General features: G+C 33.5%; 5 protein-coding genes and 1 non-coding gene across 7 annotated transcripts; 1 reads left to right on the forward strand and 5 right to left on the reverse strand.

The window, feature by feature from the left end:
• The first annotated feature begins 16,382 nt into the window (after positions 1-16,382).
• Positions 16,383-28,211, forward strand: LOC141686713 (E4 SUMO-protein ligase PIAL2-like). 2 transcript variants are annotated; one of them, XM_074491764.1, is made up of 17 exons: positions 16,383-16,590; positions 19,039-19,111; positions 20,694-20,759; positions 21,027-21,092; positions 21,184-21,266; positions 21,886-21,937; positions 22,177-22,245; positions 23,131-23,198; positions 23,291-23,339; positions 23,421-23,505; positions 23,580-23,681; positions 23,803-23,857; positions 24,251-24,302; positions 26,182-26,298; positions 26,377-26,913; positions 26,998-27,195; positions 27,303-28,211. In XM_074491764.1, the coding sequence occupies exons 1-17, from the start codon at positions 16,466-16,468 to the stop codon at positions 28,011-28,013; spliced, it is 2,508 nt and encodes an 835-aa protein (XP_074347865.1). In that variant the 5' UTR covers positions 16,383-16,465; the 3' UTR covers positions 28,014-28,211. The 2 variants fall into 2 exon arrangements, with proteins under 2 accessions (XP_074347865.1, XP_074347864.1); XM_074491763.1 differs by having other exon boundaries at positions 26,377-27,195.
• Positions 28,212-36,856: 8,645 nt separating this feature from the next.
• LOC141686685 (WRKY transcription factor 22-like) lies at positions 36,857-38,971 on the reverse strand. Its single transcript, XM_074491737.1, has 3 exons — positions 38,473-38,971; positions 37,942-38,055; positions 36,857-37,401 (listed from the first exon to the last, which is right to left on the reverse strand). The coding sequence occupies exons 1-3, from the start codon at positions 38,838-38,840 to the stop codon at positions 36,951-36,953; spliced, it is 933 nt and encodes a 310-aa protein (XP_074347838.1). The 5' UTR covers positions 38,841-38,971; the 3' UTR covers positions 36,857-36,950.
• Positions 38,972-42,768: 3,797 nt separating this feature from the next.
• LOC141684245 (1-aminocyclopropane-1-carboxylate synthase-like) lies at positions 42,769-45,406 on the reverse strand. The gene is made up of 4 exons (XM_074489116.1): positions 45,087-45,406; positions 44,777-44,908; positions 44,531-44,691; positions 42,769-43,973 (listed from the first exon to the last, which is right to left on the reverse strand). Exons 1-4 carry the CDS (start codon positions 45,243-45,245, stop codon positions 42,941-42,943), a joined length of 1,485 nt encoding a protein of 494 aa, XP_074345217.1. The 5' UTR covers positions 45,246-45,406; the 3' UTR covers positions 42,769-42,940.
• A 3,615-nt stretch (positions 45,407-49,021) lies between these two features.
• Positions 49,022-50,176, reverse strand: LOC141686793 (heavy metal-associated isoprenylated plant protein 39-like). Its single transcript, XM_074491872.1, has 3 exons — positions 50,099-50,176; positions 49,791-49,866; positions 49,022-49,658 (listed from the first exon to the last, which is right to left on the reverse strand). Exons 1-3 carry the CDS (start codon positions 50,102-50,104, stop codon positions 49,300-49,302), a joined length of 441 nt encoding a protein of 146 aa, XP_074347973.1. The 5' UTR covers positions 50,105-50,176; the 3' UTR covers positions 49,022-49,299.
• Positions 50,177-52,029: 1,853 nt separating this feature from the next.
• On the reverse strand, positions 52,030-54,213 carry LOC141684666 (uncharacterized). The gene is made up of 6 exons (XM_074489744.1): positions 53,735-54,213; positions 53,513-53,642; positions 53,347-53,428; positions 53,213-53,264; positions 53,061-53,115; positions 52,030-52,924 (listed from the first exon to the last, which is right to left on the reverse strand). The coding sequence occupies exons 1-6, from the start codon at positions 54,095-54,097 to the stop codon at positions 52,755-52,757; spliced, it is 852 nt and encodes a 283-aa protein (XP_074345845.1). The 5' UTR covers positions 54,098-54,213; the 3' UTR covers positions 52,030-52,754.
• A 542-nt stretch (positions 54,214-54,755) lies between these two features.
• Positions 54,756-54,827, reverse strand: TRNAG-UCC (transfer RNA glycine (anticodon UCC)). Its single transcript has one exon. It is a non-coding gene; the product is annotated as a tRNA-Gly (tRNA).
• Between the last annotated feature and the right edge of the window lie 14,143 nt (positions 54,828-68,970).

The raw sequence follows: 68,970 nt of genomic DNA on the forward strand, positions 1-68,970 counted from the left end.
TGGAATTGGCACAAGAAACTCTCTCATTTAAATTTCAACAATATAAATGAACTGGTCAAGAAAGATCTTGTGAGAGGACTGCCAAAGTCAGTATTTGCTCCTGATGGTCTTTGTGATTCATGTTAGAAGGCCAAACAAAGAAAATCTTCATTCAAGAGCAAGACTGAATCATCAATTCTTGAGCCTTATCATCTACTACATGTTGATCTATTTGGTCCAGTGAATGTCATGTCCATTGCAAAGAAGAAATATGCGTTGGTCATAGTGGATGAGTTCACCAGATACACATGGGTGTATTTCTTGCACACAAAAAGTGAAACTGGATCTATCTTGATTGATCATGTCAAACATCTGGATAAATTGGTCAAAGATTCTGTGAAAGTTTTAAGGAGTGATAATGGCACTGAGTTCAAGAATTTGATATTGGAAGAGTTCTGCAAAAACCATGGAATAAAGCAGGAATTTTCTGCTCCTGGAACTCCACAGCAAAATGGAGTTGTTAAAAGGAAGAATAGAACTCTCATTGAAGCTGCACGTACAATGCTTGAAGAAGCAAAGCTTCCAACCTATTTCTGGGCTGAAGCTGTGCAGACTGCTTGTTTTACTCAAAATGCAACACTCATTAACAAGCATGGAAAAACACCATATGAGATGGTGAAAAAAAAGAAGCCAAGTCTGAAATACTTTCATGTATTTGGATGCAAGTGTTTTGTTCTCAAGACTCATCATGAATAGTTATCAAAGTTTGATCTAAAAGCTGATGAGGGAATCTTTGTTGGATATCCACTTTCCACAAAAGCCTTCAGAGTCTATAATTTGAGAACAAAAGTAGTCATGGAATCTATCAATGTCTCTTTTGATGACAAGAAGATTACTGGTCTTGAAGATTTCATTGACCATGATCAGCTGAGATTTGAAAATGAAGACTCAAATTCTGATACTGAAAATCCTGACAGTCTAAATCCTGATACTGTAAACTCTGATGGAATAAACTCTGATGTTATTGAAACAGTGGTGGCTACGCCAAGGGAAGATGCACCTATGCAGGGGGAGCATACTCAAGATCCTACCACAGATCAAGAAACATCAGAACATACATCTGGCTCTTCAAGTTCTGATTCGTCAAGTTCTGATAAGCCAAGTTCTGATAGTGCTGAAAATTTAAATTCTGAAGAATCCAACTCAGAGAGCATAGTTTCAGGGGGAGCATCAGAAAACAAAAATGAAGACATCATGGATCATGGGGGAGCATCCAGTTCTAAAGAAAACCTTCCATCTGCAAGGAAGTGGACAAAATCACATACACCTGATTTGATAATTGGAAATCCTGATGCAGGTGTCAGAACTAGAACAGGTACTTCAAATGAATGTCTTTACAATTCTTTTCTCTCTCAGACTGAGCCAAAGAAAGTGGAAGAAGCTCTTCAAGATGCTGATTGGGTGCAAGCAATGCAGGAAGAGTTAAATGAATTTGAAAGAAACAAAGTCTGGATCCTAGTGCCAAGACCAAAGAATAGATCTGTTGTTGGTACAAAGTGGGTATTCAGAAACAAAACTGACAGTGATGGCATAATTACAAGGAATAAGGCAAGGCTGGTTGCAAAAGGATATTCTCAACAGGAAGGAATTGACTATGATGAAACATTTGCACCAGTTGCTAGGCTAGAAGCCATAAGGATATTTTTGGCTTATGCTGCTCACAAACAGTTCACTGTCTTTCAAATGGATGTGAAAAGTGCTTTTCTCAATGAAGAATTGGAGGAGGAAGTATTTGTTGAACAACCTCCAGGATTTGTAGATTCTAAACATCCAGATTATGTCTACAAGCTTGATAAAGCACTTTATGGACTTAAGCAAGCTCCTAGAGCATAGTATGAGACTTTAGCTTAGTTTCTTCTGGAAAGTGGATTCAACAGAGGAACAATAGACAAAACATTATTCTACCTCAACCATGGAAAGGACTTACTTCTCGTCCAGATTTATGTTGATGATATCATTTTTAGGTCTACAAATGACAGACTTTGCAAGAAGTTTGCCAAACTGATGCAGTCAAGATATCAGATGAGTATGATGGGGGAACTTAGCTATTTTCTGGGCCTTCAAGTCAAGCAGAATGAAGAAGGCACTTTTATTTGTCAAACCAAGTATACCAGAAACTTGCTGAAGAAATTTGGAATGCAAGATTGTTCAAATGCATCCACTCTCATGGCCACTGCAACAAAACTGGATAAGGATACTGGTAAATCAGTAGATATTACTGACTACAGAGGTATGATCGGCTCTCTACTCTATCTAATTGCTAGTAGACCTGATATCATGTATGCTACCTGTCTTTGTGCAAGATTTCAAGCAGATCCAAGAGAACCTCACTTAACAGCTGTAAAAAGAATCTTTAAGTATTTTAAAGGAACAACTGATCTGGGATTATGGTATCCTAGAGAATCAGATTTTAAATTAATAGGTTACTCAGATGCAGATTTTGCAGGTTGTAAAATTGACAAGAAAAGCACAAGTGGAAGCTGCCAATTTCTTGGAGGCATATTGGTTTCTTGGTTTAGCAAGAAACAAAAGTCAATTTCCACATCAACTGCAGAAGCAGAGTATATTGCTGCAGGAAGCTGTTGTGCACAGATTCTTTGGATGAAGAATCAGTTACTGGATTATGGATTAACATATTTCAAAATTCCTATTTACTGTGATAATCAAAGTGCTATTGCTATGACAGGTAATCCAGTTCAACACTCTATGACAAAGCACATCAGCATCAGGTACCATTTCATCAGGAAACATGTGGATGAAGGTACAGTGGAATTGCATTTTGTTCCCACAGATCAACAAATAGCAGATATCTTCACAAAACCACTGTGTGAAGCCAATTTTACAAGATTGGTAAATGAACTTGGAATGGTTTCAGGTTCTTTCTCTAAATCTGCTTAGACTTGTTCTGTGTTATCAGACTTTATGCTCAGTATTTACAGAATTAATCTCATTGTGTATTCTGTGCTTAATTGATAAATGTCTTTAAGTACTGACTGTTGTCTGATATATGTTTCTAAACTCTGATAAGTGATATGTCTGTTTAAGTACCTATTCAAACATATGAGGATAACTGTGCTAGATACTGACCTAGTAGTCTTTAATAAACAAATGATCCCATGTAAGAAGTAATTATTTCTATGGAAATCTTTTGACACAAGCAAATTCTGATAATTGAGCTTAGTTGAGTTTACTTTGTTTATCTTATTACTAAGTCACAAATTAGAATAATGCTACTCATTTGTTAAGTTCTGATTCTAGTAAAACTGCTGAATGTACTAAATGCTGATAAACCTCACTTATCAAATAAAAAGCAAAAAGATCAAAGAATAAAATCAGGTACTCCTTTGAGATCTAGAGTAAAGATGTGGAAGGGACGACCCAAGTGCATTGCTGGTATTAAGTAAATATGCATTAGAAAAGCAAAAAAAATTTCTTGGTGACTTTTCACACTCTATGATTACTGGAGAAATACTCTGATAATAGCATAAATTATGATAAGCAGTCGTGACTCACTTACACTGAGAAGCCACTGTAAAAGAGAATTTCAAAAGATGCATAAAATTAGCACACAATAGTTGAGGTGGACTCAAGCATGAACTCATTCATCAGTAGGATTCAGAATAATGACAGCTCTTTAGCAAAATTTTAATTATGCCTTATTTCTAAGATGTACTGAAGTGAATCAGACTTTACTCTTTGTCTGTTATTTAGCTTAATGCACACACTAATCACTCCATCTGAATGATGAAAATTATTGTGGAGGTCTATGTTATTTTAGATAAACAGTAAATGTGTCAATTTGCACAAATTTTGAGGACAAGTTCTAGTTGCATATTCTGATGATTAAGTTCTGAAGAGTATAACTCAGAACTTGTATGAAGACTTACTAAGATAGGCATTTCTTTTTCGAGTGAAGAAATTATGTTCTGATGACTGTTAAGTTCTGATATAAGTCTAAGTTCTGATATTACAGTCTAATGTTTTACTTGACTTATCTGTGAATAAAATTTGATAACAGTCTCAGTTAATAATTGAATATATTGAAGTGGAAGATTAATGGTCATTAAGGTTAGGGTTCATGGTGTTTGTACCTGAACAGTCCAATGCTACTTGTTTCTTGTGCGGTCTAAACCATGTTTCCTCTTTCCAATGGATGTTATTCTTTTTCAAAGTCTAGGGAGACGAGGTAGAATTAATTCTACCTGTCAATATTCAATTTCTTTGCGTCTCCTGGCATTCTCTTGCCTATATAAACAACCACTTCACATCAGCCTTCCTATCAAATCTTTTCTCACAAACTTAACTTCATACCTTTTTCTTTCAAAAACATCATGGTCAGATTCAACATGTTTTTGAACTACCAAAATTTCAATATGGAGCTAAGTTGTGCCGACTGGCAGCAGGAATGGCACGTCACTGCCATTCCTGAGGAGATATGGGGCTCTGTCCCACAGGAGGTACTGACCCAACTCCTGTTCTTTTATATGGACTACCATCGCCATCTGGAGCGATTGGAGGAGGAAAGGCTGGAAGCTCTCCGCCAGCAAGAGCGAACCATCCGACTCGCCATTCTGTTTGTCGAGAGTAGGAAGAAGAAGATGACTTAATCTCGTCTTCTTCCTGTTCTTCTTCATCATCAGCTTTGTCAGGCTTTTTAGCTAGGACTAAGGCTGTTGATGTTAGATTTAGAAGCTTAGGGAAAATCTTGTATAAGTATTGATGTAATCTTCATTTCATAAATGTATTGTCTGGTTATATTAATGAAAGTTATTTTTACTTCAAGATTTTGTCTCTGAGTTACTTTATCTTGTGCTAATAAATCCTGATTAATATTCTGATGACCATATATGAATTTTGTTAAGTTCTGATTCGTTTTCAGCACTTACTTATCTTGGTCATTTTCATGTAATTTATTTTCAGAATATTAATGATGCAGTGAATAATAATTCAATCAGTGATAATGGTTTAAAGTTTGAATTAAAATTGTTTCTCTTGATAAATGGAACGGTTTTTCCTTGAAACTAGGCAACTGGGTAAGTAATGATTCCTGTTTTCTCGAGCCTAGTAACTATCCGTTATTACTGCATGTCTGACAGGTGTTCAACGGTAATATTTTTTTTAAGTATAAGTACAACAGAGAGAAGATTTATTTAATCTTTTATTACCTTCATATTTTATCTCTCTTTTTACTTTTACTCTCTTTCTCTCTATTTCTCACGTTGGTTTTTCATTGAGACATTTTCTCAAACACATTACAGGCAACCGATTTCCCTCAAACTTTAATGGCACCTAAGGACATAATCTTCCATGGAGCAAAGTTTGTTCCTAATAACTTCTCTGCAATACTTAACACGTCAGAGGCACCCTCTGAACTTCATTTCATTCAGGATTTTCTCACTAGTTCTGATATTGGGTACGCTCTAACTGAGCATGAATCCGTCTCTGGAGTTCAAGTACTGGAATTCTGGAGGAGTGGAGTATATGACGATGGTGGTGCTCAAGGGTCCCCAAGTATTATCTTTTCATCAGGGGAAAATGAGTATGTTGTGACTCTGTCTACGGTTCGACAGGCACTACAGCTACCTGAGGACTGTGTTTATTCTACTGTTGACGAACCAGTTCTTCAGAACATGATGGTCAGTCTGGGATATGAAGGAACATTGACAAAGCTTGGCCAGTTGAAGAGATCTTTCATAAGGAGGGAATGGAGTTTCTTCTTTGACTGCATTACCAAGGCTTTTGCCAACAAATGTTCAAATTTTGATGCAATTTCCATATTCAGCCAACAAATCGGGTATGCTCTTTTAAATCAAACTGATTTTGATTATGCAAGTGCAGTCTTAGGTTTTATTGGGGATAGGATGACAGAAGATCGAAATACTGTATATTTTGCTCGATTTTGTCAGCTTATTCATAGGTTTTGTTGTAATCAGCCCCAAAGTTTTGGTGATTTAATTCCATCTTTCAGAATAGCTAAAAGAGCTTTCACTGATTTATTATCTACTGATAATAAGAAGGCTGTGTTAAAACCCCTCTTAATACCTTTATCTGTCAAACAAGCCTTAATCACCTATGACCCTGTTAAGTACACTGCACTTTATCCTGATGTTCAATCATCAAAACCTGATCCATCAGCACCTACTACCTCTACTCAGCCACCTCAAACCTCTCAACCTCAATCTTCAGAACATACTTCTCATACTCCTCAACCATCCCTCAGAACATATCTAAAATCATATGTGAAGTCTTCTTCTTCCCAACCAAAGAGGACAAAGAATGTTCATCAAACACCTCAAAAGAGAAGGAGGATAGCATTGAGAGATGAATCTGATTCTGAGGAACCGGTTTCTGCTAGAGAACCTGTGATCACTGAAGCTGAGAAAGAGATTTCTCAAAAGGATTCTGAAATTGGGGGATCTAGGCTTCTCAAGAGGCTTAGAAGAATGACAGTTCCTGAAACTCCCAAGGAATCTAAATCAACAAGGAAGTACAAGAAACAGAGGGCAAAAAGGCAAGTTTCAGATGATGAAGAGGAAACAGCTAAGGAAAGGGATCAGGAATCTCTGATCTCACAAGACAAAGAATTTGCTCCAGTCACTTCTTCTCCATCAACTCCATCTCAGGAAGCTGTTTATGAAAAGGCTAACACACCATCTGTGTCTCCTGTTGCACCAGGCACAAGTGCTGATATTGTTGTTCAAAACTTGGTAGTGCCGGGAGTAATTTTCTTAGAAGCTCCAACAGCAAATAATCCATCCACAACACCTGTTACTGATGTTGTACACACTCCGGAGTTATCTACTACACCTTCTCTGCATTTAGATGTTGATGATCAGAATGTAGATGAGCATCAGGATATGGCTGTTGATCAGTCTTTAGAACCAGATCAGCAATTAGAGGATGCTGAAGCCTCCATTGCTACTCATACTGTTGTTTTAGCAGAAGATACTGATTCTTCAAGTTCTGTTGCTGCACATGCTGGAGATACTGGTGATGCTGCTCCAACTGTAGATCCTGATGAAGCAGGTCCTTCAGGACATACTCCTCAACAGACTCTTCCTAAGTCTGAATTGGTAAAGAAGTTTGTTACAGGGGAAGCACCAGTACCTTGGAGTGAAACTCCTGCAGGTCAGGAGTGGACTAAGGAATGGAACTCAGTTTCATGTGTTCCAACTGCACTACATCTTGCTAAGCACTTGACTAAAGCTGATGAAATGTTAAATTCTGATGATTTCAAAACTCAGCTTAGAGTCACTGCATTGAGTACTAAACATCTACAAGGTCTTCATTCAACTACTCATGCAGAGCTACACAAGATTCAGGAGAACCTTATCAAACAGGAACAAGTTTGGAAAATTGATAAGAAAAAGTTCTTCCAACCTACTATTGACAGGACTGCTTACATTGAGAAGACTCAAGATCGTCAACAAGCTCAGATTGATGAAATTCTGAAAAATCAAGCTTCTCAGCAATCACAACTAACTGAAATCCAATCCTCAGTGGAATTGCTTATCTCTCTTCTACTACCTGCTGATGCCAAAAAGGGGGAGAAAGTGATTAAGTCCAAATGCAAAACTGTTAGGACACTGAAAGGGATGGATGACGAAAGAGATGACCAAGGAAACTCTGGAATGGGTAGAGGTCATAGTCAAGGTAAAAGATTCTCATCAAGAGAAGCTGAAATTACAAGTCACAAGATAAGTTCTGATACTGGTAAAAGAATAAGTTCTGATACTGGTAAAAGAATAAGTTCTGATGAACTTTTAGATCTTGATGAAGAAATGTCAAGACGGTTATTTCTTCAAGAAAATCCAGGAATGGACTTGGAAAGTTTAATGGAAGAAGAAGCCAGACTTAAATCAGAGAAAGTAATGTCTAAATCTGAAGCTTCTGGTAAAAAGCCACTTCCAAAACTCAAAGGTATTGTGATCAAAGAGAGGACAAATACTGAAGCAACATTGACTAGAAGATCACAACCACAGATAGATCCAAGATCCAAGGGCAAAGAGAAAGTTGGTGAACCTATCAAGGTTTATATGCCTCTTGAGGATGAAGAAATTACTGATGAAAAGGATAATCTTGCTCTGACTTCAAGAAAAATTCTTAAAACAACCTCTGACATGGCTCAAGTTGTTCAGAGTCAAGAAATTGTAAGTTCTGATATTCAGAAGAAGCAAGTAACCTCTGACATAGCTCAAGTTAACTTGATATCAGAAGGTAAATCAAAGGAAACCTCTGACACTGCTCAAGTTAAACCTTCAAAGACACTCTTACCAGGATTCACTAAAGCAAAACAGACTCAACCTTTGAAGACTGCTGCAAGTGGTTTTGAAGCAAGAGTAATTACAGGAAAGGAAGCAAGAGACAAAACTGGATTGGGAAGTGTTAATGAAAGAAGAATACATAACACTACCAAAGATCCAACTTCCTTGAGTAAACCAGGTATTGGAGCAACTCCTGAGAGATTGAATCAACTGGAATCTGTACAGATGGTTTACCATACCTACTTGAAAGAATACATTATGTTGTATTTCATGACAGACGGTAGGGTTTATCATGTAAGACAAAATGCCATTCCATTGAAGTATTTTGAAGAATTGGAGCATGTACTTTTCTTACTTCAAGTGAATGACAGAATAACAGAAACTGCTGCAAACTACTTAAAAGAACAGATTCAGAAACAGAAAAGGCTTTATTCTGTTAAGTTTGACAACACATATGTTCCAAAGTACAGAGATCACAATGGTGATATTGTTGATATGAAGCCTAATACTGCACAGATCAGAACGTATCTTGGTATTAAGGGACTTGAATTCAATCTGGAGTCTGACAAAGCTTATGTCATAAGACTAGATCAGGAGTTGAGAAAAGCAAAGATCAATGATCTCAGAGCTGCAATCTTTCAAACTGGTGAAGATACTGCAGAGCTTAAAGATGTCAAGAGGAGAATGATTGATGAACTCAGATATGCTGAGATATGTTTGTTGAAGAATTATCTCTGAACAACTCCTGACATCAGAGAGATCAGAAAATGAAGCCAAGTCAAAGATCTACAACTGCTTAAATTCTGATATTTGTACAGACCAAAGTTGTTATCAAAAGTTGAATATTGGTAAAGCTTCAAGGACTGTAAGTTGTAGTTATCTAGTCTAATTCTCATGCATTTGTACTTAATGTTTTTGACATCATCAAATATCTGTTAAACTTGTATATTATGCTAATTTACAAGTTGGGGGAGATTGTTAGATATATTTGATAATGTCATGGCTAATATGTTTTATGTTTAGATTTCAAATCTTACTTGAACAGGATAAATCAGTACTTAACTAGAATCAGTACTTATACTGAAGGTCAGGACTTAAGGATATCAGTACTTATGTTATCAAGAGATAATCATCAGAAGATAGATATCAGAACTTAAGTGCTGAAGGATGATTAAAGAAGGACAGTAGCTGATTAAAGGAAAGAAGATCGAGATAAACATAAGAAGAGATATGCATGAAGAAGGAATTCTATGAAGAATGGAATACTTGGAAGAAAAGATATCTGATTGATATATTTTAGGAAGCAGAATTATATTCCATATCAATTAGCGATTATCTTGTAACTGTGTAGTATATAAACACAAACATAGGGTTTACACTATAAGTGTTATCATTATTGAGAAGATTATTCATTGTAACCCTAGCAGCTCTCGTGATATTTTGTTCATCACTGAGAGGTAACAGTTCCATACTGTAACAGAGTTTATTATTTCAATAAAGTTTGTTTTCTGTTACTTAATATATTAAAGTTCGATTTGATTGTATTATACACTGTATTCAACCCCCCTTCTACATTGTGTGTGACCTAACATCATATATTATATCATTAACATTTCTTCACTTTTAAAACTGTTTATTCATATTTGAAAAATTGGTCGCCGAGTATTTCATCCCTTTTTTAACCTACTGTCATTTTCATTACTAGGCGGGATCTCATCATTTTTTAGCCCATCATATTACATATTTTTCAATTACCGGGTGAGTATCGTGTCCCATTTTTTTGGACCAAGTGCTATGAAGGACTCGTACTTGAGACCTTACAAAATTTATAAAACTTGAATGTGATGGAAAGATAATTTATCATAATCATATTTAATTCATTAACACTGTCTCATTAACATTATCCTTTTTCTTTTTAAAGATATGTTTAGAATTTAAATTTTATCATAAATACCATAAATAAGATAAATGTGTAATATGTGTTAACAATGCCTACAGTAAGGGTTAACAAAAACCCGATAAACTAGCCTAACCCACTTATTTTCTGATCCGATCATCCCGGATTGTTCGAAATCAAAATATTAATGGATTCATTTTTTGAACACGAATAAGTAAGGTTGGGTCAAAATTTAAAAATTTCAACTCATACCCAACCCAACCAGTTACATAGTTTTCTCCCTCCTACCCGACTAATCCGACATGCGTACCCCTGGCCTAAGAGCAAGTGCATTGAAGGCCCAAGTGAGTGATTTGGCAGATAGATAGGAAGACTTTAACATTGCATGTGCGTTGGAGAGAAAGAAATGTGTTGGAGAGAAAGAAAAAACTTGGACATGCCCTGTAATTCGGACTGGCCAACTCATGTTAGTTGCTTTGCTTTTTTATTTTTTTTAATTATATGTTCTCTCTCCTTCATTATAGACTTAGTTATGCATGTGTGTGTATAACGTTAATATTAACATTACAAAACCTGAACAAGTAAATGAACATTGTAAAAATAAAATGCATAAAATATAACGGTTATAAAGTTTGATATTATAAATATGTAAATTTGATGTATATTTTTTTACACTTCTTACTTGTATTAAAAAAAAATCTAAACTGATATAATGAATCCCCATCAAAATTCACCTTCCAATCCTCAGAATACAAATTTGAATTTTCAATCCTTGAATACCCAATTTCCGTATTCATTTTTGAATTCTTATTTTTCGTTTGTCCAAAATAGAAATATCGATAATTCTCAATTTTCAAATCCACAAAATTCGTATTATAATCCACAAATGCGAAACTCTCAATTTCTGTATGGTTCAAATTTTTGAAAAATACATCCACATTTCGGAAGCCAACAAAAACCTACCACTAACCAAAGTTCTCCGCACTCCGCACTCACAAACTTATTTTGTCGATACTACAAATGTTATTGATCTAAACGATGCTATCAATGAATTCGACGACACACGAAAATATATAGCTTGATAGAGTTGGAGTGAAGATTAACTTTTAATTAGCGCTCAATTAAATGTGTCAACTGATCCCGCGATCGGGGCAGATGAAAAATGAGAGATATTTTGGGATCGAATTCGTAACTATTGTGTAGAAAGTGATCCCAGACTTATTAAAAGAGGGGTTGTATCTATTAAAAAAAGGTGATAACAAATAAATGAAGGGGCTCAGCAATTTCTAACATGTTGTGATCGAGTTGTCTGAAAAACAGGGAGTGGTACAAATTTTGACAACATAATTTTGGCAGATCGTGACTTCCATAAAACTAAATACAAGAAGAAGTCCAGTTTCGAACTTCATTATAATGAGCTAAAGAGGCACCCCATGTGGCGAACTCCTTCAACAACTAGTGGAAGTACAAAGAGAACTAAATTAACTGATTCTGAAAAGTATTCATCTTCGATGAATAAAACACCGAAGGATGAGAATATTGTTAAATCTCCACTTCGTCCTAAAGGTACAAAAGCAACTAAAAGGAAAGGAAAAGAAAAGGCAACATACAGTGCTGCTGAAAAGTATGAAAAAATAAAAGTGTATACATGTAGGACTTTAGATTATTTTTTTTGACTAATTTGACTTATATGCCTTACAATCCTAACAAATCTCGGGGGTGAGCGAGAATCGAATCCAGAACCTGGGACGACAAGAGATAAACCCTTAAACACTTGAGTTATCTCGTATACATGTAGGAATTTAGATTTAATGGTGCATATTAATGATTTAAAGCAAAATGAGGTAGAAACGAAACAAAAAGAAATAGATATTCAGTTTTTTTTAAAGAGAGATTTATGCCAAAATGATTGAGGAAATCAAGTCAAGACGAAGTTGAACTAACTGTTGGAAGTTTGTAATATTTTAAATTAAATTATTCTTGTAATAATTTACTTTTAAAAATATCTACGACATATTAATTACTTAATCGTGTTCTATTTATAATTTCATTCATATTAAAAAAATAGTTTTTAATTATTGTAATCATTTTATTATAAATAAGAGTAGAATGTTTATCATATTACTAACTAAATATAACATTTAACATTTAGCATGTTTAGAAAAAGGAAAGAAAATATAATATTTAATATGATTAAAATATAATATATAATAAGATTAAAATGGATCAAACATAGCTTACGAAAAGTTGAACTTGGGTTTTGCATCAGGTAGTCCGACTTAATTTAAAGGCCTACAGTTAATTGGTGACACGTAAAATTTAAATTTTAACACGGGATTGGGGTTCCTGCACTTTAAGACCTTATTTGAATTAGGGGTTGAAAACTGAGGGGTTAGGTTGTCTTGGGTTGAACTAAGACGGGTTGAGTTAAACTAAGCAAGGTTGAACCCTTACCTCATTTGGTGAAAGTGGTTGGGTGAGTAGGGGTTCAACCCTTACCATTTTTGGATTGGATCGGTGGTTGGACTAAGATTGTTTACCATGTTTGAAATTTAATTTGAAAATTTAGTGAATAATTTTATGTACATTTTTAGACTAAACTTATAAATATTTAAAAAATAGATATTTTTCTTTAAAAAGAATAAAAAATTATAGAAATAAAGTTAGAGAATTAAACATAAACTTGAATAATTATCACCGAATAAACAAAAGAATTTAATTTTAAAATTTGAATTCATGCAAATTTAAAAATAAAATTGGATAGTGTTTAATCTTTGGAATGGGTATAATGAAGTTACTACATTAGTTAATACTAGTTTAAAACCCGTGCGATGCATTGACTGCACAATTTTTTTTTAATATTACATAAATTAAAAAAAATACTTTATTTCAATTCTTAATTGTGTTCATTGAAAACTTTAAATGATATGAGTTCATGATAATTATTTAAGCAAACATATATGTTCATACTTTTTAGAACATTTAAACTTATTTAAAGTGATAACACCGATAGGGGGAAACATTATTATAATGAAATTATTATTTTATTGAGGGTAAAAAATAATGTCTTCATTATGTTGGTACCTTAAAATCTATTATTTTAGCATGGTGATTACTTAATCGATTAACTATAATTTTATAAAAGATATTTGAAAAAGGTAATGTTACTGATTGAACGATATAATTTTACTTATAATTCGAAGTATATTATTTTGTTTATCCAAGTTCTTGGTAGAAGAAGTTGAATTTAATATAAATTATAATGATATAGAGTTCGATATAAAATAGAATTGAAATCGGTAAAGTATTAAAGGAAGTTGAGTTCAATATCAGTTATAATTAGAACTAATCGACCCAATAATTAGAATTAGAACAATTAAGTAAGGGTTATTAAGTAATTTCAGTAATTACCGACCGACCGTCTACCAAACTTTTAATGTTTCGTCTATTATATTATAGTATATATTATATTATAGTATAGTATATTACATTATAGATATCTCAAGGGCATTTTGTCGAACATGTTGGTAACACCCCTCTAACAACATATATATACTAACCTTTTCAATATTTGATTTATATTTGTATAAATCAAATATGAACACATACAAATAATGTCAACATAAATCAATTTAAATGTGTGTGAGAGCGAGAGAGAGAGGAGCAAGGCGACAATGTATGAGAGAGGGAGCTAATAGCTACTGCAATGCCGAAGAGTGATAAGAAAGTATGAGTATATGAGGACGGAAGTGTGAGGATGACGAATTGTAAAAAGAAAATAATGAGAGCAACTCCAAGAGCTTAGCTATTTAGAGTCTTAAAGTATAATATAAAGATTATGGGGAAAAAAGTTACTCCAACAGTATCCTAGTGATTCCTTAAATCACTGACATCCACTAAAATTTTATTTCAATTTCTTATCTTTAGCTAACTTTTCTCTTCTTTTGACTTTTATCTTATAATATATATTTGAAACAAGCAATTTCTCTTTATTAATTTTTTGTAACAATAATACGATTTAGTGATAAAATATTATATAAAGAATGAATATATGGAATGTTGTTGGAGATGAGAATAGATATTGATATCTTAAGTTACTAGGATCCAATATCTTTGTGTTAAATTTAAGGAATGAACTAAGGAGCAGTCGAAGATGCTCTAGCACCCCGATATGGGTATTGAAAACGTTTAAGCAAGTTCAAGAGCTCCCTTATATGAGTTCCTAAGTTCAATTATAAGGATTTTGACGGAAAATGACACTCCAACTGTATCTTAGTACTTTCTTAAATCACTAAGAGTAAGTCCAACAATATGCTAGTAGTTTCATTATAAATAATATAAAATATTGGCTCTTAGTAATTTAGGATATGATTTTGTATTTTAAGAGCAAGTCCAACAACTCCCTCATTCGAGTTTTTAAGTTCAATTATAAGGATTTTGACATAAAATGACACTCTAAAAGTGTCTTAGAGTATCTCCAACAGCTTCTTAGTTCATTCCCTAAGTTTAATATAAAATATTGGATTTTAGTAACTTAAGATATTAATAGATATTCTCAACTCCAACAATATTCCCCACATTCATTCTTTATACAATATTTAATCATTAAAAAGTAACATTATTGCATAAAGTAAAGAAATAGAAAGTGTTTCTTTCAAATATATATTATAAAATAAAAGTTAGAAGAGGAGAGATGTTAGCTAAAGATAAGGAATGAGAAGAAGATCTTAGTGGATCTTAGTGATTTAAGGAATAACTAGTATAGTAGTTTTTTCCTCAATGTTTCATGTTCCTTATATTTGACTTTAAGACTCCAAATAGCTAAGCTGTTGGAGTTGCTCTTAGTACATTCTTAAATCACTAAGACACGACCTTCATTATTTATATTTAAGGAACTTCTAGTGCTCCCTTTTAACACTTTTAACAATAAAAAGTTCATTTCTCTGTCTCTTATTTTTTACTTTTCTCTCTATATTTCTTCCATTTTTTGTCCATATATTTTCAAATTTATTAATATAATAATAATAAGGAAGGAGTATAGGGATCATTGTTGAAGTTAAAATATAAAATCATATCATAAATTACTAAGAGTCAATATTTTATCTATAGTATACTATACTATTATAAGCAGAACACCCTACATTTGGTAGTTGTTGGTACGGTAAATAACAACCGTCAGATCTAAAGACACATAGATGAGAACCGTTGAATGCAATAATAAAATAATATTATATTAATATTTAAACTGCTCTCATGGATTTAGGGTTCGAACCCGGTCAACAGCTTATTATATTTAAACTTTTATATTCTTTATTTTAACAATTTCTACAGATTCAGAGATCGAGTCTCGTGAACAACATATTATATTATATTATTTATTTTCAGTTAAGTCTGAAATCATCATAAGCATATATTATTATAACTTATTAAGTTTTTCAATTTATTTTCCAACTATTGAAAATATATATCAAAATATAAATAATTTCAAGATAAAATATATTATTAAAAATTATTCGAGTGTTAAAAGCAATCCGTGTATCGCACGGGTCATAGACTAGTATTATTTATAAAGAAGCTACTAGCATATTGTCGGACTTGCTCTGAGCTAAACCAACCCCGCTGAATTTAATTTCACAAACATGATTTCATTAAGCCCAGTTGAGCTCAGCCCAGCTCAGCCCAACCCCCAATCCAAACAATCAAACAAAGCCTCCGTCCCTTTCATTTTTTTACATACTTGACACATATTTTAAAGTATTTATAGAATATAGTTCCGGAATTCATTTTTAAAATTTTCTTTTTCTGTAAAAAAATTTGAACATTATACTTTTATTCAGAGAAAAAAAATTTTAAAAAAAATATTATACAACTAAATTTAATAAAAATATTAAAATACGTGCCATATCCTCGGAATTTGACCGGGACGGGGGAGTACAAATTTTGAAAGGCCTAATCGATGAATATGCCACTCAAATAAAACACGATATTCTGAGAGTTCGATAGCATGTCCCATCAAATCAAAATCACCAAACAAATCCCAACCACAACAAATCACAATCAAATATCAACGGCCACAAATCTCACCCTCACCTTACTTCCCCTACACTCAACCCCACACAATCAACTCCGCTCATATGTGCACACATCAAAAACTACTACAACTAAAAAGACCGCCTCAGAAGTTAAACTTGTTTAACTAAGAAGTGACTGTCGGACTTCTTACAAAAAAATATACTTACATATACATGCGATTATACACACAAAAATGTACACTGCATCGGTGAAAGCGTGCGAGTTGATCGATATCTCGGCGAGATTACGTGATTATATGTGCAGTGTGGAGAGAAGTGATCCTTTACAGTTCTCCCGTCTTATCATTTCTTTAGCCAGGTGCCTTTTTTTTTAATTGTTGTATCATGTTAGTTATTATATCATATATACGTGTTTCTGAGCTACGTTAAGCGGAATATATTGAGTATGTTTAGTTTGATTTAGTTGCTTCGTTTGATTTAGTTTAGTGATTGTGTTTGTATTTTGAAACAGTGATATTGAAAACCTAAACTACTTTTTATAGTAATGAGGAGGAAATAGTACCAAAATTATTTGGAGTCTGCGATATTTTATACTCCTTCCGTCCAGTTTATTTATTATCAAATTAACTTAACTTTAATGGTAAATAAAAACTCATTCTTCCGTTATTTTTAAAAACTGAAAAATACATATTAAAGTAGATTAAATATACTTTCTAATAATATAATTTTTATAAATATTTTCAATAATATAAAAAATGGGTTAATTTGACTTCATAGAGTCATTACAGATTAATTGGGACGGAGGGAGTATTATTTTTTAAATTTAAGATTCAAGGTCACAGTATTAAGTTGATGTCTACAAACTAAGTAACTTATGACTTAAAATGATTAAATGCGAAATAAGTGATAAGTTGATAAATACTTATAAGTTCTATAAGTGTTTGGATAAATTTACTTATAAGTCAGAAGTTTTTTTACTTAAATAAATTAAAACAAATAATTATTAACTACAATTATCTTAGTTCATGAATCTTAAATTAGAAAATATTTAAAAATTTATATTTTAAAATCAAAACTTTAGAAAAAAGTGAAAAAATGAAAATAAGTTGGAAAAAAGTACGTCACTGCCAACTTTCAACTTATCAGCTTATAAGTTGTAAATTCAGCTTATAAGTTGGGTCGACAAACACTCGTCGATAAGTTGTTACGGGCTTATAAGCCATAAGTGGCTTATAAGTAAGTTGCCAAACAGGCCCTTACTTACACGAGTCGCTGTCCAAATTTAGAAATAGTACTAAAATTATTTGGAGTGTGTGATTTGTTTATTTGTTTTTAAATTTAAGTTTTGAACCCACAATATTATGTTTATTTCTACAAAACATCTTAGTTACTCGAATTGCTGTCGAAATTTAGTTCTTACTACAAAATTAAGCAGGGAAACGATCTGAGCTGCTTACTAAATTGCTGCATTTGGTATTGAGTTTAAAATTAAGTGGAAGCGGTGCGGAGGCTGTTGCTCTTGTGCATCAGGCATTGCCTCATGGTGGTGGTACTTTTGTCCAATAACTAGCTAGCAAACAAACATCTGTAGTCAACATTTTGCTTCCTATTTGTCCTAGAGTTGTACGCACTTGTAATATAAGTTTAAGTATGTATGTAAGTGTTTCTAGCCTAAAATTAGTGTCCAAGTCCAAGTGTTCCAAGTGTTCATCAGTGTCGAGTGTCTGACACGGGTACTCGAAGGTAAAATGAAGAGTTCGAGTAACATAACATTAATGGCTTTCCTGGTGCACGCCATTGCAGGGTTTTAATAATGAATGTGATGTTATGGCTAGAGCCATAGTTAACTGGCTGAACTCCACTTAATTGATCATAGATGAGAAAGTTGCTAATATTTTTGTAAGATAATATATTGATTAATATATCATTTCTGGACGTGCGTAGGGGATGCATGAACATATCATGACTTGTTTATAAGGTCGAGTATTTGCTTGGCATTGTGATTTGTTTTATAGTAGGATAAATAAAACCTCGGGTTACCATACAGTTGTAAGAAAATGAAACAGAATACATTTGGAAGACCACTAGTTTAATGAATCTGTTACATGGGGTACTTTACATAGATAGCTCTCTATAGGTCGAAGTAGCAGCTTTGGTGTTGAAAGCTCCAGAGTTTTATTTAATTCTACAGTTTGGTTGGCCAATCTAAGCTGTAGATTGAGTAAGTACTAAGAAATTTTAGTATCTTTAACCATATTATAGATGTGTATACCTGAATTAGGTGAACTTGAATAGAGGAAAAGAATTCATGAATAGATATGGAATATGGATAGCGATAGACAAAGTTTGACAGAGGAGAGAAGTTAGTGAACATACTAGGATTTTGGAGAATTTAAGATTCAAGCATCAGCCATCATAAACATTACAGAATTATCACCTCAAATTGCAGAATAAACAATAACTTCAATAAACAAATCAAGGAAGAGTAAATTATATTAATATTATTACCCTGTAAGGGTTCAGAGATTTGTATCCAAACAGTGCCATCTGACTAGCTGACTAAAAGTGATGATATATTTTTCTATGAGTTTGAAGCAGTGATTGTGTATTCATATATGAAAACCAGTAGCAGATAATTTGTTTTTTGATAATATAATATTTTAACTTTATATCTTGCCAAACGAAGTGATATAGTTTTGAGTATTATTTGCTTCCTAGATTCCTTACTATAAAGCATGACTGTATGTATTAATTCTGTTTACATATACTTAACGCAGTTTACTAAGCAATATCTGGTTGAATGCAGATGTATTGATTATGCCCTTGCAATTAACGAAGTTCCAAAGTTCGACTGGGAGTTTCCTAGGTTGTTGAAGCAGGTATTTTTGTAATTGGAGTTTCATATTAATAGTTTTTTAAATTTTAAATAGTATAACCAGTACTGGTATTTATGCACCTATACTGTCATATCCTAGATAATATTCTTACGTTACATCATTCTATAGTAGGCTGATATTTTAGTAAGATTTGTATATTACAATAATTGTTCTTATCCTTTTAGGTTAAAATATTGCAATCTACTGTTTATTAATTTTCACTTGAACTGAACTACCGTTTAATTTCTTTGCTGTTTTTTCCTACTAAAAACATAAGATTATCTGTTTTCTGAGTTGCATCAGTTTACATGTACAACAAAGTTATAATTAATTTTACGCGTTTTTTACGAATTACAAAAGTTTGTGTTTTCTTGCACATTAAACTAAGAGCCTGCATGAGGCGACTGTCATACTTCGCGAAACAACTTCTTCCTCTTTCGAAGATTCAACTGAGTCGAGCAAATTTTAGATTCTTCTGAGTCAAGCAAATCGAAATGAGGAAATCCTACTTTGGTTAACATTAAAAATATCAGTTCTTATGTGTATAACTTACTATATACATATTTAATTGTTTAAAGAACGCAATATATTTAAAATATTCATCAGATGAATGGAATGAGTTTGCACAAGGAAGCAAAAGAAAAGAAAAAAGAAAGTAGTGTTCTTAAACTCAGAGACTACATCTGCTGTCCCGTAATTAGCATTACAGTTTACAGTAAGGCATTTATCACAGAACGTGGACTTTTAAAAGCGGAAACAGATCAATTTATAATGAAGGGTGCATATTTAACAGGGGTATCTCTGTAATATTATCCAGCGACGTATGAATAGGTTACCTAAGTCTGTTTTGTGTAGACATGCTTAGCTTTATAAGTCTTATGATGAAAATTAGTGTTTAGATTCTAGAACAAAGAAGAGGTAAAGATAAAGTTAAATTTAGTTCTGAAGTCAAACAGAGGCTGCTGAGAGCGCGTTCCGTTTAAAAAGTTCTGATTCCTCTCTGATCTTTTTCTAATAGGTTTAACTCCAGCTATGTTTCGTAATCTAGAAAGCAGAATCCGTCTCTCTTATATCGGGTTCTAACTTTTGGCTAACCATCCATGCACGTGTAGTCTCTAGGAATATATTGGTAACTTTTGTGTTGGCATTGTTTTCTTTAATCTTTAACTGATAAAGGGCCATTTTCCCTATAGAAGTAGGCCCTTTAACTGACAAAGGGCCATTTTCCCCCATAGAAGTAGGCCGTCCTCACCATTTTAACTAGTTGGAAAATTAGAGAACTATAACTTGACAGCTTTAGTTTGTTAGCACTGTTTGACTGCCATGCTACTCGATATTAGTATTCTTATATGAAATTTTCTGCTATACGAGTAAAAATGTTTAAATAGCACTATAGCAGGAACAATTGAAGAAAATCTGTATCATAACTTTACTGTTACTTTAGCTAAATTATGAATTTCAGTCTCGTATATAATGCTACTGCATAGCATTGTATTTATTTATACTTTTACTTTGAGATTATCCGAATCTGAACTTTTTTTTTTGCTATGAACATTTAACAGCTAGCCTCTTGTTTGATCGGCAGGTATGTGAACACAGACATAATTGCCTCTTGCAAGCAGCAATTATGGTTTTGATGATCTCTGTTAAGGTATTTTTTTTATGCAATAGCTATGTTTCACTTTCTTACAGGTGCACAACTGTACTTCGATCTTTAAAGATTAAGTTGTAAATTTTTTTTATTCAGTACTCATGGTGATATGTACTGACAAGTAGCATTCATATCAATATTTTGTATTGATGTGTTCTCAGCTTCATAGTTATTGACATCGTATTTTCTTTCACAAAGTCTCTAAGTTCAAGTAGTTTGGTTAGCCTTCAATAAAAGGATTAATTCATTCCTTGTTTGTTGCAATAGACTGCCTGCAAGAATGGTTGGTTTTCGCATAATGATAGTGAGGAGCTGCAGACTCTAGCACATGAGGTCTGTAATATGTTGATATTCATCCATGCAGTGATCTGAAGTTTAAGGAATTTATAGTGTTGATTTCATACCGTCTATGGTCTTCATTTAGATTGGGAGCGTATTTTGCTTCACAAAAGATATTAACATCGAGATGAGTAATTTGGAGCCAACCATCAGAACAATAATGTCAAGGTGATACTATGCTCTTGTACATTTTTAGCTCGACAGTTTTCCGCTTTTTTTCTGCACAACTAACTGATTACGACACTGATTTCAGTCTATATAAGAAATGTATAAGTTTGTTTGCCTCTTGCACATAGGGATTGAGATGTTAGCTGTCTTGCCTGGGTTTTGTACTAGTTTTGTTATTTTCACTGCTATGTTACTCGGACTCGGGTGGAAGTGTTCATTATGGCAATGTGTGAATGTCCGCCTCAGCAATATTTTGAAAATTTTGCATGTTTTGGCCCAAAATAAAGTTTACAGTGTCCATGCCTATGCTTGAACATTGAGTTTCCAGTGCTGGTACTTGAGGTGAAATCAAGAGTCCGGGCGACATTAGTGCATTCAGTAGTGCTTCTATTCCCCTGTTTTTTACTGCTCTAGTGATTTTCATATTGCCTGTGATTTGTCTAAATATAACTGAGTAGGTAATTCCCCCCCTCCCCCATAATTATAGCAGTGGTGTTTAAGCGTGTAAATTCTACGGAATCTGTTTACTTGAATTACATGCTATGCAAAATCTTGAAAAAACTGTCACTTTTTAATTTTGAATTAAATTGAGTTATCTTTGCTTGTGCCCTCTGTGCAGATTTTATCCACAAATGCAAATAGATCAAATTCTGACATCTCTTGCTGTTAAGGTGGTCATTCTCATATCCATATAGATAATCCGCACTTTCCTGATTATACTTTCTATTAATTTTGTGCTTTGTTGTATGCCGAATGGATGAGAGAAATGCACTTTTGTTGTATGCCCAATGGATGGGAGAAATAATGGAGGCTCTTTGTCATTGTTGGCACCCTCCTTACCCGGTGTTGAAAATATGTAGTAGGTCATTTTGATATTGAAAGTGTCTAATAATAATTGTCTGTCTTGTAGTCAGGATATGAGGCATATGCGGTGGATTTCCAAATTCCGAAGAACACAAATTCTTTTTTACAAGATGTTGTAAGTTCTTTTTGGCAGGATTATTTTCTTTATAGCACTGCCAGAATTTGTTTTCAAAGATTGACTCTCTTTCTCTCTCTCTCTCTCACACACACACTCTCTCTCTCTCTCACACACACACACACAACTGAACACAATTGTAGCTGTTAATCTTGGTAAACTGACTTGTAGACTAGGTACTTGGTGCCTTCAAAATTAGATGGAAGTCCAAGAAAAAAAAATGTGTTCATTATATTAAGAAAGGTTTACGAGCGAAGTTAAAGCAAAATCCGTTCGTATTGGTGAATCATCAGGCCTTACATTTACCAAAAGTGAAGTTGGATTGAAATACAATTTTTTTAGTAGAAAACAATCTATACACAAAGCGAAGTGTTTGTGCGCACATGTATAACTAGATTCACTATTTATTTCTCAACCATAGATTTTTTATATGAATTATCTCATTATTTCTGTGCGATGACATGTCTTTATCCTTGAAATGCATAGAACGAAATAAATCTCCACTTATTAAATATGAGGAGTATATATTACCCACATTCCTTTATACTTGAAAAGTTGAAATACACATAAAGAAGTATACATCTTATGTGTGGAATATATATATATAAGAACATATAACATGTTACGCCAATATTCAGTTTTCCACCAAATTACTTTCTGGGAAATTTTATGTAACCTACCTTAAGGTTAAGTATTTTGAAGGTTAATGTGTATTTTTCCCCACCTGCAACTGATTAAGGTTATGGTTAGCTGTGAATCATTGGGGCCTAAATGATTTTTATCTTCCCGTTATTTTCTTCTCTTAAGCCCCCTTCTCCTGAATGTAATGCTGATACTTTGATTTCAATCCGGTCTGCTCACGTTTTATTCTTATGTACTCTGCAGTGTTTATTTGTTGCTGAAATAGAAAACCTGGAGACATCAGCGTGTATCATAAGTCCTCAGCAAGTGAAGTATGAACAGTGTATCTTCTTGAACTCATTTTTTAAAGAAAAAACTAAAAGATCCTTCTGACCAGTTTTCTTCATCATTGTCGACTGTGAAGCTTTCTGATGAATGGGAAGGCTGTTGAAAGTAGAAGCAACGTCTTCATGGTAGGTTTTCTTCTATTAAAATTTAAATTTTGACATACTACTATAAAATAGTAACAAAAAATTTTAATTTTCCCTGCTCAGGACAATGGACCCCAACTTCCTACCAATGTAACTAAACTGCTCAAATATGGAACAAATCTTCTTCAAGCCGTGGGGCAGTTTAACGGTTTGTAATGGTTCTACTTATATGTTTTTGCTGGTTTAAATTTTTTCCCTGAGATAACTTATACTTTTGTGAAGGAAATTATGTGATAATGGTCGCCTTTATGAGTTTGGGGGCACCTCCTGTTCATCCCTCCTTGCAAGATTATGTTCAGCCTACTCTTGCTTTACTGGATTCAGGTCCTACTTCCTGACTTCTCTTTTGTTGATATTATTTATTAATCTGAATCATGTATGTTTCTTGCATTATGTTTCTGTACTTCTGTCGTGGTAATTATAATAAAAATTATTGTTTACATAGATTCGGAGGAGTTGACTGAAGGGCCATCTCGAGTATTACTAAGTTGTCCATTAAGGTATTCCTTTTGCTTTGTTATATATAAATATGTATCTCCCACCTAAAATGTTCAGTCATTTTTAAATAATTATGGACATGGTAGAATCCTATATAGGAATATGAGTGGAACTGGTTTAGCAAGGGTAATTCCTACTTAACCATTTGCTTCAAAGTTAAATTAAATGCCAAGGACTGAGTAGAGTTTAAGCATGCATACATTCTTTTGTGCACTACATGCATGTGCTTGGCAACACAATCAACCACTTATAGATTTTATGCTCGTGCATAACTCTATCTCTGATTGTTCTATGTAGATTCCTGAACTTTTACTATTTACCTTATTAAACTTTAAATTTGAATTTGGTCCATAGCCAAATTTCTGAACTTTTTTGTTGATTCTTAATGTCAACAGCATGAAACGTATCAAAATTCCCGTCAAAGGTCACTCATGCAAGCATCATCAGGTCAGTCTCCCTGTTGTATGCAAATTAGTAGAAAAAAACTTGCTAATTCTTATCGTAAGAGGTAATTTGGTCTACCACTTGTATCATCAACATGTTTACATTGCAATTAGTTGGTTCAGCGAGGAACATCTTGCAGTCGTTATTGTTGACCAAGAATAACTATAGCAATTTATGGATTTTTGTCTTTGCAGTTATCTAGTAGCAAGCTTGCCAATACTAGAACCTCCTTTGATTGTATTTGCTGGACTATTTTGAGAGATTTTAACATTATGCTTTTGTGTTTTGATAGAAGTAATAAATTGTCATTAATAGCAGTTTTTAGATGCAACTAAGGTAGGGTCGATGTCTTTTTCAATAGTATAATACTTGCAAGAGGGAAGAATACTGTTGGGGTAGTTTACGGTAACCTAGAGGAGCAAATGTTTTTCCTGTAGCTCTAGCTGCTTCTAAAAGTTTTAATGTAAAACTTCAAAAACTGCAACGTTCTATAGAGTTTAAATTTTAATTCAAAATATACAATTTTTCTCAATCTTATTCGTATGAGTAAGATACCTTTTGGTTTAGTATGTGGTGTAAAATTGGGTAAGATACCTTTTGGTTTAGTACGTGGTGTAAAATTGGGTTGATTTTATTTTGGAAATAGTGCCACTTCATTAATTTGATATAAAAAAGTTGCGCCAACATAGTGTATTCATCAAAGATATGCTCGGAGCAGGTGATTATGCCATAGTAAGGGATGTGTTTTTTATGTAGTCAATGAACTATGCATAAATTCGTAATCTGTAACTATCTGGTGAAGAAAGTTAGTTGCTCGGTGTTTAAGCTAAGGAGATCATCGGTGTCTATAGTCATTTCTTAATACTATAGTCATTTCTTAATACGGTAATGGCACGTGTATTTCATTACTTGTAACTGAGATGTGAAAGAAGTCTAAAAGCTTAATAGACATAAATGAGAAACGAAGTGTTTAAACAATAAAAATTACCGAAGCGAGATGGTAGTTGTAGCAAGTATCCTTGAATTTGTTGCTTAAAATGTCATGTAATTACTTGTTGATATCTCATATGGTTAAGGATGCTGATTTATGCACACCCTAAATGTTTTTATGCACACCCTATGAAGTAGATTTGACCAAAATATCCTCATCAAACTCTATAATAACTATTTCCCCCTGAAGTCTCTCTAGAGTCTAGAGGATTCGTTAATTATTTTGAAACTATTTCAAAATTTTCTTTAATATAATTTGGTTATTCACTGTTATTAGTTTTAAAATAAATAATCTCATTTCAATTGATATTAGATAATAATATTAGTTTAATATTAAATTTATATATTAGTTAATAAATAACAAACATGAAAAAATATGAACTCAAAATTTAAAAAATTACAATTATTAAGATTTGATGAAAATATATAACTTCTCATTACAAAAATCAAATAATTATTATTTTACTTGATTTTGTTTTTTGATATACAATTTATTATTTCAAACTTTGTTAATAATAAACTTATTTAAAGTAGAACATAAAATTTATTCTTATCTTTTGATAAATAAATTATACAGTCCTAATTGGGATAAAACTAGTACATTTTCATGTGCAGAGAGAATCTAACATGTAAAGTTAAGGGTATGTTGGTCCACTATTTAAGAAGGGTGTGCATAAATCACCACCTGTAGTTAAATGTTGAGGGTCACTTAATAGTTTCCAGTTTCCACCTTCTCACTTGTCTTTTCTTGGTTTGGAATGATGGGAATCAATTTTTGAAAAGATTTCTACAAATGCTTTGAAGTTTACAACATACCTACCTCATTCTCTTCCGATTCTGGTTAATGGACCGTCATACTAAATGTATGCTATGGCTTGCCCCTCTCGGACAGTGTTTTGATCTAGACAATTATGTGGAGATGAATTTAAGAAGGCCATCCTGGCGCTGCCCACATTGTAACCAGTCTGTCTGCTTTAATGACATTCGTAAAGATCAAACGATGGTCAAGGCAAGTACTTGTTGCTATTTATTTTCTGTAAACAAATTCTTATATGCTTTTCAGTAAATACATTGATTATTTTATCAGATTTTGGAGGAAGTTGGAGTTAATGTTGCTGGTGTGATGATTTCTGCTGACGGATCATGGAAAGCTGCAACTGAAAGCAATGATCCAAGTGACAAGCAACATGATAAATCCTCAAATTGTATTCAAGTTGTCCATGTCCTTCCACAAGAAGAACCTAAATGTACAGCAGCGAACGACCTCCCTGATATAATGGATCTAACTGAAGAAGATAATGAGATAAACATAGTGAGTGATGGTGAAAATGAATGTGTAAATCCCCTTTTAGCGCATAATCAGGACCAGTTGAGCAACCCTTGTACTACGAGTTGGAATGCAAGTCATTTGCCCATGAATGGATCTGAAACATCAGGTGGAAGGATAGATGCCCAAGTTAATGGTGTTTCTGTTTCTGCTCCTACAAGTTATACATCTCCTGTGTTAACTGATGCTATATCTCCTGCTCTCAATCGGGAACCTGAGGGTTTTGATGCACTTTCCGTTACAGCACCTGCTGCGCCGAGCCAGATTGCTGTTCCTGTTAAAACCCCATTGCAACAGGTTAGTAATTTTGATGTGGCCAATGAATATGGGAGGTTACCTCCAACATCCATAAATGCAAGCAGCGTACCTTTTATGCTTCAGGGCCTTCCTGTCCAAGCTTCAACATCTATTTCGCAACAAAGGCCAATAAATACGTCTCAGATGTCTCCTAACCCATTGATGGTAAATGGATCTGACCCATATTTTAGTAATGTTGAAAGGCATCAGCAGCCTGGGTCTCATCTCAGTTCGTACCAGGGGTCATACATGTCCTTGTCTTCGTTGCAGCAGCACATAGGGGTATGAAAAACTATTTCCTTTGGATCTGTATTATCTCATTATTTTGTTCTCATCATGCATACAGACATTTTTATGCTTGACTGGCGAATTGTTTCCTCTCCATGTAGAGTTGGGCTCCACGGGGTCCAGTCGATCCAAGTCAATTATCTCAACCAATTACTACACCACCAGCTTCCGGTCAATATCCTGGTGGTTATGGAGTCCCCACAGTACCTTCTACCGATGGTCGAAACTTGCATCAACAACAATCTTTTGGGCAAAGAATGTCAAACATACAGAGTCAGTTCCCTAGCCTAGCCAGATCATCAGCTCATTTACCACCGAATCAAAATCATCAAGGAGGTCCGCTGAATAGGGCCGCTTTCACACCACCTGTTGGTCAGCAGCAGGGACAGTTCCGTAGTGCTGCTGAACAAGCATCCTATGTAGCAAGAATGCAATCACAATTGCATTCGATGCAAGTACAAGCACAAGCACCTCCTATTATAAGGAATGTTTCTGCACAGAACAGGCCTTCGATGGGCAACACAGGAGGAACAGTCCAACCTGCAACAAGGCCTGAAGATGATTTAACGGAATCATCAGCACAGCAGGAATGGCGACCTACAGGCCGCATGCGTGGAAGTTTAACAGGGCAAGCTTATTCTGCAGCGCATAACCACTATATCAATCAACCAACACAGCCGGTTCAACCTACTAGGCCATTAACCAATGTGGCCACATTTCCTTCTGGTATCCCGTACCCGCTTCATGTCCTGAGGACGATGAATACAAATGCTACTAATGAATCAACGCAAAATGCCAGTACTGCTGGTTAGGCAAGAATCGCGGAATCCTGTAAAGGCTTATAACTAGCCAGGTATTGTTTGCTCCCTGCTAGTAGGCAGTTTTGCATTAGTACGCGCGTACTTAGTTAATTAACCATATTTATCTGACGTAGAAACATGTAGCTAGAAGGACACGCTTCTCCGACTCTGTGTACGAAATTATGACTATATAACAAATTTTACCTCGTACATCTTTTGAAACCGTTTGCTTGATTTAAACTCATCGCGGTGCGGGGCGTAAGTGAAGTATGGATTAGGCATATAATTTGGATGCATAACATTGATGAAATGACTCGTTGCTAAGTGAAGAAATGGATTAGGCATATAAATTTGGAATTGTATGTAGAATATTGATGAAATTAAAGGCGGGTAATTGAGAAAGCGTTGGGGAAATCTTTAAGTAATTTATGACTTCTTTTTGACAAATTTAAACAGATTTCATTAATGACTTGAAAGAGATTCAATCGAGACAAACTCCCAACTGATCATGCAACCATGTTGAAAAACAAATAGAACTAAATAATTAGTCGTTTTGTTTCCGGATTGCATAACAAAGTGAATATAAATATTCGGAAAATTAAAAATGGAGGTAATGGTTTCCTGGACAATTCAGCACGCATCTCCTCCGAAAACAATAGTTTCATAATTGACTCTCACATTAATTCGATTGATATTGCAATGTTCAGAGGACTCAGTTGCAACAACTGAGTTTAGAGGCTTTATGTTATGTACAAATATTTTTTGTGAGAGATGAGTACATGTGATTTTCACCACCGTTCTAAACGCACCCCAACTATGTGTTGGAAAATATGGGTATAAGTCCCATATTGGTAAGTCATATTTTTGAGCATTATGACTAAAAGATGTGTGAAATTGATGATATTCTCTTAATAATGGAAATTATTATTTTCCATTAGAATTTGGCTCAAATATTATGACATAAATTAATTTGATTTTGTTTCAGATTAATTGATATGGTGTATGTCTTGATATATTTAATCTGATTATGTATCAGATTATTTATGGAATAGAGTAGCTTGCAAGTATTATACCGATTCCATAATTAATGATATTTAATTATGAAAAAGAGTAGCGCACAAGTCTATCTACACCTATATAAACACCTCTAAGGCGTTATGGTTAGACATACGAAAAACATATTCGCCTTTAAACACAATACCCTACCTCTCTCTCTGTTGGTGATAGTTTCGTGCCCGTTCAAACTCGCTGAAGGTGCTCGTTATCCGTAACGCCGCCGCTACCTCGTTTTATCCTGGGAGGCTATCGACTCACACATACGGTAAGAGGCGAAATATCTTTAAGGAGACAGTTTCAATTGGACTCGAGGATCTCTCTTATGTTTATATCCTTTCTTTTTCTTTTTGATTTCGTTTACTCACGCACACACTCGTTTGATTTATATGTATTAATCACAGATTGCTTTCACAATCTTAAAGCTATTTATTTTATACATATGTGACTGATACATCTGTATCTGCTTGTTTTGTTGAGTAAAAGATCGACGGAGAACCAAACTGTGGTTAAAGCTTGAAACGTGACGGCTGATCCCAACGCACAGATCGCTGGATCTGATGGGGTTCACCAGCAGGCGATTAACCCTAACGCACAGATCGTATGATCTGATGGGGATCAAACACCTGTTGGACATGTGTCTTCGGGACATGTGCCTGTGGGACACACTGTCATTGGACAGTTTAGTGTTCCTCTTGGACAGATATCGGGAGGATTCACTCCTCCGATTATACCTGCGGTGCCTACTGGTGTGCATACACCTGTAGTACAGACACACATACCATCTGTTCCACCTGTGGTGCCTACTACACCTGTAATGCCAACTATGCCTGCTGCACATGCTGAAAAACCTGAGAAATTCAACGGAACGAACTTCAAACGTTGGCAACAAAAGATGCGCTTTTATCTGACCACGTTGCATATGGATCGCTTCCTTAAGGAAGAACCGCCGTTGCTCACTGCTGAGAGTAACGTGTAGACTGCGTATGCTGTTGATGCTTGGAAGCACTCCGACTACATATGTCGGAACTATGTGCTAAATTGTTTGTCTGACTCGTTGTATAACATGTACAACACGAAGCCAACAACTAAGGCCTTATGGGAGTCACTTGACCATAAGTATAAAACCCAGGACGCTGGGGCAAAGAAGTGGATTGTTGGCCGCTTTCTTGATTATAAGATGACAGACTCTAAGACTGTGGTCAGTCAGGTGTGGGAACTGCAGGTGATCATTCATGACATTCATGCTGAGGGAATGGTCATAAGTGAGTCTTTCCAAGTCGCTGCTGTTATTGAAAAGCTTCCACCTTGATGGAAAGATTTCAAGAACTACCTTAAGCACATGCGAAAGGAGATGTCTATGGAGGATCTTATTGTTAGACTTCGTATTGAAGAAGACAACAGAGGGTCCGAGAAGAAAGTTAATGTTGCCACTGAGAAGGCAAACATGGTGGAGCATGCTCAAAGCTCCATGCCCAAGAAGACTAGTTCTGGTAAAGGAGCAAAGCTGGCACTCAAAGAAGGGATTTCGAAGTCGAAATTTCAAGGGAAGTGCTACAACTGTGATAAGGTTGGTCATAGGTCTTCTGACTGCAAGAAGCCCAACAAGAAGAAAGAAGCAAACATGGTTGATAATATCTCCAAGGAGATGGGTGATATAGACCTCTGTGCTACGGTCTCTGAAGTGAACCTGGTCGGTTCTAATCCGCGTGAATGGTGGATTGATACTGGTGCTACTAGGCATGTTTGCTCAGACAAGGCGATTTTCTCTAGCCTCAAAGCTTCCAATGCTGGTGAGAAGCTCTATATAGGGAATTCAACAACTTCTACCATTGAGGGTGAAGGCACGGTGATCCTGAAGATGACCTCTGGGAAGAATCTGACTTTGAAGAATATACTTTATGTGCCTGATATTCGCAAGAACCTTGTGTCTGGTTCTCTGTTGAATAAGCATGGCTTTCGCATTGTAATAGAGTCAGATAAAGTTATTTTGTCTAAGAGTGGTATGTTTGTAGGCAAGGGTTATTTAACTGATGGGTTTTTAAGCTCAATGTGATGTCCGTTAAGGACGATAATGAAATGAAGAATTATTCTGCTTACTTGCTTGAGTCTCCTAATTTATGGCATGCTAGATTAAGACATGTAAATTATGACACTTTACGACGTTTAAGTGCAAAAGAATACATACCAAAACTCACTATTGATTCAAAACATAAGTGTGAGACTTGTGTTGAGGCAAAATTAACGAGATCATCATTTAAACGTGTGGAAAGGAACACCAAAGTGCTAGACCTAATACATAGCGACATATGTGATTTAAAATTCGCTCCAACAAGAGGAGGAAACAAGTATTTTATTACATTCATTGATGATTGTACAAAATACTACTATGTATATTTGTTGAAAAGCAAAGACGAAGCTATAGATAAATTTAAAATCTATAAAGAAGAAGTTGAGACACAACAAATTGAGAAAATCAAAACGATACAAAGTGATCGTGGAGGTGAATATGTTGAACCCTTTGGGGAATTCTGTTCACAACATGGTATAATCCATGAGGTCACTGCACCATACTCTCCTCAGTCAAATGGTGTGGCTGAGAGGAAGAATCGCACTCTGAAAGAGATGATGAATGCGATGTTGTTAAGCTCTGGGCTTCCACAATCGATGTGGGGAGAAGCCATCTTAAGCGCAAATAATATTTTAAATATTATGATGCGCAAGAATAAGGATGTAAGTCCTTATAAAATGTGGAAGAAAAAGAAACCAAGTTTCCAACACCTAAAAGTGTGGGGGTGCCTTGCAAAGGTACTGATCCCTACACCGAAGAAGGTGAAGATAGGTCCTAAGATTGTGGATTGTATCTTCATCGGATATCCTCCACACAGTACTGCATATCGGTTTCTTGTTCATGAATCCAAGTTTCCTGATATTCAAAAGAATACTATTATGGAATCAAGGAATGCCTCATTCTTTGAGACGATGTTTACCTGTAATCCAGGAAACCAACAACCTACGACGTCTAAACGATCTCATGAGTCTGTAGATGACAATAATGAGAGTGACGAAAGTGAAGACGAAAATGTGGGGGTAGTGAGAAGGAGCAAAAGACAACGAACGGAGAAATCCTATGGGTCTGATTTTATGACCTATTTGCTCGAAGAAGGTGACCCGAAAACCTATAAGGAGGCGGTTACCCCACCTGATGGGCCTATGTGGAAAGAGGCCATCAAGAATGAAGTTGATTCAATTATGCAGAATCATACTTGGGAATTAGTGGACTTGTCAACTGGTTGCAAACCATTAGGTAGCAAGTGGGTTTTCAAGAAGAAGTTGAAAACGGATGGCACTATCGATAAGTATAAGGCTAGACTTGTAATTAAAGGATACAAGCAACAAAAAGGCCTTGATTACTTTGATACATATTCTCCTGTAACGAGAATAACATCCATAAGGATGATGTTTGTTATCGCTGCAATGCGTAATCTAACTGTACATCAAATGGATGTGAAAACAGCTTTCCTAAATGGAGACATAGATGAGGAAATCTATATGGAACAACCTGAAGGGTTTGTCATCCCTGGACAAGAAAGGAAAGTCTGTAGATTGGTGAAATCATTGTATGGTTTGAAGCAAGCGCCTATGAAATGGCATGAAAAATTTGATAAGGTCGTGCTGACCAATAGCTTCAAAATCAATGAATGTGATAGTTGTGTCTATTACAAGGATAACGAGAGTGGCTATGTCTTGATGACACTATATGTAGATGATCTACTTATTGCCGGAAGCAATGATAAAGTGGTCAAATCTACAAAGGACATGTTGAAATCAAGATTCAACATGAAAGACATGGGACTAACAAATGTAATTCTGGAAATTCAAATTTCTAGAACATCAGAGGGTCTCGCATTAAGTCAACCACATTATGTTGACAAGATCCTTGAGAAGTTTCTTAAGGATGACTTTGAGAAAGTTAGGACACTTGTGGATATGACTTTGCACCTATCCAAGAACAAAGGTGTAGCTGTTTCCCAATTGGAATACTCGAGGATAATTGGTAGTCTGATGTACCTCATGAGCTGTACAAGACCATACATTGCATACTCAATTAGCAAGTTGAGTAGGTTTACGAGTAATCCGGGAGCTGATCACTGGAAAGCGATCATAAGGGTACTAAGGTACTTGAGGGGAACTCGAGACTATGGACTGCACTATGGCAGATACCCAGCAGTATTAGAAGGATATACTGACGCAAATTGGATATCTAGCAAGAAAGCACTTAAGTCTACGAGTGGCTATGTGTTTACATTAGTTGGAGCAGCAATATCATGAAAATCCTCAAAACAAACGGTGATAACTCATTCCACGATGGAAGCTGAGTTTGTGGTACTAGATAAATACGCCGAAGAGGCTGAATATCTACGTCAGTTTCTGGAGGATATTCCAAGATGGCCAAAGCCTGTAACTGCAATAGGGATTCACTGTGATAGTCAATCCGCTATTGGCAGAGCACAGAGCACGATATATAATGGAAAGTCTCGTCAAATACGACGACGACGCAGTTTCATTAGACAATTGATCTCAACAGGAATTATCACTATTGACTATATACCGTCAAAAGATAATATCGCGGATCCACTAATCAAAGGGTTATCAAGAGAAGTGGTTGAGAAATCATCGAGAGGGATGGGCCTTAAGCCTATTGCTTAACGACATTATGGTGGACACCCAACCATTGCTGACTGGAGATCCCAAGAACTTGGTTCAATGGGACAACTAAATCATGATGACCAAATCACTGTGGGGGTAACCCCTGGCCTGTTCCTATGATGAGGAAACAGTGAGACCCGTAAGGTACGAGGTTAAGCTTTAAGCTTTTAATGATCTTTGATGAATACATGGAGTTCAGGAGTGAACGCATGGAATTCAGTTGAGTAAACGCGGGTTACTCTATAAGATAAAGATCACCTATGTGGGAGAGAAGTGGGACCGCTTCAAAGGAGAATTGCGAGACACAATTCTTTAGAAACTCCTGCAGAACCAGGACGATGTTCCATGACCAAAATGGACATACTCATGAGAGCTGAACGAGTCAGAAACGATATTGTGATAAGTATATCATCGTTTACACAAACGGTCGAACAGTTCAAGGACAAGCACGTCTACTGTCTACCAGTAAAGTCGGTATGCTTACTTGAGCGAAGGTTCAAGGAGCATTCTATACCTATCGTATGCTATATCTGATCGAAAAAACTATCACCAAGTCAAGCCTTGTGTCTGTCTGTCTGTCTGGTGTGTGCTACTAAGATCACCAATCTCACCCATGTGGGGGATTGATGGAAAATATGGGTATAAGTCCCATATTGGTAAGTCATATTTTTGAGCATTATGACTAAAAAATGTGTGAGATCATTATGACTAAAAGATGTGTGAGATATGATGATATTCTCTTAATAATGGAAATTATTATTTTCCATTAGATTTTGGCTCAAATATTATGGCATAAATTAATTTGATTTTGTTTCAGATTAATTCATATGGTGTATGTCTTGATATATTTAATCTGATTCTGTTTCAGATTATTTATGGAATAGAGTAGTTTGCAAGTATTACACCGATTCCATAATTAATGATATTTAATTATGGAAAAGAGTAGCGGACAAGTCTATCTACACCTATATAAACACCTCTAAGGTGTTAGGGTTAGAAACACCAAAAACATATTCGTCTCTAAACACAATACCATACCTCTCTCTCTCTGTTGGTGATAGTTTCGTGCCCGTTCAAGCTCGCTGAAGGTGCTCGTTATCCGTAATGCCGCCGCTACCTCATTTTATCCTGGGAGGCTATCGACTAACACATACGGTGAGAGGCGAAATAGCTTTAAGGAGTCAGTTTCAACTGGACTCGAAGATCTCTCTTCTGTTTATATCCTTTCTTTCTCTGTTTGATTTCGTTTACTCACGCACACACTCGTTTGATTTACATGTATTAATCACATATTGCTTTCACACTATGTACCTGCCGGACACCAGCTATAAACCTGCCGAAAGTGTTGTTGATGTGAGATATCCAGATCTCCCAATACACCATCCAATTTATTTTCAACACAACCACCACATCGCACAAAGCGAGACACATCACATAAAGTGAGACAATCAAACACACAAATAATAACTTGAACAGAACAATACGGAAAAAACCCAAAATTCAAAAATCTCGAAATAACACCAAATTGTAATATGTTGTTAGACCAGAGATTTTGAATCCAAAAACTGAATTTTATTATAAAATTCAAGCTCTTACCTTAGTAGATCTGAAAACTAAAGTGAATAACTGTAATGGATTTTTCGAGTTTTGTAAAACAAATCTCGATTTTATTAAAGAAAAAGTAATTTATGACTTTAATTTAATACTAGCCTAAAACCCGTGCGATGCACAGTTGTTTTAAATAATTATTATTTTATTATTTTAATTTTAATATTATATTAATTATAGTTGTTAAAAGAGTGAGTGATATATTATAGTTTTAGCCTGATGTCATTTTATCGATAAACGATTTATCTTTTAGTTTAAATTGTTTTTAGCCCAGTTCAATAGTATAATTATTTTGACAGCGTCAGTAGTATTTATTTTTCTGTGTCAGTAGTATTTATTTTTCTGTTTTAGCCCCAACGTCGTTTATATCTACCCAAACAGCGTATCCTACTCGCCTACTGAGTACAATTATATACAACTTTCTTTAACTCAGAGTTCTAACTCTTGATTCTATCATTCTCTAAGATTTGATCCCTATAACTAACATGCAGAGACTTAAGAAACAATCTTAATTCATGGATATCATCAGTATCAAAAGTAAGGGTGGTCTGAGGTACCTTTATATAATATATTTTATTAAACAAAATTGTCCATAATATTTTTGGAGGAAGATGTGTTATAGTTGAAAAGAAGTCTGTTGTTGATAACATACAACGTATCAGCTTATAAGTTATAAATTCGACTTATTAATTGGATGGACAAATACTCGTCAATAAGTACTTACGAGCTTATAAGTGCTCGTTTGACAAAATCTTAAAATAAGCAATTTATGACTTAAATTGAATAATTGACTTATATAAGTGATAAGTTGATTAATTTTTATAAGTTATATAAGTGTATGGATAAATATTTTACTTATAATTCATTATTCTTTTTACTTAAATGGACTAAAATATCCTTTTTAAAAAATATTTTTTAAAACTAGAATTCATAAAAGATGAAAAATCAAAAATAAGTTAAAAAAAGTATATAATTACTAACATTCAGCTTATCAGCTTATAAGTTGTAAATTTAACTTATAAGTTAGGTCGACAAACACTCATAAATAAACTGTTACGGCTTATAAGCTATTAAACCAACTCATCAGAATTGACGAACAGACATCTAAGTGAATAGGTCACTTAAATAGGAGCAGCCAAACATGCCCATCATTTAAGATGTATAGTTTTGACCATCGCTTTCGATGATGGTGAAATACACATGCAATATCAATCTTTCGCATTATAAAATCATTCCCAAGTTCAAGTTGATCGCACCGAGTCTACCAATATTTATAAATGCTTACAGTATAATAAATTTGGATATTATTTGCAATAGATGTATCGCGGGAATAATATTATCTCCTTCTTAAGTATGACGTCTTATTATTTTGTAAGATTATTAGTCATATTTTGTTTTTAAAAATAATCGTCACCGAGTCGGCAACTATCTAACATGTTGTATTATTGTATAAAAAAATTTGAATAATTTTAAATTTCTAAATTTACTCGAGAAACAATCAAAGTGTTAACGACTCAAATTTCTAGATATGAAAATGAGAGTTTTAATATAGCTATCTAATTCATACACATTTTTTAATTATTGTGAAGAACAACCATAGAATGATGAACTTGAAATTAGTCCATCCAAATAAACTAAATCTTGTGGATTCAAGAAACCCTTGTGGATCGAATCCGGAATGACGAACTCATGATCATCACTGCAGATACCTTGACCCCTTAATTCTTCATCGATATCGTCTAAAGTCCTATCTTTTTTCTCTTCTTTGATCTTCTTGACAGCTGGTTCTTCACCTGCAACTTTTACTAATTTTGTTGTTGATGATAACACACGGCTTTCACCGGAACAAGTTCTTTTCGAGGTCGAGAATTTTAGGCGATTAGTTCCTGCAAGAGAGCTTCGACGAGTTGGTTGTGTGTGGTTGTGCTCTGCTGAGTAGGTTATGATGAACATTCCGGGATCAGTACAGCTTTGTTCAACTTGTCTCCTTGCTAAACATCCCTTTGAGCTACTGCACCTGTAATAGCTTCTGTTCCAGTTCAAAAAAACAACAAAGCCATTAGTACATTGTCAAGTTTGTGAAAATGTAGATTCAGGACGGATCCAGAAAATTTTCTTTCGGGGACATCGAGTATATTTTGGAAGGACAGTATGATATTTTTAAATTTTTGTGGGGCGGGACGTTAGGAGTTCGATTCGTGGTGTAATTAATTAGCTAAAAAAAAGTCAAAGTGGGGGTATGCATCTGTCCCGTGTTAGAGCATCCCTAATGGTATTAGCTAAATGGTTGGCTAAAATAATATAAAAATAATGATTAGTTAAAATTTGCTTAAGCCGTAAGTTAATTCAATGGAACTGACTATAATGTTAAATTTATATTTAGAGATTTGTTACGACTCTAGAGACATTCGACAAATTTCGCTAATATGAGAATGTTGGCTATAATTTTAGCCACGGGTTTTAGATGATTGGAGTGTTCAAATTTATATATATTATGTATAATAGTTTCGATGCAGGATTTTTTTGCTAAGGGTTTCTAGCACCGAAGATGTTATTAGAGAATATATACCTGGGATGAGGTGATCCTTTGATGGGTTTTTGACCATATTTACGCCAAGCCCATAAATCAGAAGAAAGACCTTCAGCTGTTACTTGAACCACCACTCTTTTCTGCTGGTTTTTCCTGAATAAATTAACCAAAAAAGATTCAATACATTTGCTAATCTAAAGGTTACTTCAACTTTCAAGAAACACACACACAGCTCTAAGAAGCTGAACTTGTGACCATATTTTCCAACTTTCAACTAGACTACACTTGAACCTCAATTAACTAATAATCGTTAAAATAATAACCCCGTTAAAATAATACTTTTTTCCGGTCCCAACATAATGGAAACAGTATATTTTTACTCCCGATAAATTAATAATTAAACTCGCTAAAGTAAAATTTTTTCTCGATCCCATTCCTATTACTTTAAAGAGGTTTAACTATATAAACGACATAAATTATTTGTCATAAATGGAGCAATTACCACGGAACTAGTGTAAAATTTCTGTCATGAAAATCCTTATGTGTGTTGTAGTGAAGAAAGCTGATTACCTTTTGTATTTAGCTGCAGGGGTGATGGCTGCAGGTTTAGTAACTGCAACACTTTCATTAAGTTCAAGAACCTTCATACATTCTTGCTCAGATTTAACTTCATGCCCTAAAGAATCTAAATGCTCCAACTGTGGCAACAAAGAGCAAATAGCAGTCGGATCACAAAAGGGTTTGTAAAGATCATCTAGTTCATCCACAGTGAGTGAACCATCATTGTTCTTCAACTCTTCAAAATCAGGAAAATCGTAAAAAAGATCGTCGCGATAATTACAGTCAAGTACACTATTAGCTGTGTACTGATCATGACTGCATGCTCTAACAATGGCTTGCAAACCCCAGTCTTCCTCCATGCTACAATATTCTGCCATCAAGATTCGAAAAACGAAAAATAAGCGTCTGTATGGATAGGTGTGCAAGTATCGGATACGAGAATATATTAAAGCGGATTGCAGTTCATATATAGTGAGAAGTGGGAGAGAATGAAGCCAGATGAGGAAGATTACAGGGAAACTGGAGTTGAAATTATGGATCCCATTATAATAATAGATTGACTTTGATTTTTTGTCATCGAATGCTAAAAACGCGTTTATTTTTCTCAAATAGCTGCTGCTTGTAATGCTTAAGGGTTTTTTTAGGGTAAAACCTAAAAAGGACGAAGAAAAACAATTTGCGGCCTTTGACCAGGAAATGGATATTTAGAACAATATAGCAAAACATATACTCTCTGCGTCCCTCTTAATTATTATTTTCAATAAAATTTTCGAATGTATACTTCTATAACTTTTTTTTATTTTTTTTAAATAAAAGATTAAACATTCTATTTTTATTCAGATTAATTTTTTTTTAAAAAGTTAATATAAATATATTTTATATTCATCTTAAAATACGTGTCAGACAGAATGTCAGAAACGATAACAATTGACCGGAATTTTTTAGAAAGACTGACCGAGTCGTGAATGACATGTAATGGAAGCAAGTATGTGTGGATCTTAATTATGTAGTAAGTGACGAAGTCTTCCCCAGTGTTGAAATAACTGATTTATTGGATTTAAAATTTTTCGATTTTCCTTTTTTATAGTGCAATATATAAGGCTTTTATCGATAATACGTCGAATCGATGACTTTTCGGTGTCAAAATAATTTGGATTGTTATTAACTAATTTTGTCAAATTTTCCGATTCCTAACCGAAAACATGTAAATAACGGGCGACTGATTTTTTGATAAAATATTTTGAACTAAATTGGACCGCGGATAAATACAACCAAATTAGTTAATTTTAGGATCCATGGTAAAATTAACCATATTTGATCGAATTTAGTACCCGTCAAAATTAGGAGTATTTTATTAAAAAAACGGGTATTGAAAATTCGAAAGAGAAGGTGAAATAATTAATGTTATTACCCGTATTATTGAGGATTATATAGAACAAATATGGGTATCATAAATTAATCAATAAAACGTATCCAATAATATCACATAAAGCAAGCATTGTCTCCTGATGATATAATGTACTTAACCTCACCCTCGTTCAAAAAAATGAGAAGGTTATTTTCGCAAAAGATCCCCGACTTGTGTGTACACATAGATGTGTGTTATACATATAAAGTGATATATAATGCTACAAAAAATTATGTAAAAACTCAATATAAAAAATTTGGTCATTTTTCAGTGAAACCGGTGAACCGCGCGAACGTATAATCTGTAAAGTGAGACAATATGGATATCATACTATCATGTAAATACATTTTCTTAAAAGAAAATCCTTAATTTTTTTATTATTAATAATTTGTTTGATTTTTTTTAAATTTTATTCCTAGACAGCTCACAGCCATAGAGCAACCCTAATCTCCACTGAAAAGTATAAATAAGAATTTACAACCATACAAATATTTCACGCTCGCAAGTTGTAAGGACAAAGGACTAAGGAGATACCATACATACTTAGAGGGGCTCATTTCTAGAGAGTGTGGAAACCTAGCTCTAGGTTAGGGTTTCCTCATTTAACAACGTGTGTGTTTGGTACTCATGAAAACTACTATTGAATCTTGATTTATGAAACTTATTACGGTCTTTCTAATATGTGTCCAAGAGCACACAATAAGTACTAAATTTTATAAGTTTGGTGCATTTTTATTGATGGAGTTGTTGTAAATACATGGGGTCCATCAATATTTATGATTAGAGGACCAATCAAAATGCACCAAACTCATGGGAGTTAGTGGGTATTGTGCCCCGAACTTATTATTATAGTCAAGTCATAAATACTAAGATTGTTCAAATAAAATGATATGATAGCCCATAAATAAGTGACCATATCTTTTATGAGCCCATCTCTGGTAAAGGTGAAAGCCCAATTTTATTCTATACAAGGTTCTAAATTAATTAGGTCAGCCTAGAACCAACCCAACAATTTTATTTTTGACTCTCACACTAGATCCACCACTTCTCAGTTCACTAACAAAAAATAAACCTAACGGTTTTATGTCCAATTAGAAGTTATAATGTGTCAAATTTTGATTGATTTCGTACTAATTATTACTCCCTCCGTTCTAATTTGTCTGTCATTTTTGACTTTTTGTGATCGAATTGACTCAATTTTGATTGTAAATTAAACATCAATTTTTCATTATTTTGAAAAACCGAAGAATACGTGTTAAAGTACATTACGTGTACTTTCTAATGATATAATTTTTATAATTTTTTTCGATTATATACTATATGAAATTTTCAGTCAAAATTTGGTCAATTTGACCGCAAAAAATCAAACAGGACAGATAAATTGGGACGAATATAGTATTAATTATGATGGCTCCTTGGATGTATAAAAGTTTTAATCAATAAAGATTATAAAAAATAATGATTATACTGACTCAGAAATAATTATTGTTGGAGTGTGGTCATGAGCACAAAACCTGACATCATAAAATTGGATGATATTTACTCAAATTGATTTACCAATTTTGTAATTTTTTTTATACTATATAACACAAGTCAAATTTTTACACGGATCATTTAAATCTTAGACCATTTAGATCCATTTCAGTATACCGTATATTTTTTATTTATAATATTACATGATATTTTAGTATAGTACAAAATATAATATTACAGTATAAAATGCACGATAATACAAGCAATGTACACGTTTAAAATTTAAGTGATCTATACCGAATACAACTCGATATCATAATTATAATTTTGTTTGAAATTAACATCACAAAATACCCCTACCATAATTATAATTTTGAGGGCCATTGATTGAGTTTCTTACTTTATAAGTCCAAAGTCAATGTTGCAGGTCTCAGGTCTGACTAGCTATTGTAGAAAAAATTATTTCTATCTAAAGATTAATCTTCAGTCCTTTAATTGAATCCAATTCAGTAGTGTCTATTTTCCAACTGTAATTTCTGGTCAAATTTTTAGTCAAAATATATAATACTCCCGTCCCTTTTTACATTTCCTATTTTGACTTCTGATACTATTTATGGTAAACGATTAACTATTAATTTACGTCTAATCTATAAGATCAAATATAGTCATGAGTAGTCATGAGTAATCTTGTTGAATTCGTATTTATGAGTACTTTAATACAATGAAATTTTTATATTTAATACTAATACGAAATTAAAGATATTAACAATCAAAAGTGTGTATTGACAAACATGTTCAACACAAATAGGAAACGTTTTTAGGGACGAAGGAGTAACCAAATAACGAGAAACAAAAGCCATGATACAACAATTATAATTGAAAGCAATCAGGGACGCATATTTACTCTTTCAATTATTATCGTTTTTGAAAAAGTATTCGACACGTATTTTAACATAAATAAAAAGTATGATTCTATAATTTTTTTAATTTTTTTTCTGAATAAAAGTTTAAATATTCTATTTTTATTCATAAAAAAAATTATAAAACTATATTTTAGCTAGATTTTGCTCCAAAATAATCATGAAAATAGGAGAGATTATCATAGTTTTTTTTTTTTGCTAAATGAGATGATCATAGTTACAGCTTCCAATATAAAAATAATCTAATTACAATAGTTTGATGGAGATGAGCTAAAAAAATGACAATCTAGTAATAATCTTTTTTCATAGTGAGGCATGCAATATCTTGGAGCTACAAAAAACTGTTATAACATCTTGTAGTGCTTACTTGAATGATGTGAGGACCGTAAATCAGCCGAATCGAACCAAACTCTTAAGTGTTCATGTTTCAGTTCGCTAAAAATATATCGAATTCGAACTTGAGCTCGAACTTTTATCGAGTATTATACTGAACACAAAAAACAGTAAATACAAAGTTATGAAAGAATGAACGAAATAGGCACTTAAGTTAGCAAACAAACGCCTCAACTTTCCTAGTTACAATCTCATGTAAACAAGTCACTAATTCAAGCAATAATTTTCCTGATTTTGTTAGAACTTAGAAACTACATCAATCGATAAATCACTGAACGATAACTCAGTTTCTAGCTCGAACCAGAGGCGATGGAAGAGGCGAATGAGGCGACATTATCATATGAGGAGACATCATATGTGGAGTTACTATTCTTGGTGTCTTCATAATAGTCTCATCCCACCTTCTGAATGATAAACTGAGTTGCAGATTCTTGTGCCACATATGTTTCTTAGCTGCAGCCTCACGTTCATCAGCTTGAAGTACGAATTTCTTGATTCGTCGTAGAGCAATTCTCATTGTCTCATCATCCATGTTTGCATAGCAGACTCTGAACCATCCTGGTTCAGAACAATGAAAGGATGATCCTGGAGAAACATTGAGCTTAACTTCATTGATAATTACGCGCCAGAGCTCCATTTCAGCTTCTACTGTGGACTCTTTAAGTAGGCGTCGTAAATCCATCCAGAAGAAAAGACCTGCATTGCTCTGCAAGTTTCCAACTCGGACTTGCATTAGGCCTCTGGTGAACACCCCGTGTCGTGCAGCTAATCTTCTCCTGCTTTCGGATATGAATTTTTCTATGAATGTTTCGTCTGCTAACATGTTTGCTATGAGTTGTTGAGTCTGAGTTGAGACTAATCCGAAACTAGACATTTTTCTGGCACAACTTACAACTTTGTCATTGTAGGAGTAAATGATTCCAATTCTGAAGCCAGGAAAGCCCATGTCTTTCGACAAACTATACACCAGATGAATCAAATCGCGATTGCAGCTCTTGTCCTCTTCTAGTATCTCAGCTATACTGACATACATTGGCTTGGTAAAAACCGTGGCAGCATAAATTTCATCGCAGATGAGGTGGATATTTTTCTCGTTGATAAAATTCACTAGGCCTTGTAACGTATCGCGATCTAAAATTGTGCCTAATGGATTTGATGGATTTGTAATTAGCAAGCCTTTAACATTGATATTCGACTCCTCTGCTTTCTGACACGCTGCTTCCAAAGCTTCTCTGGTGATCTTGAAATTATTCGAGCTTTCACAGACAACCGGGAGAAGTTTCACTCCCGTTCGCCATCTCAAATCACGATCAAATCTGCAAAAAATCGAAAAAAATCTGTAAATTCCTTAGTTCTTGTGTAATTGTCAAGTGAGTATCAGTCATTGTCACTTATAATTGATAGTGGTTATGAAATGTCTCTGTACTGGGGTCTGCTTACAGTCTTCACTGCCAGACAAACAAATGTTGTAAAGCCCCACTTCAATAATGTTATAGCTTTACTCACCGATATGAAGTGTTATCGATGAGGCCCTAGCCTAGTGACGAAGACTGAGTTAGTTTTATTATTAAATGTTTTAGCCCGAGTTATTCAAAATTTAAATTCTGATTCCGCCACCGACTAGCAAGAATGCTCCATTTGTAGACTTGTTTTATCATGGTAATGAGTTGACTGCATGGGCCATGCAACATATTAGGTATGTATTGTTAATGAGTATAAAATCATGTTCGGGCCTTTCTCTACCACCTTATGATTTTAGTGTGACTAGTTATTTAACATGGTATCAGAGTTTGGTTAGGGACGGACTCGGGTTCGAGTCCATTGTATTTGTTGTTGTCAATCATGTAAACATCAATAAAGGTTCACTACTAACCCTGGATAATATGGAGTTGGCACCAGAAAAGCATCACCAGGATTTGCCAAACAGAAGGCCATGGTTTCATGAGCACCGGTAGCTCCTCCGCTCATAACAACGCGATCGGGATCAAATTCTACAATATTACCTCTAACTTTTGCCATAAACTTGGCAATTGCCTGCAAATTTCATTGAAGAAGGGTAAGAACACTAGTAAAAAAGTTGCAGAGTTTATGTTGACAGCTGCAAATCTTTGGTCCTTACTTCTCGAAATTCAGGCAAGCCGTGATAATCTTGAAAAATCGCTACATCTTTGAAGTCATTGACTCCTTCAGGACTGCAGATTGAAGCTTTTGGATTCTTTAGTATCCATTCTTGGATCAAATCAAAACAGAGCTGCAACATCAGGAGGAGAATTCAGAAAAATACTCTATTTTTTCAGTAATGTCTGCGTGCACGCATTAACATTATGTCGATATGTCTCATTTTAACTGATTTTTGACATTCTGACACGTATATTCAACCGTAAATATAAAATTAACAAAAATTTATCGGCTATAAACAAAATAAAAACCTGATTTTCGGCTAATCCCATCTGAATTACTCCCTGAGGATTTTCGATGGAATGAAAGGGATCACTATCATAAGCCTTCCAACCATCGAAATAAGGCGAATTTTCGCCATGTCCGTCATTCGTAGCCATTTTCGACAACAAATTCTTCCCAAATGCCATTTCAAAACTTTCGATACAGAACCGAAAAATATTTAACTATATAGTAAAAAACAATCGACAAATTTTAGTTACAGTTACCGTTAAACTAACACCAGAAGATTTTAGAACGATCGGTTACACCGACAACTACAAAGGGTATATGAATGTTAGATGTTTGAGCAATTGAGATGATAGTAACCATTTATATAGAACTTGTGTGCAGGTATTATGAGTAAATTTAAGAAGGTTCGATGAAGAATCAATAAACATAGCGTAGGTCCCTAGGCGGCCACGTTTCATGATTTAATTTGTCATTGGTTAAAACTGCATTATAGAGTAGTAACATAAAAATGACTCATGTGGGGTTTTAGTCAATTGTTGGAAAAAATGTAGTCCACAATTCAACATGACATGAAGCAAAAGAATTGACTTTTTTGTGGTTTGATCTGATTTTGAAAACATAGACACATTCATCTTTTACCATTCACGAAAATGTGTGTTTATGTTAGCACAAGAATGCAATAAATATGCCATGGTGTGGAGGTCATCCTACAAGGAGAAGTATTCTGGTAAGCTCCATTATTACGGTCGATTTTTCTAGTGTGTGCCCAACAATCGGTGCTTGATATTAAAATTTTGATAACCCGTTAAACCTGAGTTTTTAGCGCGTGCCCCTAAAAAATCACAAATAGTACAAATTAGCTGACTTTTTGGAAAAATATTTGTCTGATTCGTAAATTATTTAATTTTTTAAAAATCGCTGAAAAATTATAAATCGATATTTTAACTGATTAGTTTCGATTTCTGAAATCTGTAAACATGCCGGTTCATGTTAGTTTTTCGAGTTTAAATATTTCTAAAAAAATTGGAAGTAATGATAAGAAAAAATCTAGAAAATAATTATATAGTTCTCATTATATAATAAGATTAAATGAATTTTACTAGAAGAAATATGAAATGAAATAGTTTTCTTATTCATGTTAAGTTTTTCGAGTTTAAATATTTCAAAAAAAAATGGGAAGTAATAATAAGAAAAAATCTAGAAAATAATTATATAGTTCTCATTATATAATAAGATTAAATGAATTTTACTAGAAGAAATATGAAATGAAATAGTTCTCTTAAAATAATAAGATAATCTAGACTTCAATAATCAACAATCTATTTCATTCTTTCCAAGAAAGTAACACACACCAAGTTAAGAACATGAAATGAGATGCATGTGTTCAACAGTTGAATATTCTAGTATTATATGGAATTTATAGTTAAAACTAGCAAAAATAATTTCTTAAAGATTGACCCTTGATTCTTGATTTAGCAAACAATATATCCAAGTGTTGATTTTAAACTTTCTGAAGATCAGCAGCAGGTGCCTAATAAAATACTCCTTCCGTCTCAATTTATCTGTCTTGTTGAACTTTTTACGGTCAAATTAACCCAACTTTGACCGGAAATTTCACCTAGTATAATATCGAAAATACTTATAAACTTTATATCATTAGAAAGTATGTTTAATCTACTTTTATATGTATATTTTAGTTTTTCAAAATAATGAAAAAATGAGTTTTTATTTACGGTCAAAGTTAAGTCAATTTGACCATCAAAAGTCAAATAAGACAGATAAATTGGGACGGAGGGAGTATTTCAGTTCTTCATGTTGGGCAAGAACTCTCGAAATTCATGTTTTTGGATGATAGATAACTTAGAATTTTTCAAAATAATGAAATAATGAGTTTTTATTTACAGTCAAAGTTAAGTCAATTTGACCATCAAAAGTCAAACAAGACAGATAAATTGGGACGGAGGGAGTATTTCAGTTCTTCATGTTGGGCACGAACTTTCGAAATAGTTGATCCTGTTACTTGCTAGGATTTTGTGCGTCGTATCATTTCTTGAATATGATCAGTTTTCAGTGTCTCAATCTCTGCTAGTACTGATTATTTGTGTAAATCCTGTGCACAACACATTACCCTCAATTATTTTCAGTAGGACAAGATAAAATAACAGAAAATTAATAGACCAGCAAGGCTGCCTTAGAAGTTAGAAGTGACCTCTCAGTTTACCAACTGAGAGTGACTTGTCTCCCAATGAATGCACATAGACATTATTTGAATCCCAGGGCCATATCAGTACAGTTTTTATTAGGTCCTGATATTGATTTGTATAGTAATTATAAATTTAACGCATATTTGGGATGGATTACAGGATGCAAGAGCAGTGATGGCCGCAAAAGAACGTGAGTCGCACTAAAAACTTAATGTAGTAGAGGAAGGCCCGAACAGGAAATCTCACTGAACTTGTTTATTCTGTTAATGAGAAGGAAATCACTTTGTCGCGAACAAATATTGGTGATGAAACTGCAGAGGAATATATTTTTGATGTTATTGCTGAAATTTCGTCTAGAAACTTTCTAGATCAGAGTAAAGGAAGATTCTGTAAATGACACGGCCAGATTGCAGGGACTAGAATTGGCTGCAAGTTTGTTAAGAAATACCCTAGTGCAGACTGCAGACTATAGAAAGATCACTTCAACAACACGCCCAGATTACCCGAGGACTAGCACAGACAAGGATCGAGGTTTTATAGACCATTTTTAGACGAATCAAAATAGTTTTTGATCATCCAACTTTTGAGGCCAGATGGACTCAATTAGGAATGTTGGACTCAATATGCTGCCAGGATCCTCATTTTATTGCTCAGAGCCTGGATGGTTATTGGTTAAGAATGTGATTCTTTGCAAATATGGGCAAGCAAACCATGAAATTTGCATTAAAACAGGAGAAAAGTTCTACGGAGACCACATTTTTAGCCCTGAATTAGAAGAACTCTTCTGCAATTTTAATGGAGTAACGGGATTTGTCAACGAGGAAAGTTTTCTGAAGGATCAGTACACGGCCTTAAGTACCGGAAGATAGTTTTAATGTGAAGCCTAATAGGCAGAACTGCAGAAAGAACATATCTATAATAGTTAGAAGTTCATTATCTGACTGCTCAAATTGTATAAGACACTGAAATCTAACAGAATCTTGGTTTTTAAAATTGCACACTTGCACAATTAAATAACACGCCTGGGGTATGTTACATCAGAAGAACAAAATTTAAAAGAGAAGTAGTTGTCCATGACATCAAGTGTAGACATCTATACTTTTTCATTTTTTTTAAACAGCAGGCTTTAGACGAAAACTGGCTACAAAACATCAAGTGACCTTTCAGATTTACAAGCATACAGCTCAACCCCTACCAATCAGAAAAGTTTGTCACAATCATGTTAAAAGAATAAGCGTAAAATTAAAAAGTTAGAATTATTAACCAGATGTACTGAATTACAGGGCTATTGCAGGTTCACCGGAACTTTAAGAAGTCCCAGACTTTACCAAGACGAAGTACAACAGTTGTGACCGCGTGAATTCTTAGCTGCACGAGTTTCTTCCAGGTACCTTGTCTATTATACGAGATAGTGTATGATCTCGGTAGTAGGGAGCTTGATGAATGATGATGATGAAAAAAATCAGTGAAAATATCTGATGTGATGAGTATTTAGTATTCATACTGGTGTATGTTGAATAACATAAGATCTTGTTAAGGACAACAACAATGTTACTTAACATGGCATTAGGAGGGTCTGAGGTTTGAGTCCTCCCACCTCATTTAATCAAACGTATCGTACAATTGAGGGGTCTTCCTCGTGGTACTTAACAGTGTAATCGAACATATACTCAAAAAAAGGTTCTTCCCTATACTTCTTAAATTTCTTTATGATGTTGAACATACATATAACTGCAGTGATGTTTTACTTCAGAAATAATTTCATAGAACACAAAACAACTGATGGATTTCTCGGAACAAACAGATTAGGAACCAATGACAATTCATGTCATGTTATTGCAAATACATGTACAGAATATCCCTATTCTCAGCAAGCTTCTACCAGTATCTTGCATGTAACATTTCAGATACAATAACACAGACCTGATATCATCACATTCAACCAAAATTTATCATTGGGAGATGAAACACTTGTCTAAACTCGGATATGGTCCATTTCTTTATGTACATATATTTTCAGAATAATTATTCAACTGATAACACATGAACTTGGATAATCGTCAGCACCAGTAACAACGTACTGGGGCGCGTACTGAGGCGTGGCATAAGGAGGGTAATTCTGATAGTTTTTGAGATAATATTGAACGTGTTCGTCTTGATTTTTCTTCTTTTCTTCTTTTTCCTTTTCTTCAGCAGCCTTCTTCTTCTTCGCCTCTTCTTCCTTTTTCTTCTCGTCGTCTTTATTCTTTTCTGGTTCTTTATCAGGACCAACTGATAGTAATTCTGCGTGCCATAGTTTTCTCAATTTGTTCACCACACCGATAGGATCAACATCTCCGATTACTGTTAGCTTTCTGTCGCTCATATCTATTGATATCGACGCAATTCCTACAAACACAATGTCACACTGATTAGTATTAGTACTCTACTTAAATACCGATAACGCGGGAGTGTTCTGCACTCGGTACGAAAACGTCATAAGTACTTGTTATCAGTCCTTTTGATTGTAGATACTGGTACCTGAGAGACTGGAGACTGTTTTTAAGGCCTTTTTCTTTTCTTTTTCTTCAAATATATCCACCTTCACTACAACTTTCTGCAATGCAACAAACAAAATTTTATTTAAAGGCCATTATTTTCTTAGCAAGAGATGAAAAAAGGTTTACGAGATGAGGTCGCGCTCAATGGAGAACACATTTTAGCACGATAAAAATTGTTCGCAACAGAATTACTGTCTAAACGTATAAATGTCGAACATATAAAATACTATTTATAATTAGTTAATGACTCCAAGACCCCTCCTAAGTATCTTTCAAAGGAAATTTCACCTTCATTTCCAAAAGAATCCTTGACTTGCGCAGTTAAAATGAAGAGATTTGAGCTTTAATTCGAAAACAGCAGCCGTGTGTATTGAGAATTTATGTGTATTTTGTAGAATATTTATACACAGAGCAGTGGGGACAATTCTTTCTATACGTCATTTGCTAAAAACGACCTTCCAAGTGTTGCAATTTAATACTGCCTCCAGAGCTATATCAAAAGATTGTGTGTACACTTAAAAAGATTTGTCATTTACTTATTTTATTCGTGGTTACATATTTTGAAAATCGGAACTATTCAATTTAGTTATCGATTTGGGTTTATCGGGTGTTTTTTAAAAATCGGATAATTTATCGGGAATCGGTCAAATCAGATTAATATTTTTGACCGATTTTTAGCGATTTATCAACAGTTTTGGAAAAATCGGCCAATTTTTATAACAATGATTTTATTAAATCTAATTAGTGTTAAATTACGCCCACGCAGCACACCGAAATATTTGCAGTTCATACTATATTTTTCCGAGGACACAAGAATATGAAGTTTCGAACGCTCGAGTTATCGGGAGTTATACCGTATATTTTTCCGGGAATGAGGATATGAAGTTTCGGATACCTGAATTTATGCCGTATCGTTTATGGGAGTGACAAATTGCTAGTATATAAGCTGCCAGTCAATTCGGAAATGCCCCCGGTTTGAACAAGTTTGCATATTTACCTATGTCCGGCCAATGGACTAGAAGCAAAGGAATAAAAATGAAGAAGAATGTAATGATAATATTCAACAAAGTTTTATAAGCATGGTTGGAACTAAAGAAATGATTGAGTTTGTAACCAAGGCATCATATCTTTTAAACTTACAAGTTATGTGCCAATTAAAATTAAAGACTTTAAATTGAGGGAGTTGTTAAGAAAAAGTCAGATTTGTGGAAAATATGGAATAATTCCAAAACAAATTAAAGTATGAAATAAATTTGTTGTTATTAGAGGAATTTATTTATTATTTCTTATATTTTTATGTACCCTGTAACTGACTCCAATTTTGTTTGATATCCACTTGCAACTCCTGCTGGTTTTTTCATCATGCATATATAAACCAGAAATTGTTTATTTTCAAAAATTGTCGATTAATCAGTCAAATTAAAAATATTTTATCGATTTGATAAATTATTCAACTTTTAAAAAATATTTAATAAATTACAAATCGATTCAAGTCAATAAATTAGTTTTGATTTTTAAAATTTGTAATTATACATTCATACTTCTAGATGATTTTATTTTAACATTTTTTACGTTTGAAATTTAGTTTAGAGTAGACAGAATAATCGTGCCTACTTAAATGAAGGTCAACGGAGCATTTCGAGGTTTATTACAAGACAAATAGAAAGTCAACTCTATAATGTAAACGTGAGTGAGTGAACATATTGTATCACTGGTTATTTTCAGTTCTTAAACAAAGGCGGCATGACAGTCCCCTTGCAATATTACTCCCTCCTCCCTCCTCTCGTTGTATATTTTCTATTTTGACTTCTGACATTAGCGATTTACTATTAATTTACGATTAATTTATAAAATTAAATATATAAATGAGTTATTTTATTGAATTTGTATTTATAAGTACTTTAATATAATTGAATTTATATATTTAATACTTATACGAAATTAGATATTAACAATCAAAAGTGTGTATTGGCAAACTTGTCCAACACAAATAGAAAACGTTTTTAGGGATGAAGGGAGTCACAGTTAATGTATTGAGAAATTGGCCGATTTTTTAAAAATCGTCGATAAATTGCACAAAATTGGTCAAAAATATTTATCCGATTTGATTGATTTTTGATAAATCGCCGATAAATCATCGATTTTTTTTTAAATCATCCGATAAAGTTGTAACCAGTATTCTACCTAAAATGAAATATCATCATTATTATTATTCAAGTAAATTACAAAGTGGTGGCCGCATTTTACATCGATTTTTAAAATAGTTGCCAATTTTTTAAATTTTCAAAATAATGGCCAACTTTTTGTTCCGCCTTTCAAAAAAATGGCTGTCGTCAAATCCCGTTAAATCTTATAACCAAAATTTAGCAAAAATATAGAGAAGAGTATCCACCCTTTGAAAAAACTTATAACCAAAGTGATAATAATTTCTTAATCCACATCCAGTATTAGGATCAAATCTAGGAAATTTTTTTAAAACTTTTCCTACCGATGAAAATTTTAAAATGTCATTATTTAAAAATTTTAAAAATTTAGCCACCATTTTAAAAATAAATATGAAGTACGGCCACCAGTATGTAATTTACACTTTAAATATATTTTTTAACAGAGAAAACTTAACGGGAGTTAACGACAACCATTTTTTTAAAGGCGGAAAGAAAAGTTAGCCATTGTTTTGAAAATTTGGCCATTATTTTGAAAATCGGTGTAAAGTACGGCCAAAATTCTGTAATTTACTCTTATTATTCTGTATTTTCACGAATTCAACTGTTCCGGCATGTCTTTGTGGATGCAGTATCGTTTCTACAGTTCTATCATTCACAAGCATTTGTGATTTATTGTGCACTAGAGAATTAAAATGCTGGCGAAACACCAACAGTTAAAGGAGAAGGTTGATCCTACTGTCCTGTGATCTGCAGGAAGTTTTCGATATCAGGGATGTTCTCTACCTGTTAAAAAGTTTCGAAATTTGAAGATAAACGTTGAATGCGAAGATGATTGCAGTGGCTATCAGTTTCCAGAGATTGATGTAGCAAGCTAATAATGGTTTTAATAGAGGTGCCAAGACTAGACTGTAGATCCTGTGCAGTATTACATGAGGACTTCGCAAGAACCCTGCAGAAAAACGTATCGTTAGAATCCTAATATAAGATCCTGTCATTTCTTTAACACCTCGAGTTTTTAGAATGACTGGTTCCTTAACATGTATATCTCAGAATTCAAGACATGGAGATAAATTTCGAACACATACATTTGGTTGCCTCCGGGAATGCATCGAATACGGAAGTCACAATCTTCAACAAATTCTAAATTTTGAAACACGGACAACAGAAATGTCAGCGGTTCTCAGTTTCTACTCGAAGACGTTACTTGTTCAAGCATTTAACGATAATAAGACTTTACCAGTGCTAGTGTTCCTGGTTTTAGTGGTGGCTCAGTCACAACTTGAACTTTCCTGCACAATTTAACACTATGTTAGTAAAGTTAAGATGTTATTAGTTTTCACGCGATATCTGACAATGTTATCGGAGTATTACTTGATCAGTAGTATTTCTCCTCTCTTTGATAGTACGAACAGGCTGAAGCCTCTCGTGAAAGGGATCTGAATCTTGTTCCAGTCTGTTTCAGATATTTGAATGCATAAATTTTCATCGTTAAATTTTCTAAGAATACGAAGTTTGAAACAGTTTCAGTCTTAAATACCCAAGTGCCAGTATACTGCAATGGTAAAGCCATCGCCATCGTCGTGTTCTCCTTTAGAGACAATTTCCACATTGAACTCAATTTTATCGCCCATACATCTCGTAAGCTGCAGAAAATAATTCAGAACCTCCTGCAGTTGTTCAGAAACACAAAAAGCAGCTTAATGTTATTGAATATAAATGTTACTAATTTTTATGAAAAGTTTCAAATTGAAGAAATGACCTTTTTCCCCTGAAAAGGTTTAGGGAAGGAGAAGTCCTCGTATAAGCAATCATTGGCTAAATATGTGCCCAGTTGCTTAACATTCTTGTTGTTGATGCATTCAAAGAACTGCTCTATTGTATCTGAAGGCGTAAAATTTGAATTGTTTGTCGATGATTTAATTGCCTGCAATCTATGATTATCACCTGGTCTGATTCTGGTAGTGATCCCCTTGTTGCTGTACTTGAGCCTCCTTTTCATTTTTGTGAGATCATGCATTTGTTGCCCTGTTCTTTTGTAAACTGGAAATTGGAGCCCCTGCAGTGCTTTTGAGCACGAGTTTCTCCCGAATACTTGACCTGGGAACACCATGGAAACTGCCATTGCTAGGGGCAATGTCTTCTTCTTCTTCTTCTTTTCTGTCAAGTTAGGGCAATGTGTTCTTTCTCAATAAAAACGATGTATATGAAATCTATAATTACAGAGAAAGGAAGGGTGATGAAAAGGAAAAGATGAAGATACGTTGTTGAGAGGGCATTCAAGCAACAATTAACTTGTGCAACTCTTTGTGCCTTGGCATCTAAACAAAGAACAAGTGCAAGTTTCTTGTTCTGGTTTAGCATATGAGTAGGTGACATTTTGCGACTTATCTATGAGCTGCATTAGTCTTACAACTTGTTCACTTTACTAATGCATCTCAGGTTGATGCATGTTTACTGGGGAACGAGCTTCTCAGCCAGACTTCTTCAATCTTTAGCAAAGAGATTTCGAGACATAGGGTCTCTTCGAAAGATGGCTAAGAATACTGCTGGGCAGCACAGGGTGCAGGGAGGCATGCCAGCAAAGTTGTTTGACCTGAAAAGATCATCAGACAAGGAACTGTCAAAGTTTACCACAGACATATATCAAAACGTGAAGACCATAGTTTCTCATTTAGTATCTTATTACTATACGAGCCAAATATACTGGATATGTTTGGTTTGATTCCCTTCATTCAACGAAAATGTTGAAATTATCTTGGATTTATTTGAGTCAAAATAAATGCGTTTGCCGGGAGTCGAACCCGGGTCTATTGCTTGGAAGGCAATTATCCTAACCGTTGGACTACAAACGCAAGATGTTTCAAAACGTTTCAAAAAAGCTTAGTATACATAAGAAAAGAAACAAATCAAACAAACTGAACCATAATGTATAATAGCTGCACCCTCATCCACTCTAAAGTCCCAGTCTAGGGATGGCAATCGGGTCGGTCGGAACGGGTTTGGCAAAAATCAAACCCGAACCCGATTATTTTTTGCTAAACCCGAACCCGAACCCGAACTCGGAAAAACCCGAACCACTAAACCCGAACCCGAACCCATCGGGTTCGGTTCGGGTTCGGTTCGGATTCGGGTTTGTAGATCACTATCAAATTGTACCTTAATTTGCACAAATTCTAGTAAAAAATTATTATGATTTGATATGAGCAAAGTGCTCATCAATACGACGATATTGAAATTTTTGGGATTGAATTAGAGGGTTCAGATAAGACAATGAATCATACCTCTATGATTAAAACTGTTAGTAAAATAATGCAACAATCTTGACCTTTAGTATACTTGTATTGAACATACTTGCTAAAAACATATTTAAACGACTTTAATGCAATAATTTATAAAAATTAATTTTTTTAGTACTAATATTAGTAATATATTATATTATATATTATATTACTACTTATAAAATATAAAATATTATTTATATATTAACACGGGTTTCGGATCGGGTTCGGGTTCGGGTCGGAATGAAACGGGTTTCGGGTTTTCGGGTTCGGGTCGGAACGGTATGCCTTAAACCCAAACCCGACCCAAAAATGGTTCGGATTTAAAAATCAAACCCGAACCCGAATCCAAACCCGAAATATTCGGGTTCGGTAAAACCCAATCAGATCGGTACGGATCGGGTATCCATCGGTTCGGTATAAATTGACCCAGTCCCACCACACGAACAGCCGAGAATGCACGTGTACATTGCTACATTATCTGCAAACATGATGCTGCGACGCCATTAATGTCGATTATATTTAATAATCCAATTGTATTGATAATTTAAACAAGCATGCAATGCAATGACAGCAACTTGTCTAGGGTTGGTAAGATAAGAATCTCTGATATAACAGATGGTTTCGCTGGCATGCTCCCCAAGCCCCACCAATTACAATTACTAGTAAGACTGTGTATACCCGACCTTCTCCAGAAACTGATACGGGAGCCTTGTGCATTGGAAACTACCTCTGAAGTATTTTAATGAGACCGGCCTTTTGCTATATAAACCCCATCTACACTTCTACAGAGTAAAGGCAATCCAACCTCCTCTTTATCTCTAATAATAACAAAACCAGTGCAAGGTATCAGCTTCTATAACACGAGTTATCATGCAAAGCAAGATCAATAATGTTTCTCCAGCAACAAGTGCTGAAAGGATCAGAAGTCGAAGATCTCTGCCACGGAGGGGACAGATAAAGTTGAGAATAGCAACCAATGCTTTACATTCGATTGTCTACGTGCTTTCAAGGGCGGCCTCCACTCACCACCAATCTAACGCGAAAGTAATTCATTAAAGAAATTGAAACGATCATACGTTGTATTGTAAATTACATGCAATAGCTGTAGTTGTTTCTTTGTTCTTCCATTTCTTCATCCTGTTCTTTAGGTTAATCTTAAGAGTATGAATAGTGATTAAAGACTGAGGATAGTTTTACGAAAATGAACTTTCTTCCTATAAGTCATAGCAAGATATCAGAAGGTTGCAGCATTTTCATTACAAAGTATGCCCTGATGTTCATCGGGTACAACTAGCATTAACATGTCCAATACTTAATACGAAGTTTAAGTAATTGCATAAAGATTACAATTAACATAACTACCACTGCAAACATCATCAGTGCATTATGAATCTCTCCTAGGCCCTATTAAACTACTCCACACCTTACTCTCCATGTGCTGAAGCCGCATCCGTACAGATGCACAACACGGAGGTTGAATTATAATTTACTCTCCATGTGCTGAAGCCGCACAGAGGGTTGCATTACAATCTACGCTCCATGTGCTGAAGCCAAATCCGTACACATTCACAGCACGGGGGCTTGTCATGTAGCTAGTAAAGAATACCATTCGTGGTTCCCAATTTGAGATCCCTGAGAACATGGATAGCCCTTATGTATGTACTGTCAAAATTTAAGTTTTTTATATATTTATGATCAGTAGATCAAGTTGGATTATCTCGAATGGGTTGTTAAAGGCAAAGGGTGTTGATTCCAGAAAGCTCATCAGTCTACGAGTTAGTTTGGGCACTCAACGTAGACTGATCATTAGCCTGGCTGATCAAAATCTGCAAATCCACGCGTACAAACCCACACGTGTGACTGCAGATCTCATAAACTAAAACAATTTGTTTCAAGTTGGGGGGAAAGGAATCTTCTACAGGAGACAATGTTGCTGGCATGCTCTTATATAAGTACTATAATTTTAAACCAGATAGATAGTTTCAAAGCCACTGACAAAGTCACATTTCTTAAATATATGCAATGGATGAGTCTAGCTATTACTGCAATATTAATTTATGCCTCCATTAAAACTCCTCTGACTAGTAGATCATCTTTGTACCATGCTTAGTTCTTCATCTTATAGTTCTTTCTCGTAAAGAGACTATTGTAGACGGAATAACAAGCAGACAGTTGACCATATCAGTAAATTGATACTAGTATTTACATTAACTAGATTCATCTAACATGTTATCATCTCATGATACTTCCACAGAAGCTACATGATAACATGAAATTTATCTAGTCGATTCTGAGAACAGTATAAACTAAAGCATCAAGATAACACTGAAAAACAATATAGTGAGACAAGTGAGCAACTCTGCAACTAAAATCTAAACATGTTGTCAGCTCATGATAATTTCTTCAAGATGCTCACGAAATTTTCAGTCAAAAGTAATGTCACTGGCTCACTTTCTTCTCCATGCCAGCTTTACCAGAACATTAAGATCACTAAGTTTTTGAATTTGAATGAAATTAAAGCAACTTAGGTTTATAAATACATAGGTAGAATTTGTAAGCCTAAACCAGAACATGAAAAACATAAACCGCATATAATTCCAATTAAAGAAAGAAACCCATGAAATTTGTATCAAAAGCAAATGCATATACAATGTCTAGGCGATAATATCAAAGTTAAAAGTGCGATAGTAGCAAATAATGTAAATCAACATCAACTTAAAAAGGTTAAAATGATTCAAATTACAGACTCAGGGTGCAGGGGAGCGACCGTTTCGATATCAAAGGAATCAGTTAAGGATTTGGAGGAAGAGCTGGCCTTTGCTTTGAAGGAGGTTGTAACCATGGTATCATCACTTTGACAAGCTTTGAAAATGACAACAATCAAGTCAGCTTCAGCAATCGTGTGCACGGAAGCTTCCACCAGTTCCACAAACTCAAATCTATTACCCTGCACAGCCGTCAATAAGATCAGTTAGATCATTGCAAATCAACTAAAAAAACACGTGTGGGTGTTGGGGTTAAGTAACATGAGATTAATTTCACAATGTAATTAAATGGACTCCTTTGAATCAGTACCCACATTCAAAGGATCATAATTAGTACTTGTGTCGAAGCAAATAAGTTGACAAATAAGCTTGATCATAAACATTCAACAAAGTCTTGATGCAATTCTACTGTTTGCGCAATGTATAAGAGAAATCAAACACCAGACTTGTGGTGGATGATAAATGCAGGCTGTTGAATAAGTTCTATTGCAGCAGCTCTAGTATACAAGTGTGTGTAGTAGTTTATTAGTAATTGTTTTATTCAACATTAACTCAATCTGAAACAAAATTAAACCAATTAATCAGACATTCAACATTAATCAGAACCAAAATTAAAACCAATAGACCACAAGTTATAAAAATAAATCTGTCTGTCTGTCTATATATATATTTATACTAGCCTATAAACCGCACCGGCTGATCTTAACATATTTGATGGTATTGTTTATATAATAAATGTTTTGGTTTTATAGTAAAAAATAATAGAAATTAAAAATTATTAATATTTTTATTGAAATTGATGTAATCACGTATATTTTTTGCTATTGACAGTTTCAAACTTTTGAATAGTTAAAAATAGAAAACCATTTCTCTTTTTTAATAGAGATGTATAATCTATGTACTTATTATTATACTATTAATATATATTATATTGTACTAACCTTATCAGATACGTAAAATATAATGCGTTTGACTACAATAATATATATATTTTAATTTTATTAATTATATAATGTAATTAGTAGTGTTTATATGTGTCAATTTTATTAAATCTGATTATGTTATTTGTAATATTGGATATCCGATCCGATCAGAGATTTGAATAACCCGTACATATTTGAATTTAAATTTGAATTTTATAGCACTCAATCCAAACCCAACCCGTTATCATCTTGGTCCCCTAAATCATAAATACGTGTTAGTTTGTGTTTTAATTATAATTGTTGGAATAATTCTTAATCGGATAGATATTATAACATGTGCGATAATATGTAAAATTTGTTGAATCTGTAAGACATTGTAATTCGATGGTATTGGCTATATTGGTTAGCTATATTTTAAAAATAGTATGTTATTAAAATTTTATGTTATTATAAATAGAATATATTACTTCAATATGGTAATAAATGATTAGAATTTTTTTTACAGATTTCTTACAGGTTTGTAATGGTTCAACAAATATAGTCAACATCAAGAGATTGACTATATATATAGATAAGGGGAATATACTATTGGAGATGAATTTTTTTTATATAATCTCTATACTTTTTATTTATAGCATGTATTAATAATTTTTAACTAAGGGTTCTATATTGTTGGAGATGCTCTAAATCGCAATGGGCTTTGCATATTTAGAAATAGGAGAGAAATCTAGAGAGTTTCGTAAAGGCGAGTTACTGAAATTGAAAATTAGGGTGAAACACTATTAACATACTCTTATATAAGATTATTAACGTAAATTTGTGTTATTTTTAGAATTTGTAATTTTTTTAAAATTTTTCTCTGTAAGGTTTTAACACATTTTTTGAAAGATATTAACCAACCAATCTAATCAATTAAATATGTAAATAACTATAATCCAACTTTATCGTGACTAATTTTCGTTAGTAAAGTATAATATAAATAAATTTTGAATACAACTATTAATATACTTTATTCAAATTTTTTCAAATAGGCATGCAGATATTTTACATCATCAAGAGTTGTGATTAAGGTGAACTCGAAGAGTGAAGTGTTTGTATTAATATTGGACACAGAATTATAACATATTTATTACGTTTTTTCTATAAGACCGGGATTAATTTTTTTAATTACTTATTAAAATATAGTATTGTGCTTTTTAGAAGGTGTTAACATCTTGTTTTAGAAAGTGTTAACCAACGGAATAAACGAAATCATATTTCGATTATAATAAAATAATATAGATAGATACTTACGAGTTGTTTACCTTCTCATCATGTATGATTTATTTAAAAAAAATCAAAATTTTAAATCTTTTGCAAGTTCTTTAAAGAATACTAAAGTAAGATCCGTTGTCGGCCAGGGATGAATTCTCGAATTTTGTAGTAGCTTGATATAGAGATGTTCAAAAAAATCCGAAACCCGAAATTCGATCCAATTCGGAAAAAAATCCGAAAAGTCCGATCCGGAAAAAAGCCCGGTCCGATTCGGCCCGGCCCGCGGGCCTTAAATGGACCTCTTTTTTCTCGACAATCCGGCCCAAAACCCGAAAAACCCGGATAAAAGTTCGGATCTAAAAAAGCCCGGATAAAAGCCCGGTTCGGCCCGGATAAAAACCCTGGCTTTTTTAAAAACCCGATCAAAAATCCGATTTTTTATATAAAATATGAAAATATACAATACTTTTATAATTTTTAAAATGTTATATTATTATATTAGAATCAATTAAGCTATATATGATTATTTATATATTATATTTAAAAATATTTATTTATTTCGGTGTCTAAAGTACTGTATCTGATATATCAAGATATTATTTTCTCCGGTATTTAAACTACTCATAATTCGAGTTATAAAATACTAAATTTTTTTTAATATATTAATAAAAAACCCGGATAAAACCCGGTTTGGCCCGGCCTGCGGGCCTAAAACGGGCCTTATATTTCTCAGTCAGCCCGGCCCGACCCGATCCGTTTTCAAAAAAACCGGATTTTTTAAAGTCCGGATAAAATCTGGCCCGATAGATTTTTTGTCCATCTCTGGCTTGATAATCTTTGTTATGCTGTTATGTGCATAAACGTCACATAATTAGTGAAAAGAGGTCCCAAATATAAAACTTGGCATTGGACCTGTTCTTGGTTATAGGTAAATTTTGGGCCATAATTCTCCCCTTCAAGTCCAATGCAATATGCTCCGGAAAACAATTAAAGTTTCATTTACAAAATTGTCATCCATTAAGAGTTGTAATTTGTAAGGCTCAAAATTGTAATTATGGACCATTTCTTTTTTTTAAACAAGCACTTGGATATATTAAAAGACAATTAATATATCCAACAATTTTTGAATACGTGATGTAGAATACGAAGCCTGTGATATGAATAACTATATTTGTAAATCCATGCACAAAGATAATTAATACTTTTTCGAATTTTTTAATTAATTCAAGGGACTCGCTAGTAATCATGTCAAAATAAGATCTTTCTAAATCGTCGTTTATCATGATTTAGGGGTCATTTGACAAATCTGGATAAAAATATCTGGATCATTCAAATTTCTGAATAATCTAAATGATTGAAATATCTAAATTAAGAATGAATAAGATTGTTTGGTAAATAAATTTTATAAAAATCTGAACAGATTCAATTTCTCTTTTAAAATTTAAAATATTAAAATACTCCGGTAAATTATTTTATATTTTATCTAATCAATATCATATCATAATTAAATATAACATTATAACTTGTGTCATTTATATTAATCAAATAAAAAAAGTTAAAACTTAATAAAAACAAATATGTTTACAAATGATCAAGTAAAATTAATTTTTATTACTATGGTATAATAATGCGAGAAAGACTATTAATTTCGAAGAAATAATTTTTTTATCATAAATTAATAAATTAATAGCATACCTTTGGTTATGTGCTCATTTGCACAGTCACGTACACGTGAAACTGACTTGTGAAGGTATTCTTGAGTTCCTGAATCGTTCCGATAAAGATTTATAAAGAATGAAGGATAAATTTAGTCTATTTTTATATAAAATTAATAAAAATGACCGATTTCTGTAAAGTTGACCAACTTTAGCCGATGGGATACCAAACTATCAGTGGAGTATTCACTTTATATGAGATACCCAACTGTTAGTGGAGTATCCTATATATGAAATATCCAACTATCAGTGGAGTAACTTATACAAATTGGGATACCGAACTGACAGTGAAGTATTCAATCGGCTAAAATTGGCCAGTTTTTTCAGAATAGCTATTTTTGGTAATTTTTTTCAAAAATAGGCTATTTTTGTCATTTTTTCATTTATAAATGGATCATTCGGTAATATATTATTCGCTCAATTGACAAAATACTCGTACCAAACAAGATGAATGACTGAATCAATCAATTCATTCATCGTTCAGGGCATTAAGCTGCAAACAAATGGCTCCTTAGTTTCTGATTTTGTCTTAAAAATAATAAAACTGCAAATTAGCGATTCTATAATTCCCTCCTTAATTTACATGACCATACCAAGTATCTTAATTAGTATTATATCGTCTTCCTGTGAAAAAAAAATACTAATGTCTGAATAGAAATGAAATAGAAAAATACTTCATATGTTAAAATTATATATTTGTCGAACCGTTGAAATTGTGGGGTTGATTATTTATTGGAAATTAAACCACGCAACCTAATTACCTAATTTTATCTACATAATCTTTTATTATTTTATTCTTTTATTTACTATATAAGGTTCATTTATAAATTTTAGATACTTTTAATTAACAATTGAAATTTAAGATATATATGTAAATTTAAAAGACTTTTGATATCGGTTATAAAATTATAAGTATGGGAAAAAGAAGTATTGAGATATGAAATATTTGTTGAAAATGATAATTTACTAATACTATTCTAAAGATCGGAATTCTAAGGGGTCATTTGACAAATCTGAACAATATTTTCTGGACCACTAAAATTTCTGGACCGGAAGAATTTCTGAACTACTCATTCGAGTCATTTGACAAATCTGAATCAAATTTTGTGAATAGATTAAAAAATTTAAAATGTGAAATAAACATGTGATATCTTAAATTTAAAATCTTCTAATTATCATGTCCAACATCATAATATTTATAATATGAAATCTTTAAAATATTTATGTAATTAATAATTCTGAAACTTATTTGCTAATTAAAAAATTTAATTAACTCGTAGACATGTAATAATGACAATATTTATCATAAAATAAAATCATTTTTAGCGGATTTTGTATTTAAAATAGTTCGATTATAATGATTAATTCTAGGACCGATTTAACTAATTAATTATTATTTATGACATGTAAAACTATTTTTGAAAGGAACAACCTAGGTATATGAAGCATATTTGTAATGGTAATGTACTAGTCTACGTGAAAGAACCGTCCAGATAGGAATTTTTAGTCCATTCGTATAAAAGAATTTTGGTTCGTCCACAACTTTAAAGGAAAAACAAATGATCTGTAACGAATCCTTCTCATCCAATTCAAACTTACTCGTTCTAGCGTTATCAAATAACCCCTAAGTAATCAAGTCCAAAACCAATTTTGCAAGGAATTGGTCAAAATTCGGTTTGACTTCAAGTATTTTGAGTCAAACTCACTACCTTTCATTATTTTGCTTTAATGTCCTGTAAATTTATATATTTCTTAACTTTTTTTAAAGCTGGGCAATTATTAAAAATGATACGTAGTTAACTATCGAAATTTATTTTTTGATTATATAGCAAAAATTATGTTACTCTTGATTTTCAAGTTTTAATTATTTTTAGAAAAAAGGTAAATTTAACAAAAAAGAGAGGCAAGTTAAAAAAAATCCGATTAGTTATGCGAGTTAACTAATTACGTACTCATTTCGAATATTTTCAGAGTTTCAATTGCTTATTTTTTCGAAACAAAATGTAGTCGAACATATTACGATTATAAAAGAGCTGTCGTTAAATATATTTAGGATGTGAAAAAAGTATATAATATCTGGTTATTGGCCGTGTTATAAAAATTTCCGATTTAACCGATTACCCGATTAATTTCCTGTAAAGTACCCGACCGATTCGATTTTTGAAATCCGATTAATCATTACAAATTTTTCTTTATTGGAGTATATATAATTATTTATTAAAATTAAAATACTATAATAATTTAAATGTGAATAATTTTAGAAATTATGATATAATAAAAATATATAATTGTTGATAAATAACTAATATAATCATAATAATATATTAAATTATATTTAATATTATAAAACATCCGTTTTTTACTCCAATTAATCTCCGATTTTCAATTAATTCTAAATCGGTAAACCGATATATTTTCCCCGATTCCCGATTTTTACAATACTAGTTACTGGTGAGAAATAGAGAATATATATATAAAAAAAATATAGTACGGAATAAAGTCCACATGCATGCATGTTCATATATTTTTCTCCACCAATTTGATAGTAATAATAATTACCAGTTTTGGTGCCCTCAAAAATATCTTACAAGTTTTATTTATAATAAAATAAAGTATCAATTAAAAATTTTATATTTAAAAGAGCGAGGTCAAGTACAGTTCAAACAACAAGAAAAAAGAAATAAATAATTTATCAACACCTTTAAAAATAAGTAATAATTTGATTTCTGTTATAATTATGCCTTCTTAATCAGAGTTTATCGTTTAATTGCGGTTTACCTTGATTTATACGGTTTGCAGACTATTGCGTGAACCCGTAGGGTTTACCCAGTGTACACCTGAACGGTAGTGGCTGCGGGTTATCTACGATAAAAAAAATTGACTTCTGAAAATAAGTAATTAATTAACGGAAAAAACTATACAATATTTTTAAAACAAAAAATTACGGATTTAAGAAAAATAGAAAAGTCAAAAACCAATAATAGAAGGATGTCCCATGGAAATAAATTACTCCCTCCGTCCCGTTAAACGTTTCCTAATTTGACTTTCGGTACTGTTCACGGTAAGCGATAGACTACTAATTTACGTCTAATCTATAATATCAAACATAGTCATGAGTGATCTCGTTGGATTCGTATTTATCAGTACTTTAATACAATGAAATTTTTATATTTAATATTAATATGAATTTAAAGATATTAACAATCAAAAGTGTGCATTGACAAACATGTCCAACACAAATAGGAAAATTTTTAGGGACGGAGGGAGTAACTAATAAAGGCAGTTTTCTACCTTTTGCATGTCAACCCTGAACAACATTGATGAATGAAATATTGAGACTTGGGAGATACACCCAGTGAACTAAAAATATCTCTAATCTTGTTTCTTATTACTCCTGATTGTGATATAGCAAGTGGATCGATACGAATGACATTCAAAGAATCAAGGTGCAAGTGGAGCCACGGTCAAAAAAATAAAAGATGCAAGTAGAGAAAACATTAATTCATTTGATTTTTTGATTGAAAAATGAAAAAATATACGGAGTCTGTGAGTCATGACCGGTGAAGGTAAATGTGAAAATCCGGTATTTTGTTAGCAGACTAGTCCCAACTTTTTCGCAAGAATATCTCCGATCATATAAAATTCTTATCTAAAAATTATTAATAAATATTTTATATAAAAAATATAGAGATTATGTAAAAAAAATTTATCTCCAATAGTACATTTCCCTTATTTATAAATACAGCCAATCTCGTGATGTTGGCTATATCTGTTGAACCACTACAAAACCGTAAGAAATCTGTAAAAAAAATCTAATCATTTATAATCATATTGAAATAATATATTCTTTTTATAACTACATAAAATTTTAATAATATACTATTTTTAAAATATATCTAACCAATATTACCAATACCATTGAAGTACAGTGTCTTACAGGTTCAATAAATTTAACATATTGTCCTACATGTCCGATTTAGCCAACCAATTATAGTCAGTGTTCTAACAATCGGTCTATGTGGTGCGTAAGCGTTAGGCGGTGGTAAAATAACCCGACTCGGACCTAGGCGGTGATTTAAGCATTTTTCTGAAAATCATGTCAAAATCGGGATTAGGTAGGCTAGGCGATCAAAAATCAGTCCTAGACGGTCTAGACGGAAAATAATTAAAAAAACATTTTTTTACGTTTTTATGATTTTGATTAATTAATTTCATAATTTCACACAATATCATGTCAATTTCTAATATAAAGTATTGGTAAAAAGTACAAGTAATCTAATATATTTATTTTCTCACTTAAAATATAAAAATGACATCTTGTAATTAGTTTAGAAATGTGAATTAAAATATAGTTAATATTGTAAACTCAATAATTAGTACATAATGAATGTTAAATGTGTAGATATTGTTTAATACCATTATAATTTCTTTTTTCAAACAAATATTTGACATATTGATCATTATATAATTATAAAATTGAAAATAATATTTATATTCTTCCGATTAATTGATCCGATTAATCTCTCGACGGTAGCGATTTATGGAACACTGATTATTGTCAACACCATTGGAGATGTTCTAATGTCCTGAATTAGATAAAAATTTAAATATTTTAAAAAGGTGAAATAATACATATGTGGTAGATTTTAACTGCGCCGCATCATCAAAACTACGTCATTTCTTTCCTTATATAACCAACCAACTCTTGTGGCCGGTTTTAATACGCCAGTTTAACATCGGTCGGTTATATGTGTTCGGTTTTGTCCTATTTTCTTGTAGTAATTATCGTATTATTCCGTAATCCAAAAATGCAGGGTATTCGCCAATTAATTAGTTCGGTGAGAGACAATATAAAGCATGATAGATATTAAAGTTTAAACAACGTTTATTTTCTATTTTATTTAACAAATAAATAAATCATATAGCATTATACAGATAGAAAAAGATATCATGCATTATTATATTGATAGCTCATACATTCTAAAGTACACATAAGCTTACCTTCGTCACCCTAATCATATCTTGTCTGTAATCATATGGTATCATTTTAAGTAGAGGCTTATCTTGCAGAGAAGTACATTTTTCTATATTATATTTTTATATTTTATTTTATTTTTAAGAAAATAAAAGTTTGATATGTAAAGTTTAAAATAAAAAAAATAATTTAATACAATCAAATAGGCAGCTGTGCTGAATCTAATTTAATAATATCTGCATGTACTTTGAGATTCACAAAAAGCTCATCGTTCCGAGGTTTATCCGGCTTTAAAAAGCCCGGGTTTTTTGAAAACAGAACGGGCCGGACTTTTTTAAAAATCGGGCAGGGTCGGGCCGGGATTCCTATGAAATATAAGGTCTGTTTTAGGCCCGTGGGCCGGGCCGGACCGGGTTTTTTATTTTTATATTAAAAAAATATTTTAATATTTTATTACTCGAATTTTGAGTAATTTAACTACCCAAAAAATAATATCTTGATATATCACATAGAATAGTTTATACACAAAAATAAATAAATATTTTTTAATATAATATATAAATAATCATATATAACTTAATTGATTCTAATATTATAGTATAATATTTTAAAAATCAGAAAAGAATTGTATATTTTCAAATTTTATATAAAAAATCGGTTTTTTTGATCGGGCTTTTCAAAAAGCCCGAGCTTGCCAACAAAGGTTGGTGGAGTGGTTGGGCTCTTGGTCCCCTTGCGGAGAAGTCAAGAATTCGACTGTTGGCGTGTGCGTGTGTAATCATTTAGCAAAAAAAAAAGTCCGAGCTTTTATCCGGGCCGAACCGGCCTTTTTTAGATCCGGACTTTTATCCGGACTTGTCGGGTTTCGGACGGAGCCAGATTTTCAAGAAAAAAAGAGGCTCTTTTAAGGCCCGCGGGCCGGGTTGGACTTTTTTCCAGATCAAATTTCAGGTTTCGGATTTTTTGAAGATGTCTACGTGTACTTGCACTATAGTTATCTTGCACTGTAGTTATCTAAAACCAATAATGGCTTGAAACAAGTTGTTCTAGTAAATCACAAGCTCTCCACTTCTTACTCCAGATACATACATTACTACTGTCTATATATATGTATTTTACTTATTAACCCCAATCTTCAAATCTCTCCTCTTCCTCTTTGTTCACACACACACTACATGGAATTTTTAGTGAGCTGCAAAGATTTCTCCTTGCCAAAATTTATCAACAATACATTTTCCTTTCTTGGTCTAATGAAACATCTTGTATGCCTAGAACTGTTCACAACCCGAGCCGAGCCGAGTTTTGATCGAACCGAGTTGAGGTTTAATTTTTTTTCTGACGAACCGAGCCGATATTTCTCCTTGCCAAAATTTATCAATAGTACATTTTCCTTTCTTGGTTTGATGAAACATCTCTTAGTAACACTTTTTCACTATTCGGGTGTCGAGGCTTTTCTTGACTTGGATATTAGTTGGATGACACGACTCGAAACCCGACACGATATGCAGTTGCCATCTCTGTTGGCCGTCCTAACGAAGGAGTGTTTGCCTGTCGTGAAGTACTCTGAGCTTGTCGATAACCCGCCGGAAAGCTGTGCTGTGTGCTTGTACGAGTTCTGCGAGAGTGAGGAAATACGGAAATTGACACATTGTACGCATGTATTTCATCGAGAATGTGTGGATGTTTGGATAGATCATGAGCACAGGACGTGTCCGTTTTGTCGGACGCCGTTTATTTCAGATGACATGCAGGAGGCTCTCGAGGAGAAGCTTTGGACTGCTTAATAGTCGGTACTTGGGGCGGTTTGGATCGTGAAATTTCAACGAGATTCTTATACATTTTTAATTCTCACGTTCCAATCATCACATTTGTAATAGATTTTTGGATTAGTGAATTATATTATATATTAGTTTCGATTTTAAAATTAATAATTCGAAAGTGCTGGTTTTTATAGGTACGTTGCCTTCATTTGAGTGGTGCAATTGCAAGCCAAATTTATTGGAATGCGAATAAAATTTCGGTACAAAAAATAGAATCCCACTCTCATTACTGTTGGAATGAAATTCATAACGCAAATAGTCT

Source organism: Apium graveolens, chromosome 9, assembly GCF_009905375.1.
Source record: "Apium graveolens cultivar Ventura chromosome 9, ASM990537v1, whole genome shotgun sequence".
Taxonomy (NCBI): Eukaryota; Viridiplantae; Streptophyta; class Magnoliopsida; order Apiales; family Apiaceae; genus Apium; species Apium graveolens.

Excerpts from the sequence above, each read along its gene's own strand:
- LOC141686685 (XM_074491737.1), bottom strand. The coding sequence starts at position 38,840 with ATGGCAGAATATTGTAGCATGGAGGAAGACTGGGGTTTGCAAGCCATT. Across the intron at positions 38,056-38,472 it reads CCTGCAGCTAAATACAAAAG|GAAAAACCAGCAGAAAAGAG; the intron begins GTAATCAGCTTT and ends TAATTTATTCAG. Across the intron at positions 37,402-37,941 it reads AAAGGATCACCTCATCCCAG|AAGCTATTACAGGTGCAGTA; the intron begins GTATATATTCTC and ends GAACTGGAACAG.
- LOC141686713 (XM_074491763.1), top strand. The coding sequence starts at position 16,466 with ATGTACACTGCATCGGTGAAAGCGTGCGAGTTGATCGATATCTCGGCG. Across the intron at positions 20,760-21,026 it reads TTTTGATGATCTCTGTTAAG|ACTGCCTGCAAGAATGGTTG; the intron begins GTATTTTTTTTA and ends TTGTTGCAATAG. Across the intron at positions 23,340-23,420 it reads GTAGAAGCAACGTCTTCATG|GACAATGGACCCCAACTTCC; the intron begins GTAGGTTTTCTT and ends TTCCCTGCTCAG.
- LOC141684666 (XM_074489744.1), bottom strand. The coding sequence starts at position 54,097 with ATGGCAGTTTCCATGGTGTTCCCAGGTCAAGTATTCGGGAGAAACTCG. Across the intron at positions 53,643-53,734 it reads AACCTTTTCAGGGGAAAAAG|GAGGTTCTGAATTATTTTCT; the intron begins GTCATTTCTTCA and ends GAACAACTGCAG. Across the intron at positions 53,265-53,346 it reads GGAGAAATACTACTGATCAA|GAAAGTTCAAGTTGTGACTG; the intron begins GTAATACTCCGA and ends TAAATTGTGCAG.
- LOC141684245 (XM_074489116.1), bottom strand. The coding sequence starts at position 45,245 with ATGGCATTTGGGAAGAATTTGTTGTCGAAAATGGCTACGAATGACGGA. Across the intron at positions 44,909-45,086 it reads TGGGATTAGCCGAAAATCAG|CTCTGTTTTGATTTGATCCA; the intron begins GTTTTTATTTTG and ends CTGATGTTGCAG. Across the intron at positions 43,974-44,530 it reads CCAACTCCATATTATCCAGG|ATTTGATCGTGATTTGAGAT; the intron begins GTTAGTAGTGAA and ends GATTTTTTGCAG.
- LOC141686793 (XM_074491872.1), bottom strand. Across the intron at positions 49,659-49,790 it reads AACAGTCTCCAGTCTCTCAG|GAATTGCGTCGATATCAATA; the intron begins GTACCAGTATCT and ends TTGTGTTTGTAG.